Source organism: Poecilia reticulata, chromosome 14 (genome assembly GCF_904066995.2).
Source record: "Poecilia reticulata chromosome 14, P_reticulata-male-v2, whole genome shotgun sequence".
In the NCBI taxonomy this organism is placed as follows: domain Eukaryota; kingdom Metazoa; phylum Chordata; class Actinopteri; order Cyprinodontiformes; family Poeciliidae; genus Poecilia; species Poecilia reticulata.
The window spans coordinates 22,084,532-22,137,796 of NC_088843.1; the positions used below are offsets into that span (position 1 = coordinate 22,084,532).

General features: G+C 38.8%; 3 long non-coding RNA genes across 4 annotated transcripts; 2 read left to right on the forward strand and 1 right to left on the reverse strand.

Annotated features, from left to right (window-relative positions):
• Positions 1-2,505: 2,505 nt before the first annotated feature.
• Positions 2,506-7,919, forward strand: LOC145554948 (uncharacterized). Its single transcript, XR_014091007.1, has 3 exons — positions 2,506-4,813; positions 5,946-6,002; positions 7,142-7,919. It is a non-coding gene; the product is annotated as an uncharacterized LOC145554948 (long non-coding RNA).
• A 2,462-nt stretch (positions 7,920-10,381) lies between these two features.
• Positions 10,382-15,938, forward strand: LOC145554924 (uncharacterized). Of its 2 annotated transcripts, XR_014090980.1 has the most exons (4): positions 10,382-12,639; positions 12,809-12,898; positions 14,635-14,928; positions 15,034-15,938. It is a non-coding gene; the product is annotated as an uncharacterized LOC145554924 (long non-coding RNA). The 2 variants fall into 2 exon arrangements; XR_014090979.1 differs by having other exon boundaries at positions 10,382-12,898.
• Positions 15,939-39,587: 23,649 nt separating this feature from the next.
• LOC145554883 (uncharacterized) lies at positions 39,588-43,526 on the reverse strand. The gene is made up of 2 exons (XR_014090923.1): positions 40,693-43,526; positions 39,588-40,185 (listed from the first exon to the last, which is right to left on the reverse strand). It is a non-coding gene; the product is annotated as an uncharacterized LOC145554883 (long non-coding RNA).
• Between the last annotated feature and the right edge of the window lie 9,739 nt (positions 43,527-53,265).

Sequence of the window (53,265 nt, forward strand, 5' to 3'; positions counted from 1 at the left end):
TGGCCTGCAGTGGGAGTTAGCCGTCCCCCGACTTTCCCCGGACGCGGGTAAGGGAAAGGCTAGCTTTTGTTGGTTTTATCCTCGGGGAGTACTGCCCTCGGAAAAGAACTGGATAGCCAATCTGAGACTTTGCTTGAGAAACGCAAGGAGTTGAGAGCGGTCCTTCATAGAAAAAAAAAGAAAAGAGATAAGATAAGAGAATAAGATAAAGGTCGATCGCGGTCTGATCTTCTAAAGTGTAATAAGTGAAGTAATAAGGGATAAAAGAGCTGAAAAGCGTGTATCCACAGACACACAGCTGACAGACAGCTGTGTGTCTGTCAGCTGTTTGTGCTTCTGCCTCTGAGCAGACGTTATGTGTTTAAATGTACTCTTTTCTGTTTATTGCAATGTGTTTTAAAACCATGGTCAACATTGGGAAATTATAATCTGTGGGAGGTTTTTGATTTTGTCTGCTGGGTTTGATTTCCTCGCCGCCGTGCGAGCAAAACTGCAAAAAAAAAACAAACAAAAAGATAAAGAGAGGTGATTTTTGAGCCTAAATTTTGAGCCTAAACATATTTAGGGTGAACTTGAAAATGAAAAATATGATCCAAAGTGGGGCATCGGGTCATAGATTGCACTTCGTGAGCAAATGGAAGCATTAATAGCTTATTTGGCAGAGCATGACGAATATCAAAATAAGGGAGAAAGAGAAAAACCAACAAAGGGATAGAATACCTGGTGCAGAAGAAAGGAGGCGACTTGTTAAACAGCCTTCAGGGTGATACTGGCTGGAAGGAATAAATGACACTAAGGGGAAACTGATTGAAACTAAACTAATGCTGCACAATTCACTATTTTCACTTGTGGTAAAATTAACTGTATGAAGGATGAATGAAATTACATAACAGGTAAAATTATAAAAAAAAATAAAGTGACATTTAATGGGTTGAAGTTTTTGAAACTCGGCTTAGCTGTAGACAGGTTTAGATTTAAACTTAATAAAACTCGAAAATTGAGGTTTATAGCAGACTTGAACTTCATCATGGACTAATCAATAGTTTTCTATTATTATCTTATCAAAGCAGGATTTCTTTTCATTTGAAACTTGGTCACCTTAAATGTCTAAAGAGGGAACAGAATTGGTAAATAAATATGAGTTTGTGTTTGATTCAAAGGGAGATTATGAAACAGCTCCAGATTAAATTACGGTTCATTACATTGGTTACAAAATATTCTTGTCTCAAAGACAATTAATGATTCTAAATCTGACGAGGTAGATTTAGACGAGGTAGCACAGATCGTCAGAACACTTGATTTGTAGGCCTATTACATCACAGTGCTGCATGTATTCTTGTGATGATGCATCATAGGTTGTGATGTCACGTACTGCTTTGTTGTGTAATACGGGGGCGGGGTATTTATAACTCATGTTGGTAAAATTCTGCCACCTTCCAAGACATTTCTACAGGAGACACACTTTTACACAACAGTTATAGTTACAGTTATGGATTTTTTGAGAGGAGATTTGCGATATTTAGTTAGTAACACTGCTGTCCCTGCAATCGTGGAATACATTTTTAATATTCCGGAGGACGATTTTAATTCGTTGCACTTGAGTGAGAGTGTCACAGAGAGGACCAAAGACCTTTTACATCACCTGACAGAGGTTTTCTCTGCTTTCGTTCGGAACTTACTTGGGAACCTGAAATACGAATATGGCGATATTAAAACCGTATTTGGAAACCAGGTTTCTCAGGCCTTTGCCCAGGCCATGGGGGTCGAGGAGATCATTCAGGGAGAGTGCACTAATGTATTTAACATGCTTTTCTTAAAGCATGTTATATCTGTAGTGAAGCCTCCTATGAATGATAGGAATGGAGAACCCATAAATGAAGACCCCATCGTGGTCCTTAGGCGGAGTTTAGGGTTCAGTTTGTTGGTTCGACCTGTGATCAGTATCGTCCAACAACTGATACCAGTAAGACATCGAATTGAAGAACTGAGGAAGTCCTTTGAGAAGGAGAGAAAGGAGACGATCCAACTTTTTGTTGAGTCGTTGATGTGTGAAGGCATCAAGAAATCAAGAACATCTTGGTGCCTTGAGGACCTGAAAGAGGTACAGGAACGCATTGTTCACAACATCTGCGTTAAAATTGAGGGCCAGCCGATCGCCATCCAGCAGAACTGGATTCCAGGCCTGACAAAAAAGGTTTTCAAAGACCTAATGAAGACCTGGGACTGTTCTGCTGGATGGACTCTGGCGTTCATGGAGCATGAGGCAGCTGAAGACACAATTGCATTGTGTCTTTTAAGTGAACTGGAAAAGCGCCAGAAAAAGACGGGCAGGTTTTTTTACAACATTTTTTTCTGGTGCTGCTAAAATCTGGCCCTCATTTCAAATGAGGGCCAATACTGTCATACCTCTGTCAATCCTTGCTCCATGAAGCCTCTCTGTGCCTCCATCGGTCCTTTCATCGAGACGCCTCTCTGTGCCTCCACTAGGCTTCCAGCCCTGACTGCACTAGGCTTCCAGCTAGTGCAGTCCCAGTGAGCCACAGCCTCCGTGTGTTAATACAAATTATGATTCATCGATCGGGATTTCCATTCCCAACACTTGGTAGCGGAGGATGGTTTTGTGTTGATACATGAGCGGATATTGGACTGGCTGTTCAGGTGCAGACTTTCCGAAACAGTACTCTGGTGTAGGGCCCACATGAAAGGTAAGGACACTTGTTCCTTAATATACACCATATAAAAATGTCGTGTAAAAAGACAGCCCGTCTTTTTCTGGCGCTTTTCCAGTTCAGTACTGTTTCTCAGGTCTGTATAAATTTCAGTTATCAGCCGTTGTCTGTACTGTCTCCCAGGTTTGTCTGCTTGTCACTGAGTTGTCTAAGTTGTTGTTTGTACTGCTTTTGACTGGTCTGTCTAAATGTTTCAAGTTGTTCATAGGAGTAAAGTTAGTCAAAGTTAAAAGTTAAGAGTAAAGAGTTTAAAAGTTAAAACTTTAGAGTTAAAGTAAAAAGGGCGATTGGCTTGCAGTGGGAGTTAGCCGCTCCCCCCTACTGCCGGACACGGGGAAGGGAAAGGCTAGGTTTTGTCGGTTTTATCCTCGGTGAGTACTGCCCTCGGAAAAGAACTGGACAGCCAATCTGAGACTTTGCATGAGAGACGCGAAATGCGATGAAAGCGGTCCTTCATAGGAAAAAAGAGATAAGAGAATAAGATAAAGGTCGATTGTGGTCTGATCCTCTAAAGAGTAATAAGTGAATTAATAAGGGATAAAAGAGGACAAAAATAGGAGCTGAAAGTGTGGATCCATTTCTGTGTATCTGTCAGCTGTGTGTGTGCGCTTCTGCCTCTGAGCAGACGTTACGCGTTTAATTATACTTTTTTCTGTTTATTGCAATGTGTTTTAAAACCATGGTCAACATTGGGAAATTATAATCTGTGGGAGGTTTTTGATTTTGTCTGCTGGGTTTGATTTCCTCGCCGCTGTGCGAGCAAAACTGCCAAAAAAAAACAGAAAAAGAGAAAAGGTGATTTTTGAGCCTAAATTTTGAGCCTAAACAGATGGAGGGTGAACTTGAAAGGGAAAAATATGATCCAAAGTGGGGCATCAGGACATGGATTACGCACGGTGAGCAAATAGAAGCATTAATAACTTATCTGGCAGAGCATGACAAATATCAAAATAAGGGAGAAAGAGAAAAACAAAGGGATAGAATACCTGGTGCAGAAGGTAACAGGTACCAAGTACCAGGTACCTGTTAAATTTCTAAACAGGCTTAGAAATTTAAGCCTGTTTGGCTAGTACCGGCAATAAATATATTTTTATATTTACATTTATACATGTATTTATATTACCTGGATATTAACAAAGACACAGATGAACATTTCCCTGTTCATCCGGGAAATGGTGAACAGGGAGAGCCTGACTAAAACTACCTGGATGTCAGACAACATCTGGGTCTCATTATGTGTCTCTGCTTATTTCCAAGCCCAAATGAACAAATTCATGTTCAAAAACAAGCCCAGAAACACCACAAACCACAACTTTAGAAAAAAAACAAGCCCCAAGTCACTTGTAATAATCGGACTTGACAGAAACTCAATAGTTCCTGATTGTCCAGCAACAAAATGCGCATCTCTCTCCTTCCTCCATTGTTTACGTTTCTGTCGCTGCTGACAAGTGTCGCATAGTAACGGTGGTCGCTCCCCAAGACACGTAGAGGAAATAAAATTACATAGAATAGTAACGAACAGTGATTTGGATAAGTAACTTTAATCTGACTACTGGATTTGAAATAGTAACTCCTTGAATTACTCGTTACTGAAAGAAGTGGTCCGTTAAGACAAAGTGACAAGGTAGCACAGATCGTCAGAACATTTGATTTGTAGGCCTATTACATCACAGCGCTACGTGTATTCTTGTGCTGATACATCATAGGTTGTGATTAGAGGTGTGCCGATCGATCGGTCAACGATCATAATTGGCCGATTTTCGTGAAAAAGTGCATGATCGGTGATCATTGACTCTTGTTGCTTATACCGATCACCTGCATCTCATTTTGCAGCCTGCCTGTGCAGCTGGTCTCCTCTTTCCTTCACTCTGTGCAAAAGCACAGCAACAAATCCTAAGCGATGTGGAACTATAACGCACTGAGTGAATGGGGACGTTTGAGTGTTGCGGCGGAAAATTGAAGCAGGTCAAAATGCATCAACACAATGAAGCTAATACGACATAAAAACAATGCCATACTTGACGGAGTTTGGCTACATCGAGGCTCGCTGCAGTAAAAAAGACATATGGAGGATCAGATAGCAGGTAAAACAGCGCACAGCTACTTTACCCGGATTAGCATGACGGTCATTCTTTTCTGTGAATAATGTTTTGAAATATTTGTAGTTGACTTTGTTTGACTCCTGGCACAGTCTATAATTGCAAACTATTTTTCAGTCTTTTTTTTTTTTTTTTACAAAAAAGGTATATATTATTTTTACAATGCTATGTTTGCTTGTGTATTATAAAAGTAAAACGCGATGATTGCTGTATTACTATTCATGTATTTTACTGAACTCAAAAGTACCAGCCATTTTTTCAAGTCAAACTGAACTGGGCGCGTGAAAGCAGCCGTTCATGGCGTCATGCTACTTATGTCTCAATCCTGCTTTTTAAAAATATCAAGCTGCAGTTGTCTTATTTGCTAAACATGATTTGATGTTCCGGTTGTTAACATAAAACCCGGTGGCCTTTTAACTTCGGTAAATATACTTTCCTCAAGTTTGGGGTTTTAGAATATGGGAAATATTCTAAAATATTTCCCATATTTTAGAATATTTGGTGGGGAGTATGGTGGGATCGAACGACAAACGAACGTAAACTTGGGGGGAGCGGAAGCAGCCATTAGACCAGGGACAGCCAAACGAACGTAATGTGGGGGTGGAGGGAAACCGTTAGACCAGGGGACGACGGAAAGACTGGGGTGGCGACGGCTCGTGTCCATACCCCAGTCTATGTCAGCGTTAAATTTGTTGCATGTTCGGTGCTCTAATCAGGCATGTTGAGATTAGGTTTGGTTGATAAACTGTTACAGTGGGTCAGAAGCTTCTTGCCTCATATAAATTGTAAGTCAATGGATTGTACATACAGATAGTTAATTTTCCTATTTCTGAAATAGGAACAAACATCACTGAGAGTAAATAAAAGTGACATTTGCAAAAATAATTCTTCCAATTGGGAGTTTTTACTGAAATGCCTGCTTGCAAACTCATTATCGGTTATTGTAGCTTAGCTTAAAACTATATAAATAGTACTGTTCTAAATTTGTTGTCAGAACAAATGATTTCATTTTATTGTTAAAAAAAACTAAACTAATTGATTTAATTATTGGAAGACTTGCATGTTTTGGTGTTTATATTTCTTTCTCCTTGTATGGTTACTTTTCTCTCCTCAACAGCTGCATCCAGACACTCCTGAACTTTTCCTGGAAAGCAAGTAGGCATCTTTATAATAGGTGTGTACATTTGTTTTTGTTTTACTCAACCTGTTAAACCTTTAGTTTAAATTAAGAAGTGTGTGGTGTTTTCTACAATAACATAGGCGTAATGTTTTGTTATGTGTCTTTCTAATAATGTCTAATGCAGCACTATATAACTTATGATATTATTTTTTATATATTTGTTGAAGCTATCACTGTGTTGTGTAGCTCTTCTGTTAGCCAGTGCTAACTGAATTCAAACAGTCAGAGCCACGCGGCAGGTCTTGGCATGTTAATCACAAACTCTTGTGGTGCTGCTCATCCCACTTTTCCCTGATCCTCTCATTAATATTAAGGTTAGTTATCATGGACACCAATGACAGTGGATAAGCGGTTTTCCTGTAATGGTAAGTTGATTGACAGTGCTAAGACTATCCTCCTGTCTCTGATTGGTTGGGAGTGATGGATTTCTTCAGATGGAAATAGTAGCTCAGGGGGAGTGGAGTTTTTATTTTCACAAATTATACGTCTCATAACATGAAATCATGACATGGTGACTTTATTTTAACAAATATGCAAAAATCAGTGTATGCTTTTATTTTCTCAAAAAAAAAAAATATTTGTGTATTGTGTATGTTAGGAGTGCACCAATAAATCTTCCCCAAATCCTTAATTTTGAAGATTGGTGATCCGCCAATACATAAAGTGATTTCATCCGCTGATCTTATCTACCTCAACAAAGATCTAAAAATCAACCGCTTTCCTCTCCTGTTAGAGACGTTTGACTGATAGACCAGCCCACCAGGTCATGTCTCCATGTTTGCAGTTATCAATAGTCACCCCACTGTTGCCAACCCACTAACGTTTTCTGCATCTAGCAATATTTAGACAAGACGATCAGTGTCGGCCAAAATCAGAATTGACCAGTCAGATTTTTAAAGATTGGCCAGAAATCTGCAATTGACACACTCCTAGTGTAGATTTTTTTTTATCTGTCAGAATTAATCAAAATTACTCAATGTTGTTGTTTGTGAAAGAGCTATTAGCAATTGGTAAGACGCTGATGAGCACGGTGATGTGCTGCTGTAATGTAATTTAGAAGCGTTTTGTAAAAAGTATGTTTATAACATGAAGTGTTTCTGTGTTAAACTTGAGTATCCATTCTCTTTGTTTAGAGATTTTCTGGGCACAAACCCTGAACGAGGTCGACTCACGATGCAAACGAAGATGAAGAAGCAGCTTTGCATTCCACCAAAATGGTTCAAGTCCCTTAATGAACTGAATGACTGGGAATCCATGGAAAATTTGAGCCTTTTCAAGTTTAAACGTGATTGGTCATCTCATCAAACCTGGTGCACTAAGAACCTTTGCGAAGCACAAGAACTGGTCTCAGAACATTTCAAGCTCTCGGTAACTGGACCTAAGAGTTGGATTAACCTTCTTTTGCAGAACATAAACATAAAATGGACTGTTTTGTTTTATGTTCACAGTGACTAGAGGTAATGAGAGCACACACTCATGAATCCACTGTCTTTGGCATTAGGCTGGGTTTATGTAGCATTTGATTTTTAACAAAATATTTATACCTGTATTTCATTTATTTTTCAGCATTTTGAATTTTGTTGGTCCTGTTTACAACTATGATTTTCGTGTTCCAAAGCAATTTTTTGTATGTTCCATCTTATAGTAATTAACTAAATTGTTTGACTACAAAGAGTAGAGTCAAGATTGCTTTACATTTAATTTATACGTTGAAATTTGTATAGTAAAATGCAATAAATTAGTTCTGATGTACAGAAGATAAACATTAGCAAGCTCAAGAATATGTTTAACTCTTCATGTATAATAGCAAAGGTTAGTTATAAAGACAAGATGACGTCAATTTATGGTCTTAAATTGCTAAATAAAATCTGCAAATTGTTTGTCGAATGGTTTCATTTTTATATCACTTTGCATGAACTACTTTCAAACTAAGTTTTTCGTGTTCTACAACTACATTTCCTGTAGACTTAGAATTTAGTTTTGTTTCAAAATTATGCTAAGAACATATTAAATACATTAACTTTAATATATTTTACACTATAATTAATATATGGTATAGAATGCAGACTTCAATGGTTTGGAAGACAAAAGTATTTGGAAATGTCAAAGGTTTTTTTTAAAAACAGTTTGTGAATATATCACAAAAGACAGAGTAAAAAAGACAGATAATTTCAGTTTTGGGTTAACAAAATATTGGTTTATTTGACACAAACTGTTAAATAATGGAAAATATTTTGATGGAAATTCTGGAAAAAAAAAAAAGAAAAGAAAAAAACAGAAAATGTCCTGATAACTTTTTGCCTGGATATTTTCATTTTTTTTTTTTTTACAGAATTTCTGTCACGTTTTCCGTAATTTAACAGTATTTTAGTTCAACTTTTTCCGTAAAAAAAAACAGGAAAATGTCCTGGTAATTTTCTGCCAGTACATTTTTAATTTTTTTACGGAATTTCCAGGGGAATTTTTTCCATAATTTAACAGTTTTCTGTGTTTAAAATTTAACATATAAAAGCTGTTAAATTACATTCTCACGCTTAACTTACACAGACCTAACATTGAACTTAATTTACTTGTTGCAAAATATTGTTTTTAACTTGCATTGTTTCAAAATGAGGGGCTGCACAGTGGCGCAGTTGGTAGAGCTGTTGCCTTGCAGCAAGAAGGTTCTGGGTTCAATTCCCAGCCTGGGGTCTTTCTGCATGGAGTTTGCATGTTCTCCCTGTGCACGCGTGGGTTTTCTCCGGGTACTCCGGTTTCCTCCCACAATCCAAAAACATGACTATTAGGTTAATTGGTCTGTCTAAATTGCACCTAGGTGTGAGTGTGTGTGTGCATGGTTGTGTGTCCTGTGTGTCTCTGTGTTGCCCTGCAACAGACTGGCGACCTGTCCAGGGTGTATACCGCCTCTCGCCCGGAACGTTAGCTGGAGATGGGCACCAGCAACCCTCCCGACCCCACTGAGGGACAAGGGTTAAAGAAAATGGATGGATGTTTCAAAATGAGCTTCATGTATAGTATAGTTAATTATTTTTATGTCTTTCATACTCCTGCTAATTGATATATTACTGGATTGGACACCACCTATTAGTCACTATGTGATTCATTGAGTTATGTCCAGAAAACCATTTTATCCCAATGCAGGACGAGCAGAAATCTGTCACAAAAATATTCGTAGCGCCATCATTTGTTATCAGATATAAAAAAAAGAGGAGAAAACTGATGTTTGATAAATTCTCAGTGATACAAATCTATAAACAATTTTATTTCTGTTAGTCCTGTCAAGATGCAAGAAGGGGCAAATTTATCTTATATTGGTCAATCGTTTTATTTTAAATATGCTGTAGGAGCCGTAGTTTGATGATTACTTCAGTTTTTGTCGCTTGTCTAACTTTTAGGAATTGTAGCGGCTGCAATGCGCTGCAATAAAAGTACAATAAAGCTGATGAACAGGTGAAGAACCCAGAGGTGTGACCAAGTCACTGTGTTGCAAGTCACTCAAGTCTCTGTCCTCAAGTCTTAGTCAAGACGGTCAAGTCTCAAGTCAAGACAGGCAAAAGTCGAGTCAAGTCTCAAGTCAGGAACCTTTAATTTCAAGTCATTTCGAGTCGTTTTTATTTTATTTTTTTATATAATTTGGAATTATACATAAAATTCAAATAATAGACCATTTGTTCTTTTTAAAATCTGTATCTCAAATGATAGAACATGTGCAGCTGAACACAAAGTATAAAAAACATTTTTAAATTGGACCTCTTTATTGCGCAGTTCTGTTAAACTTGATATTTAATAAAAAAAAGTTTTCAAAAAATGAAATAAGTATATATGAAGTTATCACAAGTAAACTCAGGAAGGTCTGGTGCATTTATTTTTCTGCTTTTATTTCTAAGTATGCTAGTTTCAGTCCTACGTAAATATGGGCCAGATATTCTAAACACAAAATTCACTGTATTTGGTCTGTTTTAACAAATAAACCACATGAAAAAAATCTAAATCATTGCAAATAAAGTGGAGTGGTTTTGAATTTTGATGTGATGGTAAAATAAATATCTGTCAGGCCAAGTGGGTTAAATCTACAGCCAATTTCACATCTCAATATTAATAAAAACATGTTGTGTGAATCAAGCTGGTCAGAATCACTAAACACAAAATGAGCTCATTATTTTATGTCTTACTCAGTTAACTATCGCACTTAGTGCTATATTCAGGGTCAGTGAGATTGTTCAATTTTTATTTTTACAGAAATGTTTAAAATATGGCCAAAAAAAACGGGATTTTTTTTATTGTATTTGTTTTCCAGCAAAGCTATAATACTTGGAAATGGGTTCTGTGCGACATGTGACAGATAGTTACGCCGGTCAGTGCATTTGCATTAAGTCAAAAACAGTTGACTTAATGCACTGACTGCAGTAAACAATATATTGTCAATATAATTTCCCAACGTAGATGTCTTCAAATACACCAACCGTCCTTAGCTGATACTAGACCGGCTCATCATCATGATGGGACAGAGAGACTCTGTTCCCTGAGTTCAGGTCCAGAATCTGCTTTCTGTTCCGGAGCCCCGCTCACTATCCACCGGCTTCCTGAGCTAATAACACGGTGCACATTATTTGTGGAGGCATTTGAAGGACCGGATTTATGGTAAATCTTCACCAACTTAACCCGGAGTACACATGCTAACACGAAGTTAGCTAAAGTCAACTGTCTTACAGCAAAAGAAAAGGGCCACCTACTATCTTTGTGAAGCTTCAAATGCCGGACAAAGTTGGACGTCGTGGCATCTCCATCCGATATTCTCTTCTTGCATGTTTTACAAGCTGCAGTTCGTTTTTTTATTCGAAAGTTCATAACCTACGTAGCCAAAAGAAATTACTCGCGGCAGCATATTCGAGCGGTTATTTCGTCTTTCGTTCCCTGAGCTCTGCAGCGTCGCCGCGTTTTTTTAAATGTCCAAATCCTGTTAATTTGATTGGTTGAGCTACAGCTACGCACACATACAGACATGAGGAGAGGAGAAACAGAGGGACGGTCTACAGAATGAGTGAAATTAATTAATGACGCCACTTTATAAATAATGTGTTTTAAATTTTAAGACTTTAAGTAAAAAATATCAAGACTTTTCAAGTAAACAGCTTCAAGTCGAGTCAAGTCCCAAGTCAATGGTGTGAAAGTCAAAGTCCGAGTCTTTGAGCATTTTTTCAAGTCAAGTCTCAAGTCGTGATTTTAACGACTCGAGTCCAAGTCATGTGACTCGAGTCAGTCCCCTCCTCTGGTATGTAGCTTGCTAGTTGTGAGGCAAATTCCAAAGTGAGTGTTCATCCTGGAATGACGGTCATTATGCTATGCATAACTTTAATCTGATTATTGGATAGCAAATAGTAACGTTAGAATACTTCACAGGACGAAAAATGGGATTTTCGTCAGCTATTGACACCTTGTTCTGCCGTACGCATGGAGATTGAGGGCTTTCGGCAAGAGGTTTTAGTCAGAGTCAAACACAGCCAAAAATGGTCAAAAACGCTGTGTGTCCATGTTCCCCTATCTCCCCCCTCCCCTTGTGCCTAGCAGAGGTTTTCGTATTTAAATGAAGTTGCTGAGTGCCATGCAAATGCAAATCAACTGTTGAGCACCGTCTTTTGACCTCTTATTCATTTTGTAGCTAATCCTTTTTAATTTCTGTTCACCATAAAGAAGTATGTTTGGAGAAAACAATCTATCTTATCCATTAAAATATATATTACATGTGTGTTAGGAGCACTGAAAAACTTAGTTTTGGTTGAATTGATGATATAAAAGAATATGCATGATTACATACAATAGACTTTTGTGAATCGTGATCTTACTTTGACATTCCTCCTATCTGAAGATTTATCTTGTGATGAGAGGAATTGCACAACTTAATCAAAAATAATAATAAAAACCATGTTCCAGAGTGGTAGATTGTACATAAAGTATTTTTGTGAATAATATTCAAACTAAAGTTAATGTTCACTGATTGCTTTAAAGACCCAGAGTCGTGCTATATTGGAGTGGTAGTGGTCATTCCACGTCACAATACAGGACTTAAGAAACTACAGATTTTTCAGTATTCAGTTGCTTAACTCTCAAGTTTAAATTGAAGAACAAAATGGTTGAAAGTTTGTGATACCTTCTGATAGAGTATAAACATTTGTATTCTTTTTTTAAAGTTTTGTTAGTTAAGCATTAAATATAAGTCACGGATTATGAATCATATTCTGTATAAACTAAAAAGGAGACAGCTCAAAGTAGAATTGAGTAAATAAACATATAATTAATTATAATAAAAATAAAATATACTGTCACGTAACTTTTGAAAAAATAACTTTTAGAATGTATTTTCTTCTGTCAACTTACATTTAATACTCCAGTCCAGTTGGTGGCAGTAATGCGCTTTCATAGTCGGTCAAGCAGCCGCCATTAAACTCCAGAGGAAGATTTGCACTGGTGGTAACAAGTGCTAACTGCCTACACCAACATGAACGAAAATACACGTGCGTTGTGTGAAATGGTGGAAAAAGTCCTATTTTACGGATACCTTTTCAGTATCGTTTTGATATTAAGCGGAAAACAACAGATGACACCGCGGCGGTCCAACAAGACCGGACTCACGGTAAGAAAGGCCACTGCAAGGCCAGTTGCTTTGTTTGTTTCTTACAGAAAGTGGTCTGTCGTTTTCTTAATGCCGAAACAAGTGTAGGGTGAGATTTTGTATTGTAGTCTCTATTACATGTGATGTTCTGAACTCTTAAAAATACTCGCATCTTCTTTTATTTTTTCAGACCTGAAAAATGGCCAAGCCGTACCAGCCAGACCTCAGACCACGGTGCCGAGGAGCTCTTACGAAGTCGACCAGGAAGAAGAGAAATTCAGTAAGTTATGATTTCACATTTAGTCAGTGGTGGAGAAAGTACTCAAAAAATGTACTTAAGTAAAAGTACAAATACACCGTCAAAAATGTACTTAAGTAAAAGTCAAAGTACCACATTAACATTGTACTTAAGTAAAAGTAAAAAAGTCCTGGCTTTTAAAAATACTTAAGTATTAAAAGTAAAAGTACTCGCTGAATGCATTACCTAATCGCTAATATCATAAAGTGTGCCGATCGCATTTAATTTTAATACATCAGAAATGTGCCATTTTAATTAACATTACCACAGATTAAACATGTTCTTATTGTGTTTATTCTCTGTAACAGTTTAGTCTTAGATATGTGATTCTATGAATCATAATTTCAGGGATGGAAACATTTTGTCTCCTGTCCTAACATAGCATGAACTTCATTAGTCACATTTATTTAGAAAGAAATCTAACTGAAAGGGGATGTAAAGAAGGTGTGGGCGGGGTGGAGGACATGCAACCAAGGAGCCATGTAGCAGAGTTGTAGTCAAGACCACCGAACCCGAGACCAAGACCAGCGCCCCGCGTTAAATGACACAATAACATTAAGTTTACCTATCAAAATTGGTTTTCAGATTGATCTGAAAGATCCACATTCCCATAAAAACACCTAGATATTAAATACTTAGAGCTGAAATATATTTAACCAGTATCAATTAAAACTCACTTCATTCTGTTTTGCTTTCATCGCTGTGCTACAATCCGCAGAGGTCTCCTGCTATTCCTAGAAAAATAACGCCCTGGGCGGTTGCCCATATTGCATATGTCAGAAACCACAACTGAAACATCGCAATTAACGGTAAATAACGTTCAACTATGAACACTGTCCAACGTTCAACTTTTACTTATTCAGCGATTAAATGAATGTCTACCGCACACTGTGTACCGCAGTGTACACAAGAACAAAGAATGGCTCTCAGTGAGGCTTCAGTCCTTAGGACTTAGTAAAGATCCGTCCAGAAGAATCGGATCGTTCCTGAATGTCATATCACTATATTGCAGACTTTGGTCACAGCGTTGTCCCATAAATGCGACACCTCAGTCAACACCTCCACACAATAATTCAGCGCATGAGTGACAACTTTTTTTCATCAAATGCAACATGTGTCTCAGTACAGCTAGCTTTGCTAGCACAGATCTTACCTTTCTTTAAGCTTTCCTTCCAAGTGACGCTAAAAGTTGGACGAAGTTCTACGTCTGTCAAAGCGATGCGCTGCTGATTTTACATATCAATTTATGCAGCGCTATTATATTATAGACAAACATCTCCTCCCGCTCAGAGGAAACCACTGCGCATGTCTGGAGCTCCGCGTGCGAGTAAAGGTGGAGCCGATGGGTGACAACAGACACTAAGTCACGTTATTGCTCGGATTTTACGGCGCCACCTTAAATCCCTGAACGTCACATTTTAACGGAAGAAAAGAGCAACGCGACTTGGATGTAACGAGTAACGCGACAGTTTGTAGAAATGTAGTGAAGTAGAAAGTACAGATACTTACTGTAAAATGTAGTGGAGTAAAAGTAGAAAGTCCCCATTATTAAATCTACTTAAGTAAAGTACAGATACACGAAAACTGTACTTAAGTACAGTAACGAAGTACTTGTACTTCGTTACTTCCCACCACTGCATTTAGTGAATAGTGAACACTCACATATTTATAAGGAAAACTGATCTTCTCGTTATTTTATTTATTTTGTTGTAACGCAGTACAGCAAGGCAGAGTGTGTAACGCAGTAAAGATCTACAAAATGGAGGACGGATCTGAGGACGAAGTCATGAAGCCGTATAATCACTGCGTTGATTCCCGACTGTACAATGGCTGATTGAGAATAATTTTAACTTATTTACTTGCGTATTTTTGAGAAAGCGATATATTTGCTACAATATTTTTTTAATTTGACATTTATTTCCACAGACTCCACAGAATGAGAGTCACATTTGTGTCAATCAGACTCTTCTGGAACGTTCTGACGTCCGTGATGAGGACAGAGATGCAACTGTGTGAGTATCTACCATTTTAGAATGTTGATATTTTATGCTTCAACATTGTTTATGTACATAATGTAATTATGCTATATATTGACAATCCACAAAAATGTTTTTCAGCTGCATCCAGGACCTACTGCCAGTCATCCAGATGTAGCTAAAGAAAGAAGCAGGCAAGATTTATTACTAGAGATGTCACAATTGCTTCAAATGCATCAGCTTTGCATGCATGTTTGTATATATGTGTGTATGAATGCAATCAGCAGTGAAAAGAAAAATAACATTACATTTTCATAAGAAGCTGTAACATTTTGGGACAAGATGGTGTGCAATAATTTTAATGTAGCCTCAATGGTTAATGACAAATCACTTAAGTGCTTTTATCAATGTTTTGTTAAATATCATATTTATTCACATGATATTCAGGAGTTGATACTTTACCACATAGCCATAGTTTTCAATGACAAATGGATTACACCTCCCCATTTTTGGTGTTTCTAAACCAAGACACTTAAAATGTCAGTATAGTTTCAACAATATGTTTTCATAAAGATTCTTTATGACTTAATGTCTGTTCTGTGTCAACAGCTGCTGGAGGCGAGGGAGAGCGTCCTGGCAGCAGAGGAGATTTCCTTTTGGGAAGGTGTCACCATTGACCTCATGTCTGATGAAGAGGATGGCGTCTTCGAGGGTGTATCGGGCTGGATTGTGAGACCACCAAGTTTCCGCAGCCAGGAGCTCGGCAACCTCTGCTCCACTTGATGCTAACCCTAAATACAGCATGTTGCGTCATAAGCGTTTGTATGTTGGATCATGCTCAGAAAGAAAGCCACCACCACACGGCCCAGAAGTAGACAAGCATTTTGTGCTGTAATCTTTTTTTTTTTTTTTTTAACTGAAGTTTTTTATTTATTTATAGATGTGTTATTTTATGTGTGGTTTCTTTATTTGTAGATGTGTGTTATATGATGTATGTACATATTTCTTTTTCAACAAAAATTTAAAATATAAACTTATGCCTTGTGCTTGGTGTATTTTTATTTCTGGGTTATTTTTTATAATTTATTAGGGAGGGGCTTAACCAGGCCTGTAATTATAATGGTCTAGTGTGTCCAATAGGGAGATATCTACCAACCCATCACATGTCAGTAATGAATTGTGATGTCATTGTTTTTTCTTCCAGTGACTGACAATTCACGTGGGTCTCCTGTTGCTATTCACATAAGTAGTCATTAACCTGTTAACACCGCTCCCACACCTCCCCACCCCTCCTCCCCCCTTGTAGGATTCAGCATTCGACTGCGCCCGGCGAAACTGCGCTGCCCCGCCAACTGTCGATTGCTGTCGATATCCATCGCTGACTAGCTGCATTTGCGTCAGAATACAGGGTCAAAAATCCCACTTTTCGACCAGTGCTTGTTACTGAAACAAGGGTCAGATTAGAGTAACGTATTACTGATGTGTTGATGGCATAATTGTTTGACATTTCTGCTCAAGCTATTTACTGATCTGTCAGGTTTCCGATATACGTCCCCCTCAACGACACTCGTTCCTACGCCCTTGCTAGCAACAGTTAGCCTAGCATAACTGACCCACTGCTCACTTGTTCAATGTTTTCTTTAAGTTAAAACTTTTTCCTCACCTGTTAAATCTGAAGCCCTTGTTATCTAAGTCATAGGGTTGAATTAACCGCTAAATATTGCGTCCATTTTTCAGATTCTTTGCGTGATTGTGGTATTTTCTGACCACCCATAATGTTGACTCAATGGACAGCAATGGCGCATGTGTGGCGCAAGATAAGTCACGTAATGTCCAGTCCAGTAATTGATATCCATCTTATTTATATCCATGCTGCCTCGCGCTCTGTCCTTCTCTTGCACTTCCCGCTACTTAGCAGTAGGTGTCAGGTTACATTGTGTTGCATTCAATGTTGTCGGAAAAAGGAGATTCATGTGCTTAATGTCCAATTTCCCATAACTATTTATTGAATTCATAGTCGCCAACTGGGGTAGCAACAGGAGTGGCAAGGTTTTCATTTGGGGTGGCAACTGCCACTCCAGTAAATCCTCCCCTGTCTGGGCCAAATGCCGTATTTATAGAACCTTGCCGACGTTTTTCCAGTCGGCGTTGGGATGAAAAGAAAAAAGACATCGGGCCCATGTTCGTTAACGGGTCCGGACCAAATGCTCACCCACACTTTGCCTAGAGCAGATAATTTTTACTCAGGTCAAAAAATAATTGTGCGAATATTCTTTTTTCTTTGCTCGTCCAACAGCCAGCCATCAGTGGCCATAAGTATCGATGGCTGCTGATGGTTTTCAGGCTGTTGGCTGGCTGTTGAAATTTATTTTTGTTTGTGAAATAACAAGCACATTAAAGTTTATTCATGGTGTTTTTAATTTTGCTTTTAATACAAAAATATTGTCAGCAGCAGCCCGGCTGGTTTTCTGTCCCACTCAGAAATCTCTTTCCCGCACAGTTAGTGGAACAGTAAATGTAATCTGCACCGCCTTTTGGATTCAGACTCAGATCATCCAGATAGCGGTGCTGTGCCGTAACTTGATGACGCTGGAACCATTAGCAGTTTGTCCTGCTACTCTAAACTGGCATTGATGGTCAACATGAGGATGAAACCAATCACTGACTTAAAGGGCCAGTGTCACATTAAAAAATATTACCTTTTAAAAAATATTTCCATCATGTTATAATGTTTTTACCTGCAGTGTTGCTTTTATACTTTCATGTTTGAGAAATCCTCTAATCTCCATGGCAACCATTCAGCTGTCAAAACACCTAGGTGGACCTAGCCCCACCTATGAGTCTCAGCTCCTTAAGAGTAGCCAGCAGCAATTTGCAAACAGCTGGTGAAACTGCTGAGCTCATTATAGGAGCTGCTGCTCAGAGCAACGCTGGTAAAAACATTAAAGGGTTAATAGAGGAGCCATGTTGGAATGACTTCATGGAGGCGGAGCTTCTTAAAGTGACAGAGACCCAATTTCATAACGTTAAAATACAAAGCCAAATTTCTTTAAGTCATATTAGACATAAACAGCATTTTTATAAAAGCTGACGGTAAAATAGTTACTTGATTGCTATAAAATGGCTCCATGTGGCTGTAAACCACGGTGCTGGCCCTTTAAGGGTTCGGTAACAGCAGGAACTGCTCTGGATCCTCACTGGTGGAGGAAACTTTTCAGGAAATGTTTGTTAGTTTCCGTCTGCAGCTGTTGAACCTGGAGCAGAATCTGGTTCTGTCCGTCCTCCACCACCTCTGGTTCTCTGCCTCTCCTTCACCTCTCCTCCTCCTCCTCTGCTCCTCCTCATCCCTCCATCATGTTTAAGGTCTCTGATGGAGGCTGCTGGTGCGTTAATAAGCGTGGCTCCTTTCCCTCCTCCGGTGGGATTAAGCTGAGCTCTAATTCCTTCTCCTCTCCTTCCTGCTTTGAAGTCAACTGCAGGGAAACCAGCGGCTCCTTCCTCTCCAATTTGCTATTTGCATAATCCCACCACTGCAGCGCTACATGCCCATCAGAGTGGAGGATGAGCTAATATGCCGGCTAGCGCTGCATATCAGCATTATAATAATCCAGTCTCTTCCTTTATTCTGCCACAGCGACGCCTCGGCCGCTCCGTCTTCCTGCTCCTGCTGTTGGTAATTAGTGGGAGCAGATGAACGGCTGGTGTTGCTGTGAGGTGAACTGAACACTGGAGCGCTTCAACAATCCACAATGATACAAGCCGCTTCAGAACCATGAGTCAGCAGAACGCAGGAACCCAGCGGCGGTACCCGGTGGGTCTGGCTGCCCACGGGGTCAGATCGTTTCTGGGACAGATCTGCTCCAAACAGAGTAAAGCTACGGGTAACCATGGCAACGACACCCGGTCCGGACCAAGCCAGACCTGATTAGGTGTGAATTAACATGTTCAGCATAAACCTGGTGTGAAGCATGGAGGTGGAAGTGTCATGCTGTGTGGAGGGAAATGTAAAAACATGAAAGCAGAAGCATAACTGTGTTTCCTTCAGTTGTTTTAAAAATGCTATTCATTTCAAATATGACATAAAAAAATATACATCCTAATTTAACGTTGTGAAATTGGGCCTCTGTCTCTTTAATAAGCTCCTACTCTTCTTGAAGCTCCGCCTCCAGGAACTCATGCCAACATGGCTCCTCTATTAACCCTCTTAACGTTTTTAACCAGCGTTGATCTGAGAATGAGCTGTTTGCTGATTGCTACTGGCCAGTCTGAGGAGCTGAGTGGGGGAGGAGCTGTGTCTCGAAGGCGGGGCTTGTTCCACCCAGACGTTTTGAACAGCTGAACGGTTGCCATGGAGATTAAAGGATTTCTCAAACATGCCTGAAAGAATCAGGTTTGTTTGTGATGAGAGAAAAACCTTGATGTAAAGATAGAAAGTGGATTTTATGTGGTACTGGCCCTTTAAGTAGTAAAATCAGGTTAATTTGTGTTGATAGAGTTCAGTTAAATATGTGAGACACAAGCACAACCTCTGAGAATGATCTTCCTTCCACAATACTTTCTTCTGGCCCGTTGAATGAAGCCTCTGGCATTGATGATGAAGAACTCACCATTCCTCCCAGTCATCCCAGTAAGTTTCCACTGTGTCTTCATTCTGGATAGATTGAAGGATTTCAGAGCTTTGTTTCTGTATCTGTCACGTTCAGGTCCAGTTGGACGTTTGTTAAACCATCTGAAGGTCAGAGGTCAGGACGACCTGACGGTGGGGACGTTTCCGTAACGAGATGAGGGACGGAGGGACAACGAAGATAAAAACTCCTAAACGTCCCACTCCCTCCTGAGGAAAAGCCAGCAGATTTAATTTGGACTTTGACTAAAGGCGTTTAAATAAAACAGAGCAGCTGGCAGAGACACTTTTCCATTCCTGAGACTGAGGGACGGACTGGGACAGACAGCTGGACGCAACAAACCAGTCCAATGAAAGCAGCTGACGGAGGACAAGACGAAAAGGCTAATCAGCATATCAGCATATCAGTGTTTGCACAAGGAAGTGGGCTACAAGACGCTGAATAAGGGTAATTATTTAAGTAAGAACAGAGGCGCCGACGCATTATTACTGGCAATTTGTCAAACAAACAATTATCATCAAGGAAGGAAGAGCTGCAGCAGAAACAGAGCCGGGTTTCTGCTGCAGCTGATGGGACTCTGCAGGATCAGAGACGCACAATACGGAGGCAAATATGTGTCACCAGGATTTGGATAAAAGATACCACTGAAATTTTAATGCTGTATATTTTTACTCACTCTTTCAGTGTTAAAATATATTCAGAATAAATTTTTAACATAAAAAAAACCATCATAAACATCTGTTTTCGTTGGACAGTGGAACCTCGACTATTTTTCTGGGGAACATGACTCCAGATTGTTTGCTGAACATTCCCCTGATCTGGGATTTCTTCTCAGAGCAAATCTAAATGTAGAAAGGTTTTCTGCTGCTTTACTGACTGATCAGTGAAGTGTAATTATTGGTACACTAAGCCTTTTGTTTAACTAAGCAAGTGGAAATGAAATCAGCTCCTTTGAGATCACTTACCAGATGAAAACATTCAGCAGTTCTAAGTGTTTTAGTTGATAATAAATAAGAACCTGAGCTGATTTTATGAATGTGGATAAATACTTTAAATGAAAACCAGCAGGGAGACGTGATAAAAACAAACATCAGCCCGTTGTGCTGCTCTCCAGGTTTCACACAGAGCAGATCCTGAACATGTTTGACCTGCTCAGAGCGATCAGCATGCCCAGGCCGCCACTCCTCAGACAGATGGAAAAACTCTTCCTGCTCCAATCGGGTCTCAGCGTTCCCAGTGGGAACGGACGAAGTGAACATCAAAACCTCCGTTATCTCATAAAAATCATCTGTAAAGTCTCTCTTTAGCCTTCAGGAAATCTCAGATCAGCAGAAAACATGTGACGGGTGGATGACTGAATTTTCCAGAATATGAAATTAAATTGCTAGATTACTGATGCTAATTGTGTTAGCTTTAGGTTAATGCTAAACTACGCATCACATTGGAAATCTCTACTTTTTATACCAAGGGCAGGCAAACACTAACTGTGTAATGAAGGTTCAATACTCTTCAGTACAAAAGTTGTCATAAATTCTTGATAGGTGGCTACATGTCGCAGATGCTAATGGTGCTTCCTGCTAGCGCGAGGCTAACACTGGAGCTTAAGCTGACAAAAAAGGTAAAATAACAGATAACGCTAAAATTATGTTTTTTAAATTACCTTAAGTAATTAAGTTATTTTGCAGAGTTAAGCTAGGCTAAGCTAATAATGCGTATTCTACTGATTTATTAAACAAATACTGCAAAGCTTTCAGGCAAAGCAGTTTATTTTTATCACACATTTTCTGCAACAAGGTAATTCAAAGTGCTGTATATAATAAAAATAAAATAAAACAAGCAAAAACATTTCATATTAAAGGTGCAGCGGGTTATTATTTGCAACAACTTGCTATTTTTATGTAAGCTAACACAGATTGATTTGCTAAGCGAAGTTAATGGACCATTTAATTACTTATTTATTAAAACTGTGGGAAGCTAACCTAAGCTAACACCTTCACTTTTTAGCAAATGTTGCTAAGCTAAATTAAGCTAAGAGGACAATTTATCTGAGCTAACTGAAGCTAATAAGAAACTGAATGTTTTAGAGGGATTAAACTTTTGACCATCTTTGATAAATCCTGAATCAATTTCAGCATAAGGGTTGTCATGTTAGATAAAATAATATGAAAAGAGAAAATGCCTGATTTTTTTTTTACTAATAATTAGAGTTTCTCTTGGAACCTGTTAATAACTGCTTGCAGTTCTGGTTCATCTTAGTCGTATTTGTTATTTTCTCAGTTTCCCTCAGGAAAATCTTTGCGGTGATTCTCAGCCTTTCATCTTCATCCTCATTTCTCTGACGCTTCTGTTTGGTGGAGGAATAAATTTCACCTTTGATTTTATAACACAATGCTACACCTGCTTGTTATGTTTCTCCACATCTAAATCACAAAATAAATGATTTAGCTGAAGAAAGAGAAGCAATGTCAGGACTGTTCTCAGTAGAAATAATGAGCTTCCCTCAGTAATGTCTGAATAATTATTTATTCAGAGCATGAGAAGAAAAGTCCATTACTGCGTTTTCCGTGTTTCAGCAGAACTTTTGCTTCTGCACTGGCAGCATTTTCCCGTCTCTGCATGAACAAAACAGCTGTTCGTCTTTATTTTTAAAAACACAGCAGGGTGCAAAACTTCATGACCTCCAGCATAAAAATATGTAGCTTGACATCAGCTTTGCTTGGAAGAAAAAGCTGACCGGGATTAAAACGCTCTGACGGTGTCAAACCTTCATCTGGATTGGAGTTTGGTTTCTGCCGTCGTCAGTCATGAGCTCCGCTGGAGACGCACAACGTGAAGAAATGGCAGGTTTCAGGCTCAGTCTGGGGGAAAATCACACGTTTAATCATATTCTTCATATCCAGGTGCAGAAAACTGCAAAACTGCATTTTCTTCGGATTACATGATTAATGTGATCAATGACTGGATGTTACTACTGCTGTAAATGTCAAAGAAGACAACAGGAAGTGATTGGAGGGCTGTGTTTTCTTTAAAGGTGACATTTTATGGAAAGTTTACATTTATTCTTGCATTTGGATTGAACTGCTTCTAAACACTGACTAAGCACTTTAAAAAACACCTGACAGTTTTTAGCAATGACTTCATGTTTTTGGTGACTAGAAAATAAGATTTTTTCCAAAACCTACAGAATGTAACATCGCAAATCAGCAGGAACTGTGCCGTTACCTAGTAACCCCACCTGGTCACCTAGCAACCAGGCAGGTCCTCCAGCAGGTCTGTTCAGCTAGTCTTAACACTGTGCCCTACAATGGCTGCTGGATAAAAAGAGTTTTGTTGTTGACTCACCATCCAGAGACCTCTTGTTGTGCAGGATGCTCCTGTGCTTTTCAGAGATGTACAATTGCACTTCGGTTTGCAGCCATTTTCACTGTGAGTGTAAACTTTGAGTTGGGGGCGTGGCCAGCAGGATTTAAAGTGACAGAGACCCTAAGGCAGGTGAAATCAGGCAGAACTGAGCAGAATAAAATCATTTGACCTAATAATGATTCTGTAGGAAAAACGTGTGAACATGTTTTGTGTAGACCATAAACTGATCCTAACCTGTTTAAGGAAGTATAATAAGTCACCTTTAATGATTTATCACATGAACAAACTTATTCATGTGTAATTTTAGTCACAGTACTTAATTAATGGAAATAATTAAGTACTGTGACTTAATTATTTCCATTAATTAAGTAAAACTGTTTTCAACAAAGTTTTCAGCTCATTTGTAAAGAAAACACGACTTGTGATGCAGCACAGGATTGTGGGAAGTTTAACCGAAGTGGTGGTGACGTTATCACTGAAGTTGAAAGGAAAGTGAAAATCATACAATACTGATAAATATCAGTAATTGGCCATAACAGCAATGTGAATATCAGATGTCAATATCGACCCAAATTTTCAAATTGGTGCGTCGCTAATTTTTATTAGCGACGCACCAAATTTGTGAACACTTCACATCTATTCTCTATGGGGGACACCTTAGAGAATAGATGTGAAGTTTCTTCTTTCTTCTTTATTTTGCTTTGTTTTTCTCTGTTTCTCTCCTGCAGCCGCCCTGAAGCCTCCAGTTCCTCTGTTAGCTAGCGGTAATGCTGTCAGCCTCTGATCAACAACAACCTGCTCCTCTCTCCGACTCTCCGTGTGCTTCTGGCAGAAACACGTTGATGCGGCGCTCCACCAAATGCATCGTGGGCTGTCCCAGCCTTGATGGCTACTTCCCCCCTCACACACACCCTGAACCCTGCCTGCCCGCGTGCCACTGGGTGTCAGCCGGGTCGGCTTTGTGGGATGGAGGCTGTTCAGAGGACGTCTTCTGAGGAGATAAGCGCAGCCTGCTGCGGAATACAAATGGGCTTCTTAGCATAGCAGAGGTGAAGGGAAGCGCGATAACGCAGAGGAGATGTGTCACTGCTGGAGGAATGTGGGCCTGTGATAAATGTGCATTCTGTTGAAAAGTGAAGGGGCTTCTTTCATGAAACTGGCTGACGAAAGATATGAATGAAGGTTTTTTTTTTTTTGGTGCCCTTTCTACAAAGATAACCTGAACCTTCACTTCTTCCCTCTTTGGAGCTCTTTTCCTTCCTGATGTCTTCAGTTTCCTGTAATATCTCTCCGATTGCATCAACTGCAGCACCGGCCTGAAAACATCCACTCAGCCTGCTGCAGTCAGTCAGCAGATCGATGCACTTATTTACTGGAGCAGATAAAACTGAAAAACTGAAAATTAGCTTTTTATTTTCCTCAGTCAGTTCCTAAGGGTTCTGTCTTTATGTTTCCTTATGTGCAAATTTGGACATTTTTGTGTAAATTTGTTTAATTTTGCAATATTTATGATAAAACCATGTCAGTGCTGCCCTCTCTGGGAAGAACTGTGGTACTGCAGTTTGGGGAAAAAAAAAATTAATCGAGAAAATTAAATGTGAAAAAGGATTAGTTTCAAAAAATAAAATAGGAAAAATAAAATTTAAAAAAATGAAATCTGAACATTTTAATTGAACTATAAAATATGTAAAAAAAAATAATTTGAAAAGCATAAAATTTGAAAGAAAAATTCAATCTTAAATAATAGAATTTTATAATATCTTAAATCATAATTTCAAAACTAAAATCTACAATACAGAAAACAACACCACAGCAGATTCATCTATGGCAAACACATTCAAAATTACTCTCAAAACATTTTTTTTGTTTTTTAATTTCAATTTTCAAACTTGAATCCGAATAATCTGAAGAAAAGGCCTGACCTTTGACCCTGCTGCTTATCTAGTAATGGTTTGCTTCTTGTAAATGTCATAACTTTGGTTTTAATGTGATAAAACATGACAAGTTTAATGAACAGGAAAACATTTCTTCATGTTCTGATTCCTCTCAGATAAACAAACATGGCCGCTCTCCTCCTCTTCCTGCGTCTTTCTAACTTTAACCTTCTGAATTTGCTTTAATATTCATAGAGATAAATCCTGAGGGGAATCCAGCATGTCTCACTAATTTATGTGCGATGGGTTTTATTATTCCACCGGCTGATTTGAAATGCTGGCAGCTCGTCTCAGCTTTTCAGCAGATCACCGATCTTCAGCCAGAGGCAAAACTCCTCCATTGGCTCCCATCAGCCGCTCCATCCATCCGCTCTACCCGTCATTAGAAATTTTTAGATCAATCTCAGAAATTTCCTAGAAAAATCTTGGAAATTTATTTGGCCTTTTCAAATTCTGAATTTTTACAAAAGTAAAAGATTTTCAGCTTTATGAGATCAGAAAATTTCTCATTTTTTTCCTAAAACATTTCTGAGATAAAATTTAAACAATTTTAGTTTTCTTCTGGCAACTTTTCAACTTTCAGAGCTCAAAAAGTTCCAAGTATTTTTTAGAAACTTTGTGGCAGAAATCTCAAAATTTCTCAGCTTTTTCTTGGGAGTTTTTTCCCTTTAGATCCCAAAAATTTCCATAATTTTTCTGGAAAATGTTTGAGATTAATCTAAATTTCTTTTAGGTTTTTTCTTGCAAATTTTTTACTCTTGGAGCTCAGAAATGTTGAAGTTTTTTCTAGACAATTTTTTAGATTTATCTGAACATTTCTGAGTTTGTTCCTGCAAACCTTTGACATTAGGAGCTTAGAAATTTTCACATTTGTAGAAAATTCCTGCAATTAATCTCAAAATTTGATTTTATTTTCTCAAAATGTTCAACCTTTGGAGCTCAGAAATTTCCAAGTTTTTTCTAGAAGACTTCTGAGATAAATGTCAACATTTTTTATTTTTCTTGCAAATCTGAAACTTTCTGAGGTCAGAAATTTCCAGGTTTTTTCCAGAGATAATTTTAGATAAAGAAAAGACAAATTGTTTTGATCTGAATAAATAAAATATCTTTTAAAAACTCATCTTTATATTTATTCTGACCATTTCCGCCTGATATTAACGTTTATTTATCTGAAACCTTTAAGTGTGACGAGGACAACGGAAGGCAAAACGTCACCTGGGACACAATGTGCCCGTTGCCACGGTAACCACTGAGTTCGACACCTTCTCATTAGCAGGTGAGGAAAAGCACCAGAATGAAATCTGAAACCAGAGCCAGAGTTAGTCTGTGAGCTGGGTCCAGTCCAGCGGCTTCATTCAGAACCAGAAGAAACGAATCAAAACAGGAAAAGAACCGGAATAAATCCTCCAAGGTCTCCTTCACTGGTGCTAGAATCAAACACAGTCTAGTGACTGACACATTTTATAGCCGGTTGTTTCTGTAGTTACAGGTTTTAGCTCAATATAAGGTCAAATCTGGTCAAATCCGGGCCGCTGGCTGGACCGAACAGAACCAGAGTCAGTAGAATAGCCACCAATCATGACGGTGAAGTCATTCTGCAGATCAGACTTTGGACACAGTCTTCTCTGTAAGCTTTGGAAATCATTACAATATTTATTTCAAGGTTCAAAAACTGAGCCAGAATTTCACTTGTTTTAAATATTGTGATTAGTTTTATTCAGTAACTTTAAGTGCATTATTTTATATCTTTTTCACCATTTTACTGCTGATCTGAAACCGACTGTTAAAGGTTGTTTAACTGAAGACTGCAGGCATCAGATTGTTTTGATCTAACAAACAATAAAATAAAATAAAATCTGTGTCTTTACTCGTGTTGGACTCATGTTTAGTTCCAGTTTTGGTCTGATGAGTGTTTTGTTTCTTCAGCGTAAAGTTTTGTGTTGGAGCCAGAAATGTGGTGAGTGGGTTGACATGGAGGTGATTTATGGAGTTTGATATAATAATAATCTTTTACAACATCCGACACGTTGTAAAATGTGTCGGATGTTCTGGTAGCCGAGGTTCTGCTGCTGGGTTTGGTGTCGCCATGTTGGTCCAACCGTCGTTTCCACTAAACCCTTCTGAAATCCACCATCTGGCTTCTGAAGGGGAAAAACAGTTTTAATGGTTTCCATGCAGATTTAAAACATTTTCAACAACATTAATGTTCAAAGACTGAGTCAGTTTTTGAACTTTGCTGCCATCGCTCATGTTTCCACCAGACACTGAAACCAAAACGTCTCGATAGCAAAGCAGCGACTCTGAAATCCAGAGAAGTTTGGATGGTTTCAGGAATTATACAGCGTTTAATTTATTGATCTCAGCCAGCTTGATGTGCGGGATGTTACATTAACTCTCAGATGGCGTTTGATTTGGCGTTATCAGAGTCAGTGACAGGAACACAGCTGTGCTGCTGAGGGAGAGAGAGAGAGCGGGCGAGCGGCAGAGCTGCAACAAATCAAACACAAAAAAACCCAAATGGGCTTCATTTTTCTGATTTGGCCCGTTTCACAGCCCGACATGAGAAACGGGAACATTCTTCATTCCCTCTGCTCCATGTGCTCCAGTCTGTCATTAATCAATGACTTGATCTGTATTTAAATCTATTTTTATTAATCAGAGCCTGAATTTACTCAAAACTTTGTCAATATTCCACCAATGTAAAAAACAAACAAAACCAAAAAAACACAATTTCACAATCATGTTTCCAATATAAGAAACGTGAATAAGTCATTAAGAAACCTGCAGCACAATCATCCTCCAACTACTTCCTGTCGTCGTCATCTTTGTTGTTTCTGCCAGTAGTAACATCCGGTTGTTCAGAAAAAAAGTGTTTCCGTTGCAGTTTTGTGAAATAAATCTTTGATAGTAGATTCCAGAACCAAAACTTTTAGTTGCAGCACAAGTTTTGTCAAATTGCTGTGCTTCCATTGAGAGAATTTATTTTTGAAACGTCAAATTTTGCAGTTATATGGTCGATGGAAATGCAGCTGGAGACTCTCCAGTTGTAATCTTTTGTTTATTTGCATTTTGAAGAACTGCATTGATCAAGGTTGATGGACATAAAACAAACTTTCTAAATTTGGCAAAAATATAAATAATCAGAAGAAGTGGATCTCCTCTGCCTTCTCCCAGTACTAACTAGGAACAACCAATCAGAGACAGGAGGCGGGGTTTAGCACTGTCAATCACCTGCTCTGCCCTCTACTCGTCTGCGGTGAGTCAGCCTGGACAGCGGCTCCTGTGGAAGTCTGACTGCGTGTTGATGAAACGCTGAGTCATGGCGTCTCCTCGCCTTCATGAGTCAGCGCGCTCACTGCCGCCATGACTCAGCAAACTTGCCATGACGCATCAGCTACAGGTGTTCTTTAACGGGACGACGTCTGAAATAATACATTTGATTGACAGTCTGAAGAGAATATTTGTTTTTTAATTATTTTGTCCTGTTTCCTCAATCTTCTGAGCTTTTAAATGATCTCTAGCTTTATTTTTTTGACAGTTTCAGTCTTTTATTCTTCATGTTTTTAAATGATTTTATTAATTGCATTAAATTATAGTGCATGTTACTCAAGTAAATCTGGATTTCGTTTTAGCTCCAGTACCTTTGGACGGTTCTGTTGGTTCTGGTCTGTAAGTTTCCTCAGCATGATTCTGAGCTGCTGCTTTCCTGCAGTAATATGCTGAGTTCCGACGGGTTCTGGTCCGTTTAAAAGCAGTTCTGCTCCTTTTTTCTGAGCCCAGAAACCCAGAACTGCCAATCAGCTTCACATCATAGCAGAAACATCTCGACCTTAAAGGGCCAGAATCACATAATCGCATTTTTAAAGCTTTCCACCATAATGCTATTCTCATCAGAAACAAACCTGGAGTATTGCTTTGATTCTTTCACGCATGTTTGAGAAATCCTTTAATCTCCATGGCAAGTATTCAGCCACAAAACGCCTGGGTGGACCTAGCCCCGCCTTCGAGGCGCAGCTCCTCCTCAGAGAGACAGAGGCCCAATTTAAAGGCCTTAAATCAGGAAGTAAAGTTTTTTTAAGCCATATTATTAAAAACTGATGGTAACATAGTTACTTTATTGTGCTATAAAGAGGAACGATGTTGTCTCTTTAACGGTCTATCAAATTATTTATAAACCAAAATAAAGTGAGTCAGTAAAGTTTTAAGTTTTCTTAAGTAGCTGAATGTGGTGAAGGCAGTTCACCAAACTAAGTTTGATCTTCATCTGGTTTTAATTGGTTGTTGAGAAGATTGGTCTGAATTTGAACAGATTCCTACCGTTTAGATTTAATTCTCTTTAGTTCTGATTGGATTCCCACTGAAGTGCTGCTAATTTCTGCATTAAGAGCACAACCGGCCTGAGTTACTAGTTGCCACGGTGACCGTCGTCAGGCTGATTTGGCTGGTCAGGAAATGTCCCGTCCCATTTCAAGGTGAAGGAGGCAAAAGAGCTGAGTGGAAAACCAGATTAGCGGCGTTCACATCGGTTTGGTCACGCTTCCCTTCGCCACACAAACAGATCTGGACAAAGTCACCCTGCTCTACACTGAAAACACGTCTTATTTCTATTAATCACTGGACCAAGCCGCCTCCACTTCATGTGATTTATTCCGCTTTAATTGCTTTGGATTTATAGATTAATTGTCGGTGACACAACGCTTTAAAACGACATTTTACTGCACAGACTGCCAGCAGATCTACAGACTGCTTCATAAAATCTGTACTTGTTTGTGTTCAGTTATATTCTTCTAAAGACAAATTCAGAAAAATAATGAATTAAAACCCATATAACAACAAAATAAGTTACATTTTCAAATTAAGTCAAGTTATTGAATAAACAAACATCTGAGAATCAAACTTATTTTAGTTTTTACCTTTACAGAGTCTCAGGAAGTTCAGATCATTCATGGAGCTTGTTTTTTGATGTGGATGCTAACATTAGCATTAGCTGCTGTGTGTTTAGCATTGAGATGCTATTTTAGGCTAGCACAGCTTCACTGCTAAGCTAACTCCTTATAGCACAACTTGAACACAATCAATCACATTACCACTTCTCTGTTCCCCAGTGGGACCAGAGAAGTGGCTTTGTCGCTGTTGTTAGCGGGCTTAGCTTGTGCTTCAGATTTACGGTTGTACCCGAAACACATAAATACAAAGATTCTGGTTAGAAACTTTGTCTGTTATAAACAAAGAGCCTGCTCAACATTAAACACTTTTTTTAATGAAATCTTTACATCATTAGAGATCCAAAACATAAAAAGGCTTCAGGCGGTTAACTTATTAAATAAAAAACAGAAAATAATCTCCTGTTTTTGGTTCATCAGTTGTTTTCTGTTTTATTGGCCAAATTGTTGCCAAATTTCTTGACTTGTGGTCAGGGGCCAAACAAAATCCTTTCAATGGCCACAAATGGCCCCCGGACCACACTTTGGACCTAGTGCTGTAAAATTAATTGAGAGAACCAAAGCTTAAATAAAATTAAGATGTAAATGGCTTCCAGTACTGAAATGTTTTGTTGGATCACATCTTGTTTTTAGTTTTCATCCAGAACTTTCCTTCTGGGTCTCCGGCTGCAGTCAGCCTCATGTCAGCGCCGTGTCACACTGCGTTGCACAAATGGGCCTGAACCTGAGACTGCTCCGGTTCTGAAGAACCAGGAACAGCCTCAGTGTGTGTGTGTGTGTGTGTGTGGGTGTGCGTGTGTGTGTGTGTGTGTGCGCGTGTGTGCGTGTGTGTGTGTGTGTGTGTGTGTGTGTGTGTGTGTGTGTGTGTGTGTGTGTGTGTGTGTGTGTGTGTGTGTGTGTGTGTGTAGTACTGCTGACAGCTCCGATTACAGGATAAGATCATAGCATCAGCCTGCAGCCTTGTTTGGTTTTCTAACGCTGTGGCTCTTTAAGTAGCTTGAATCCTAGTTGGATAATAAAGAGTCGGCTGCTGTGACTCGTTACCATGACGACCCGATCACCGCTGCGCTGCCGTTGGTCTCCATCACTCTGTGTAATCATCGCTGGAGTTTCTTTACGAGCTCCCGGCCGCTCCGGGACTCAGTTCCTGTAACAAGTCATTTGTTCACGGATCTCGTAAAGAGAGGTGCTCTACGCACCATTAAGATTAACGCATCCTTAAATGGCTGCTTAACTGTAACATAAATGTTTTCAGAGCATGACCTTGGATGATTTTCACCCGTTAGAGTTGATCATAAAACTGGTTCTGCTTCTGGGAAATAACTGGGTTCATATGTAATCAATCAATCATTTATGTTTATTTGTAAAGCAGTTCAAAGTAAAATCATAAAAACATGAAAATCAGCAATTTAAACATTATTACACATTTAAAAGATGGTTAGTTTTCATTTTAAAAAGCAACTCTAACAGGTGGTTTTAGTCTAGATTTATAGGAAGCACATTATTCATGATTTATCATTGATCCAAACTAAATATTTAGTTTACAAACAAATGTTTTAGCTTGCAACTTAAATATTCTGTTAAAATAAATATTTAATTTAGAGCCAAATACTTAGTTAGCAAACTAAATAGGTACAAATTTCAATATTTAGTCAAAACATTTTAGCTTGCAAATTTAAATATTCAGTTAGAAAAATAAGTATTTATTTAAACGAATTAATTTAGAGCTAAATATTTATGCTATGTTTTCAGCTGGCAAATTAAATAGTTATGACACTAAATATTTAGTTAAACTAAATATTTATTTTTAAACTACAGAAAATTAAATATTTAGTTTCACTTTTTAGTTCCAAACTTAAATGTTTGTTTTCCTATCATAATTTTTTATTTAATAAGATGATTAACTGCATTAAAATCATTAATTAATTTGATCAATTAACTGAAACAAACACATTTAGTTCCTTATATATTCTTAGCAGGTCCTCTATAATAACCTTCATATAAATGAGAGGAAATGAAGTCACAAGCTCATAATTATGGCAACATTTAGCTGCTGAAGTCCATTTAACATCTGGACGTTTCGCTGTGACTCTTCTAATCACAGGAAATGTTTTTTTTTTTTTTTTTCCCTCTAAGCTTCAGCTCCGTTTCCATCAGATTAAATTGAACCTCTGGTCTAAAAAAGGTGATATCTAATGTGGAGGACATAACGAACTCGTTCATTTTCAGAGTAAGAGGGAAATTGAAGTGAATAAATCCTTTTATTAGTCCGACGCTCTGTGTCGGTTTTCCACTGCATGGCGGCTGATGAAAGGCTGGCGGTGCAAAGCCAATCAGCTGAGGTCCTGTGTTTTTATGAAAAGAGAATTATTCTAATGCACATTATGGATGAATCGCCCTCGGAGGCACGTTTTATCTCTCTGCTGTTAATTAAGATGAAGGCAGAGAGCCTGGGAATGAATCGCTTCAGTTAAACGCGGAAATGTGAAATGATGGGCAGCGATGGCCTGACTCTCTTCATAAAAAGATATTTGCCTTTTCTTCAGAATCAGACACAAAGCCGTCATCTCCCGACACATTTTCAGCATTGCTTTTTTTTTTTCTCTCCCAAAGTTTAATGTTTCAAACCATCAAATTCATTTCAACAGATTAACAAGATAAAAGAAATGAATAAATATACAAATTTAGTTTTCATGTAGTGTTTATCCAAACCAGCCTATGCAGAAGAGGCGTTGGTTGTGGGTAAAACATGTCACTTCCTGTTTGGATGCTGATTAAAATGGAGGCATTTCCTCTAACAAGAGTCGAGCTTCTTTCTCTTCTTTTAGTGATTTGAACAGTTGGTGCACATCTTTTCTCTTTACATCACAAAGGGTTTTTCAGTGGCTAAGCTAGGTTAGCTTTAGCACCAGCTAGTTCTGGACTCCTTTCTTCTGATTATTGACACTGGCGTTGAGTTTAACACTCCTCTCTGTTACACGTACCGGGCGGGAAGGAGAAGTAAATATTTATCAATTAGTTTAGCTAAATGGCAAATCGTCCTCCATTTTTAGATCATGTGTCTAATTATTTTTATTTTTTTACCTGATTTAGAGTTACATAGTGATGATGTCATAAAAGTGACACTGATAGTCTACATGTAGCATCTCATGCTATCTGAGACCCGCCGCTCCGGTCTGCTTTTTGGTCAACAATCTCGCTCTTCGTGACATAATGCTGGTTTCTAATCAGTTAGCAGATTTACAGGTATCCAAGAGTAAAAAAAGTATTTGGTAGAAAATCTACTCGAGTGCTGAGCAACTGATCAAATTATCAATCATTCAGTATTTAAAAACTACCAGTGTTGTGGTCAAGACCACCTAACCCAAGACCAAGACAAGACCAAGACCAGAGTGTATCGAGACCAAATCAAGACCAAGACCGAGTGAAGACCAACACTCTGCTCAGCAGTCTTCATGAAACTCTTCGTAAATTAAATGGATTTTATTAAAATCTAAATCATTTTCCTGAACATGTCAAAGGAGAATTACAAATGTCTGTAGAACCTGAGACGTTCGGATCAGTTCAGTAAATAAATCGGATCCAGGTGTGTTTAAACCTCACCCGGCCTTGCCTGCCGCCTGCAGGTGAGTCCAGCCGTGGCAGCTGCCACCTGGCCGTCTGCTGCCGGCGGGACTCAGCTCAGTGTCGCGACAGCAGCGTCCTCTCCCGCTGCGTCCCGTCCTCCAGCCGCTTCGATCCGCTGCGCTCACAGAGGGCGGCAGCGCGGCGCTGCTGAGGAATCGCTAAACAATCTGCTGTGCTCTGCATTATGCATGCAGGCCGCACGGACACGCATGCATACAAAGCAGCTGAACGGATTCACCGCATCAGATTCCCTCTCAACGCTTCTGCAGCAAAGCTTCCAGTTAGAGGAAATGACCTTGTAAAGGTCATGAGAGCTGCAGGTTTACCAGGTAGAACAGCGTTTGCTCTGTCTGTCCGTTTGCATCAGACCTCAGACAGACCTCCTCTTCACTTCACTCCAGAGAAATAATTGAATTTTAGAACATTAGAAAAAAAAAACTGTCTGTTTTGCATTCATTTGTTTACATCACAATTCATCAAGCCGTAAATGGCAAACTCATTATTTGGGTGGCAGATTCATCTTATGTGACCTTCACAGCGTCTGTCTGGCACAAACTGTTTGTTCTTTTTACAGAGGTGGCGTGCATCTCAGCCGAATAAATGATCTCTGCAGCTCGGATAAACATTTAAATAAATATCTGTCTATATTTGTCAGTGATCAATGGAGTCTGCGCCGCGGTTTGTTCCTGGTTGTGGGATTTGATTTTTCTGTTTCCTCTCTGATTTCACTGGAATCAATAATCAATAAGTGAATCTGTTTCTGCGCATTTTTACAGCAGCTTCATTCAAAATGCTTCATTAGAGTTAAATCAAGTTCAGTTGATTACTGTTAACAGCACTTTATGCTGGCATTAGTGTTAGTACTAGTATTAGTGTTATTCGGCTCCACTGATTCAAAGTCTTGTTGTTAAATAAGTTTTGTAAAATCTTATTGCGTTGAAAAAAAAAACATTGTTATTAGATTATAAATAAAAAATCCAAAAGAAAAAGATCATCTTAGCAGAAAATGGTTCACATATTACAAATAATTATCTTTATGTGAAATTATTTTTAAGGTTTTAAATTGTTAGATTTGGAAATATTAGGAAAACTTTTGAGGAAAGTTATGTTGTGTTAACATTTTCAGAAAAAACAAACATTCTAAATCAAGTTAATTTCATTTTAATCAAACTATTTAAATAAATATGCAACATTTTCAGTTCAGGATCCCTTTTTCTGCTAAATTATTGAATAAACTGACATATGAGCTCAACAACAAAAACATTTAGAGCTTTAATGCGAAGTTATTCCTCAGATTAGTGCAAAGTGCCGCTCAGTTTTTCAGGGTTTCATGTTTGTATTGTTTGCAGATGATGTTTGTCAGATTTACGGGTGTACCAGAAACACACAAATACCACGGTTCCACTCAGAACCATTTTAACTCATTAAAATCTGAATTATAAAAAGCCTCTAATGAGGAGCATCCACTCGCCTGTCCTCTAAAAACTAGAAGAACAACGTGAGCCTGGAGGAGAACGGAGTAAAACCGATGTGACTCTATCTTCTGCAGAACTGGAGGGTTTCCCCTCACCTGAACTCTCCACTGGCATCTATACGTCGCCGTGGGTTACGGTGAATCTCGCCGACGCTATGTTGGACCCGACTCTTCTTCTCTGCAGGTCCCAGGCTGTTTGGAAAACCCTGAACTAATTACACACACATCCAGACCCAATAAAACAGCAGAGAAAATCCCAGACACATAAATCTGCTCCTTACAGCGCCGACACAGACGTTTGTTGTAAATGCAATATTTCATCGTAATTAAGATCGGAGAAAGCTGCTGCGACGTTTGCTCACAGGAAGCGGCGTGAAGGAGAACAACGTGCCGCTGACTCAGAGAACAGAAACGAGGCTTAAAAGGTGAAATCCAGAAAACCAGCAAATCCTGACAGGATGGAGCAGAAATACATTCACTTTGACTTTACAGCTCATCTTAAAACAAACCTTTCAGAGAGAAAAGAGCTTTTTGGATGATGACGTAACACAATCTGATGGTAATCACAGTTTTAGTTCTAAAACAGAAAAATGTTCATGGTTATTACATGTTTTATGAAAGATTTCTGTAGAAGGACAAATCACACATCGGGGGGCTATCAAAATGCAAAATGTACTATTATTATTATTGTTTAAATTTCTTATTTTCATCCTTTACGTAAGTTACATCATATATTGATATGTAAACAACGTTCCTGCTTTCCTAAATGAGGAATCAGCTGGGATGAATGGATGACTTATTGACACAGATGTAAAATGCTGAGTAATAATGCCGGTCAGAACGGGAGCAGAAACGTTTTTTTTTTTAACGTTTCCCAGTGAGAGCCAACAGATTTGAGCAAAGCAGCGTTCTCCATGATGCTCCACTTCTTATAAATGTGATGCTTTATCAGACATTTATTTGAATTTATTGAACTTGTAATGGACACACAGATGAAAAGAAAGGAGAGAAAGACAGGAAGAATGAATTTAGCAGCATCCCAACGTAGCGTGTATCTGAAAACTCCTGAATCTAAACTGTGTGTTTTTAAGGGTTTTTTTTGTAAGAATAAATTTAAATATAAATTAAAAACTGAATTACAGTTTGTATCACATAACCACACGTCACATTTAAAACCCTGGGCAGGGTGCCGGTGTGTTAGGTCTCAAACAGCAGACAGAACCCAAAGCCAGACTTCTCCCTCCACTCTGACTTAAAATGTGAATCTTCTCTTTCTGAACTGAAACTGGACTTTCAGACGGTGCAACATGTTGGTCCTCATGGTTTCCAGGAGTTTGTTGCTCCAAAATTCATCACTGCAACGTTTCCTTCCTCGTGAAAACATTTTTTTCTTTTTCTCTTAACGATGTTCTTGCTCAGCCCAAGAGTTTTTGCTGCAGCTTGAGGTGAGAAAGGTTAATAAATATTTTACTGCAGGGCGATTCCTCATTCAGCCCAAAACCAATGAATAAATAAAAATATGCATGAAGACAATGAGATCAGAGAACAATGAATATGAAAACAGCTCAGACTGCATAAGAATGCTGAGGGAGGCGTCGGAACGAGTGGGATTTACTTTTACTTTTAAATGTTTCTGCAAAACCATGGAGACAAAAGACTGAGTTTGTGCCTGACATCCTTTTTCTGTTTTTATGGTTATCCTGTCAGGATTAATTAAAGGTTTGAATCAGTGAAATGTGCCGGTCAGCCTAATCCACACCTGGCAGAACCGCAGGAACAAACCTGGACTCATCCTGATGTTTCTGCTGGATCTTAGAAGAAAAACTTTCTCCACTTCAGTCCAGGAGTGTTTGTGTAACCGGGTTCTGCTTCACTCCACTGTACCAGGCCGGCCCAAGTAACCCCTGGACTCTGCGTTGTGTAGTTTTTTAATGAAGACAAGGAGTTTCTGGGTGATCTGCTGTTTATTTCCTGAATGAGAACATATCGGGGATCGAATCAGTGCAACGGCTCAGCTTCAATCAGCACACTACAACAGAGCGAGCGTTATGTTAGCTTTTTAACTTAGCACATTAAGTGTTTTATCATTGATTTAAAAGTACAAAAAGTGGTGCCAAGCATGTATCAAGTAAATATCAATTACACACTATTTATCTAAGTCAATAAAAATTATGTTTTATCTGTTGCTAACATTTAACTACTCGGTGTGCTGAATAATGCAACTCACCTCTCGCGCAGCTTTCACAGACTGGCACTGAGTACAGGAGCCAGCAGTATATAACCAGCCACACAGAGAGGGGGCGCTATTTCCCCATTGCACTGATACATAAAGCTAGTGGGATTCTACAACCTAAACACTGTTACATTTGAACTCCCAAAGCCTGAATTAAAAAAAACTTTTATTATGTTTTTACCTTTAATCAGATGTTAGATTATCAAGAGATTATAAATTCAAACACGGTCAGTCAAACTTTATGTATCTATTTTGAACAATTATTACTTTTTCATCACTACAGTATTTAAAAACATCACTCCACAGTCCCATTAGCTTCTAGCCACTTCAGCGACATCAAATTAGGTTCAAAATTTAATTTCAACATAAATTTTTGAGCAGCTATTGGTGTTCATCCAATCCAGCTTTATTTATAAAGCACCTTAAATGATCAAAAGGACCAAAGTGATGCACCGAATACATAAAAACATTTCAAATACTATTATAAGGACACAAAAACATAAAATACATAGTTTATAAATACATTAGAGTGTTTATGATGCAGCTAAATACTAAAAAATCACTTTACTGTACTGTCATAGAAACATTCACACTGTTTTACAATATAAAAAAAAGATATATTAGTGTAGGTAATTTTGAAAATAACAAATGATTCATCTTTATTTATTTACAGTCATGGACGATGGAACTGCATCTCTCTGCCAATCGGGGTTTAATTTCTGCTTCTAAACATCTGATTGGACGCCGGAAAAGACTGCTGTTGTGTTCAAGTTGTGCTAAAAGGAGCTAGCATATTATATTAGTGAAGCTATGCTAGCCTAAAATAGCATCTCAATGCTAGACATGTAGCAGCTAATGTTAATGTTAGCGCCGACATTTCTAAAGAAGATCCCTGAATGATCAGGATTTCCTGAAACTTTGCTCCAGATTTTAAAAAATATTATTTAGCAGGAAAAATGCAATTTGAATTGAAAATGTTGCTTATTTTGTAGACGCAGTTTTCGATTAAACCGTGATTCGACCCTGAAGTCCCACCGCTTATAAAAGTTGAAAAAGGAACAAGTCAAAATGAATCCCATCGTTCCGCCTCCTCCTGCTTTTAACGCCTTTAAGGTTTGATTTACAGGCTGTTAACTCTTTAAAGATCCTGGTTGTTTTCCTGGAGGCTCCAGCAGCCAGCCGGGTTCCTGAGTGGCTGCATAAGGAGCCGCTCTCCATCTGGCTCCGTCAGCTGTAAAACCCAGAATCAGTGTTTCGGACCTGAAAGCGGTTCTGGTCCGCTGCGCTGATTGAAGCGTTCCCCCGCTCCGTGTTCCTGAAGTGCGGCCCACTGCGCTGCTCTCTGTCCGGGTGAAAAGCTTTCCAATCAGCCAGTCCAGGTGATGAAGAGCCGCTCTGCCCGCTTCAGCTTCTCACCTTTCCTCTTGTGTCTCACTTATTTTTTAAAGATTTGCTCCGTCTGTCCAACCCTGATTTCAGTCTGAGCTGAACTATGGAGACGTTATACACAAACTTCTTGTTCCCTTCTTATAAGTTTTAAGTTGTTTTTTTTTTTTACATTCTTCAGCAGATTTGAAATTTGAAAGAAATTTAACCCTTCTGTGTTTAAATATTACAACCAGGGGTGAAAGTAAGGGGGTACGGCAGGGTACTGCGTACCCCTAAAAGATTTAGCGTTGGACGCAGTACCTGCAAGAGAGGGGAGCGTGACTGACTAGTTTTTCAAGAACAATCTAAAACACGACTTAACTAATCAACCACCACTGTGTTCAGGGGAGCGCTGATTAATAATCGCAAAGTAAATATCAAACCTGCAAACCTAATATCGTATCGGACTGAATGTTATGTTTTTTTTAAACCTCTGGTCGGCTTGTGAAGCGCAGGAGGTTGCCATGGCAACGGGCAGGCACAGGATCAAAAGAACCAGTTTATGAATGGTTATATGCCAGACGTGGAAAACTGGGATGCACTTCATGTCATGATGTTCAGAGTTTAGGTCTCATGGCATCTCAAGGTGTCAACATTGCAGCCAGTGGGCTGAAGGAAATACAGCTTTATTTTGTAACAATTAAGCTTTATATATATATATTTATATACACTATACACTTCTCAAAAAATAAAGGGAACACTTAAGCAACAAAATATAGCTCCAAGTAAATCAAACTTCTGTGAAATCAAACTGTCCACTTAGGAAGCAACACTGATTGACCCGACGAGGGTCCCAGTTGTCAATCAGTGTTGCTTCCTAGTGGACAGTTTGATTTCACAGAAGTTTGATTTACTTGGAGTTATATTTTGTTGCTTAAGTGTTCCCTTTATTTTTTTGTATATATACTCCGTCATATATACAGATATTTTATAAAAAAAAAAAATTATATATATATATATATATATATATATATATATATATATATATATATATATATATATATATATATATATATTTTTTTTTTTTTTGTCATAGTACCCTCAAGAATTTAAAACTACTTTCACCTCTGATTTCAACACATTTATTTCAGACAAAGTGGACAAATGCTTTCACCTAAAATTGGAGAGAAAGTTTGCAGTTAAGAGGCACAAACTGACACAACTTGAAAAACAGGATCTCTGTTTATCTGTATATGTAAATAAAATGTTTTTAAATCAATGAAATGTACTATTTTTGTGTAACACTTTCACAAAATAGTATATTTAATATTACATTTGCATAAAACCTTACAAAAACCAAATTTGAAAACATATTTTCACATCCAAAGTTTTACAAAACCATCTAAAAGGTTAAACTTTTACATTTTTTAAAAATGTTTTTCTCTGTGGTTCTTCCAGGTTTAAATGTCGTCATGATTTGTTGGACCTTCAGTTTAATTTGATCATTTTGGTTTGTTTCGTCTCTCCTAGTTTCCAAGGCGACGTCGTTCTGGGGTTTGATGCTTTTTTGCTGCCACATTGAAAACTGGGACTACAAGAGGCACTTTGGAAAAAGTTTGGAAATCGGGGAACATTTCTCCAGTTCATTGATCAAAAGGCGTCCTGATCCCCGTGACTCCCCTGAGACTTTGACTGGCTTAGTTACCTGGACTCAGCGTGTCTCCACCTAGTGGTCAGGAGGGGGAAATACTATCAGTTAATATGACAGAAAGGTCTTCAGATGAATCATAGCAGAGGGAAAGAGTGGCAGCATGAGCAGCGTGTACACAAGCATGCTTGACAGCGCTAAGATCCTCCTCCTGGCTCTGATTGGTTGTTTCTGACAGAGGAGGAGAGCAATGATCTGTCTCACATTAAACTATCGTGACAGTTTGAACAAATAAAATAATATTTATTTTTAATTTAAAAAAATCACTTTCTGCAGCTCACAGTAATCAGCTGCTGTGCACCAGAACCAGAACCGGTCTGGGTTTTCTGTCCAGCCCGCTTCTAAACCATCCGGACCTCAGCTTGATTTCCCAGCAGCCTCTTCCTCCTCTCCCTCCTCTTCCTCATATGACACGGCGGTCAGGCTCAGTCGACAGGCGCATCTTGACGAGCACTGCGTCATGAGCCGCTCCGCAGCCGCGACGCACCATGAATAATGATGCTGGCGTGAAGACGCGATGCTTACCGCGGCTAGCAGCGGAACATCCCGCCCGCTCCGGTTCCTCCTGGAGGCTGCAGCAGCAGGGTGCAGGGTGGAGGTCTGCAGCACGGAGGCTGCAGCAGCAGGGTGGAGGTCTGCATGCTGCAGCAGCAGCACGGAGGCTGCAGCAGCATGCAGACCTCCACCCTGTCCCCTCAGTCTGCAGAGTTCAGCAGCTCCTTCCTCCTCTCCCTCCTCTTCCTCTGCTCTGCTCAGATAACCAGCAGCTCCTCTGCTCTCCAGCCCGAGCGGCGCTTATCGGTGCTAAACACGCCGCCCCTGGGAAGCTAATTACTGCGCTGGCTTTCTGCCGCTCGGCTAATAACACTGAAGAGGGCTGAAGAAGAGCTCAGCCCGAACTTCTCTCTGCTTCTCTGACTTCGGTTCGTCTCAGTCCAGAACAAAAACGGAAAGAAACCACTGGCCTTCATGTTAAAGTCACAGCCAGATATTTTATAAATTCAGTCGGGAAAACATAGAAAGCTTCAAGAGAAGATAAAAAATCTGTTTTTTTTTTTTTTCTTTCTTTCTTTCTTTCTTTCTTTCTTTCTTTCTTTCTTTCTTTCTTTCTTTCTTTCTTTCTTTTTTTCTTTCTTTTTTTTGCAGAATCCTGACTTTAAAGGGGCAGAAACGTGTAAAATTGACTCTTTTAAAATCTTCCCATTATGTCATAAAGTTTAATCTCGATCCTTTCATTCTTTTCTGAGAAATCCTTTAATCTCCATGGCAACCATTCAGCTGGTTGGACCTAATTCCCCTCTCCCTCCCTGCCTTTGAGACACAACTCCTCCCCCACTCAGCTCCTTCAGACTAGCCCGCAGCAATTAGCAAACAGCTGCTGAACTCATTGTAGGAGCTGCTGCTCAGAGCCGCACTGGTGAAAACGTTGTTAAAGGGTTAATAGAGGAGCCATGTTGGGATGACTTCCTGGAGGCGGAGCTTCAGAAAGAGCAGGAGTTTCTTAAAGAGACAGAAGCCCAATTTAACCAATTAAATCAAGAAGTAACATTTCTTTTAAATATCTGATGTGTGTAGTTTTTTTTATAACAAGCGAAGGTCACATAGTTCAGTTATTATGCTATAAAATGGCTCCATGTGTCTTTAAAACATGTGTTTTAAGACATGATAGTAAAGAGTGTTGAAAATAAGACCTGAGATTTCTGCACCAGCTGAAGTTTTGAAGGGCAATAAGCAGCTTAATTGGTCTGGAAAGCTTGTTGTGTGAAGACTGAGTGGTTTGTCTTATTGTAAGCAGGAAGTGGATCTTCTCTTCATGGTTTCCTCTGAGAACCTGTGGCCAGTTCTTCTCTGCCTGCTCTGATCCTCATGACTTGTTTGCTGACAAACTCTCTGAATCTTCAGACGTGGGTTTTGTTTTCACCATAATGAGGCCAAACGAGGCCCAGCATGCCGACGCTGAGGAGAACTGAACCCAGTCAGAGGAAACCGGCGATTTATGGTGAGTTAAACTGTTAGAGGAGTCGGCCAGCACAGTCCAGTTCAGACCGGTCCGGTTCAGACCGGTTCTGGCGGAAACACCAACAGCAGATTGACCTGCTTTCCTTCCAGATGAAAACATGAAACATGTCAACAGAGGAAGAGATCAGAATGACTCAGAGGAGCAGCAATTCACAAATGTTTGCATTAATGCAATTATTTAAGATATGGAAGATCTAAGATATTAGGAAATTAAAGAATGAATCATTTATGTTTACTGTTCAGACCAACGTCACAGATTTGACCTTTAACAGTTTCCATCCAGGCTACCTGGAAACGAACCGGCCGCACCTTTCAGATCCAGACCAAATAATTATGTTTACCTCCTGCAGCGTCCTGAAATCATCCACCCAACATCGACTTCTGCTGATTTCACAGCAACTTTTATTATTTTCTGTAAAATAAACATGTAAAGACAACAAACCAGAATCAGAATTTACCTTTATTGATCCCCAATTGGAAATCAGTCATTTTGTGGACGAGCTGTTCCAATTTAAAGTGTTAAATATTATTGATTAAAAAAAATGATAATGCAAGTGTTGAAGCATAAGTAATCTAAATCTGACCTAAATATTAAACAAAAAAAATAAAGAAGCATCACAAGAATTCAGACCCAGATGCAAGAAACAAAATATATACATATAAACACAAATAAATAATAAAAAAATAAAGATTTACATTAATTTAAAAGTAAATAAATCACATAACAATATGCACAAAACAAATTTAAAAAGAAATAAATGTATAATAAAATACTAATAAATATAAAAAATAAAATATAATTAATTAATTAAAATATTTTCCAGGTTGCCCGTCATTATTTACAGAGTAGGGTAAATAAAATAATCCCACAGTTTATCAAAGTGAAAACTGAGGATGTGATGGTGAAGATCTCATTAGTAGATTGTAATTTTATTTATATAGCACATTTTCAGCAACAAGGTAATTCAAAGTGCCTTTTTGTACAGAGAACACCTGAACACCCACCCACACACACACACACACACACACACACACACACACACACACACACACACACACACACACACACACACACACACACACACACACACACACACACACACAGCTGATGGGAAGCTGCTGGATAATTCATGCTTCTGAGGTGAAGCGGTAATTTCCAGGGGTGCCGGTGTCTCTGAGCTCAGCGACTCATCATGAATGATTAAAACCTAAATAATATTCATATCTTTCACTCATAAATACAACCAAGGCTTAATTCAATCCCACACAGACTACAGGAGGCAGAGAGGAAGAAATTCAGCCCAGATTATTAATTCCTCATCAGGACCGGTCGACTCTGAAGACGGACGCAGAGAAAACTCCTCCAGAGTTTAACTATTATTATTATTATTATTATTATTATTATTATTGGGTCAGGAATGCATTAGATTATAAAACATGTACATGTGGTTTATGTGAATAGAGCCACATTCAATAAATCAGAATATAATCCACATTCTAATGACTCATAGTAAATTAGGGCCATTGGTCACAGAAAATGGAATATTAATGAGAAAAAAGTAAAAGAGTTTGAGATTAATCTGATTTGTTCGGGGAAAAAAACATTTGAAACTCAGAAAATTTTTGTCTTGCAAATTTTTTGACTTTTCAAGATCAGAAATGTCCTAGTCTTTTCTAAAAATTTTAAATTAAAAATTTGAAATCATAAATTTCAAACATTTTTATGTTAAATTTCTCCAGCAGTCTAAAGTTTCATCCATTCAGCAACTTTCAGCCTGAATCTGTTTCCTCCTGTTTAAACCAAAGTTATTATAATTTTACTGAAACTAATGAAATAACAAAAACTGATTTGAGAAAACATTTTCATTTTCTGAAATAAAAACAGCAATTAATGAGGAAAAATTAAAGCTCACTTGAACTATATCACATGTTTATAACACTAACTAAAACATACTGAAGTCATATAATATCCTTTGTATTTGTTTTTATGAATTTATTTATTAGCTTTTTGAACTGGTGTGAAATTTATTTTTACCCACACAAGCTCTTTACGTCAGCTGTCGTAAATTACAGCACTCCATTTTCCTCATGGCGGCTATTCTATGCTTCGCTATGCTACGCAACACTATGCTATGCTATGCTACACTATGCTACACTACGCTATGCTATGCTATGCTATGCTATGCTATGCTATGCTATGCTAGTCCACAAAATGACAACAGCAAAAGTTTGGAGGAAACTTCAGAGTTGTTCAACAAAATTTTAATTTATTTTTTATCAAGTCATGTAAATCGAAGTTTATGTAATCACAACAATTTAATCTTTATGAATTTTGCACTTAAAATGTAACCAGTGTGAAACAACTAAACCTAAGCCATATTTAAATAACAGTAACTGATAAAAACTGCCAAACACACTATAAAACAAATTTAGACCAACTGAACAAGACAAAAGGTCACAACAAAATAAAAGTGAACTAAAGTAAAAAACTCAAAACTATCCTAACACTGGTTTAGATTTAAAGTTTCAGGATCAGCTGAGCAGCAGAAACAACATGATCTCCGGCCGTCGCTGCTCAGCTCCCGTTTTCAGTTTTCCACCTGTGAGTTTTAGTTTGCCCTCAGACGGCGCCGAGCTGTTCGGGTCAGGCTGGTTCTGCGCTGACTCTCCCTGCCTCCGCGCCTCAGCGCCTTACAGCTTCCTTCAGACAGGAGGATTTCCCATCTTCCAAACATCCATGGAGGAATGAGTCTGTAATAGTAAAACCGGGTTTAATGGATGAGTTTGTTTGTGTTGTTGGTTCTGACCCACATTCGCTGCTGGTCTGCCTCAGAGGACTTGGCTTTGCTTCCCGCGCGGCTTCGCTCCGTCTGGTCTCCTCAAACAAAAGGCCGTCCCTGTAAACAGAGCCATATGCTCTCCAAGCAGCACTTTCCGTTCCACTGGCTACAGAAACAAAAAGATCTGATCTTGTTTTACAACCAGATTCCTGCATTTCATGATTCAAATCTTTGTTTTTGATTCGTTTCTTCCGCTCATCAGTGACTTAGCCCGTCCTGTTTATTAATAACCAGATTTAACAAATAAAAGTGGTAAAAATCATTGATGGAGTCGTTTACTAACTAATTACTGCATGTCCAGGTTTTCTTTTTAAAGCATTAAATGAAGTTTGGCAGCAGATCTGAATAAAATAGCATAAATGAATCATTTCTTGTTTTTTCTGCATGTAGGACACCGAGTGGCCATGGGCACCAAAACATCAGGTTGGAGAAAAATATCACTGAAATGAATCATAGCAACAACATATTTGAATAAAAACATGCCGAGCATGTTAATAGACACAACGATGTAAGAAAGTAGCCAGAATATTATTTCACGTGCAGTTATTCACAACTGAAGCAACATTGTTGCTTTGAAAACATAAGGCCAGAAGTTACGTCTGTTCTGCTCCAGATGTTAAATAAAGTTAATGTTTGCGCATCTTAAATTCAGCTTAATGTAAAGAAGTTCTGGTTTCAATGAACTGATAACAGCAACGCCCACCCAGGCGTTTTAACAGCTTGGTGATGCTATGCAGTTATTTAAAATATATTTTTTTAATAAAGTGTGCCTAAATTTGTTGTCATTTTTCTTCTCTAAAATGGATTTTACAAAACACACTTCAATTCAAATGTAGCAACTTTTCTTTATTGTTTTATTCTAATTGGATGAAAAATAATAAATGTGGGTATTTCAAATAAGAATCGAAAAGCAATCTTAGACGTGTTAAAATACGTTTATTAAGATTAGGGAGTAAAAACACAACAGAAATCCTGATTTTTATTGGGGTTTTTTTATCCGTTCCATAGGAAAAATACCTAGGTATTTAAAAAAATAATAAAACTTCTGTAAATTTGCTTCAGTTTCGCTCAGCTGCATCAATCTTTGCACACCTATAGTTTCCAAAAGTTTGTAGTTGCAGTTATGATATTAATACATCATTTATATATTCTGTAATGCAAAGACAAATTCTGGTGCAGAACAAAAAAAAAATTGTGTTTCTTCCTCATTTCCTCTGAAACTGAAGCAGCTACTGATGTTTACTCGTCTGACGGATTCTCAGCTTCATCTTTATACCAACATTATTGAAACAGAGCTGGTAATTGCTGAGGAAACTAAATCATGTTTGTGTTTGTGATTTTAGCCACATCCTTCAGAAAAGCAGGGCTGGATGTTTCCAGAAGGATTCGTCCTTCAGCTGCTCTGTTAGCGCCCGTCACAGTTATGATGTTATGATGCTGAGAAACGATGCGTCAATAATTTACATCCACTTAACACGACGACTGGGACTCATCGAATATTAACGAGCCTCATCGTCTGTCTGGGTGTTTAGAAGGTGTGAAAACTTCTGCTACCTTCCTGTTTCCGGTTATTTTCTACTCACTTTGTTTGAATAGAAAATAAGACGTGTGACTGGGTTAAAGGTCATAGCAGAGTTACTTTAAACCACTGAAAAAAAATTAATAACTTGATTTTTTTTTTCTCTGTTTCCTGAAAAGATCATTTGGACCCAGAGCATAAAACATCTGACATTAAATCTGTTTGTTTAGTTATTAACTACATAATTTCTATTTCCAGGGCAGCTGCAGGTTTCAGCAAGACAATTTTAAGACTTTTAAAAAATCTTTTTAAATGTCACCTTCAATAAAATTTAAGACAGAAAAACTGTAAATATGGAGGATGGCTGAAGGATTCTGCAGCAAAACAATGAAGTTTCTGGGTTTTTTGTGTCTCTTGGCAGCAGCTTTGTGCTTTTCCTGCTGCACATGTTCTACTATTTTAACCCTGTACTGCCAAGTTAAACGATTTTTAGCACAGAAGCACCTAGACGCATGAGCTAGTGGTGAAAACAAAAGTAATCCGGCCCTTTAAATTTATACTTAAAAGGTTAAACGCAAACAACAATCACTTCCCCTCCTCCAGCCAAGCCAACGATTACAAAAGTTTGCGTTTGTAAATGTAGACACACACACACACACACACACACACACACACACACACACACACACACACACACGCACACAAACACCCCCCCCGCAACACAAGAATGTTGAAAAATGTTCAACTTTTATCACTACATTTTTGAGTCGGGGAACGGCAGCCCAACTGAAGCATGGTGGTGGCAGCATCATGATGTGGGCTGTTTTGCTCCAGGAGGGACCAGTGCACTTCATGAACTGGACAACACAAGAACAACAAGAGAGAAAACTAGGTGGAAACACTGAAGCAAAACATTTAATCCGAGTCAAACAGTTCAACGATAAATCTGCCAAATTCTGACAAGATCAATGGAAAATATTGGAAATTAATTTCTTTGGTCTTCAGCAGACACCTCTGTTATTTTGATTTGATTAAATGTGAGGATATTGTTCCTGTTCCAGATGTTCTCCAGCTGTGCAGAGACGTACAGATGTCATTTTCTTCTGCTCATTTATTTTAATCTTAATGCTCGTTCCTCCTCTTTAATCCTCATTAGTTTTATTGTTTGTGAAATCCTTTAATCAGTCTGCGGCATTGTTGGCCGCATTGTGCAGCCGTTTGCGGGGAGGTTGTCATTAGTGACGCGGGGATTTATGTAACCATTAATTTGACTGTTTTAAGCAGAGTGTTTTAATTGCCTGGGAAAGATTTTCCAGCTGCTGAGAGGAGAAGAAAGCGGCGTGAGATGGCAGCTGCTGGCGCTTCGCTCGGCTTCGTGAGAGCTGGACAGGAAACCGGAGTTTTCTCTGCTTCTCTGACACAACCACTCGTTCATGTTCTCAATAATTCAATCTGGTTTGGCTCTGAAAAATTACCGTCAAAACAGTTTTAGTTCATATGTGTTCTGACTGAAGGGGGTGAATATTTATCTTATCAGCTCTTTTTTTTTAAACCTTCCCTCAAAAACATTCAGAGCAGCTGAATTTTTGGATTATGATTAAAAAAAATAACACATGACATTAAATCAGACAAAATGTTTCCGGTTTCTAGTCGGTTAGGACGAACTAAATGTTTCCTACTTGCTAAATACCAGAATAACATAACAAGTCAATATGAAATCTAACTTATATATCAGGATTAGCTGAAATGCTAAAGTTAGCTAAAATGTTATCACTATGTTGGCTAACATCGACTTATTTCATTCTGTGTGTCAGGTTTAGCTTACATATCAAAATTAGTTCAAATGCTACTGTTATTAGCATTTCAGCTAATATTAAACCCGCTGACCGAAATGCATTTAAAACTTCATAATTAACCATTTAATAGTGAAACAACTTTAAGATGCCTCCAGTGGAGTCCTGCTTGGTTAACAAGTTCAGTTTGAGTTTTAATCATTTAGTTTGCTAAACAAATATTTATTTTGAAGCTATTTTGTTTATAGACAAAAAATATTTAGCTAATTGCTAATTGCTTGCTAATTAAATATTTAAACTTTGACATTTATAAATGAATGAATAAAATGGAGTAAATATGATTTTGAAAAATGAACCACCATTTTTTTATCTTATGACGAAATGAACCAAATTATTTCTGTAGCTCTCTGACAGGTTGAGGCCAAAGCTGTGAAGCTCTCATTTCTCCTCATGTTCTTCTGCAGCCGAAGCCGACCGGGTCGTCACCATCAGATGTTTCTAAAGGCACCCTGAACTTTTTCCTCCTCCATTTCTTCTGCCTGCTATTTAATTTCAGCTTGCATAGCTAAATCTGACTCACTAAATCTAATCTAATTTCACGTCGGACCTTTAGATTTACTTGTCAAATGGGTGCGTTCAGTCCCACCTGTAGTGTTTATGCACAAATCAGGTGTTTGTTTAGCAGAGGTAAGTGGCTGGGGGGCGTTAGAGGTCATGATTTGTCAGAAATCATGACGAGCTGAAAGAGTTAAAGACGTCGCCTCGGCGCATCAGCTGGGTTTGCTGTGCAGGACGAAAGGAGGAAAGCGTTTGCTGGTGAGATTGCGGCGCTGCACAGCGCAGGGATTAGGCCAGCCTTGAATTTAAAGGGGGGGTGGGGGGGGGTTGCCTACAGGGGGTGGCATGTTGCTATTTATGGAGAGAGCTGCATAAACTGAAGCTTTGTGTCTTGCAGGCATTGACTCAAGAAGAAGAAAAAAATACCGCAGTGCAATTATGCATGAAGATGAAATGAGCTCAGATGGGTTTTTTTCTTCCACCTACTCGTCTGATTCATTCATCAGGAAGAAAACAAAGAATCAGGAGAATACGGCTTAATTTGCTGCCTGATTACAAACACTCATCAGCTGCTGTTGTTGTCAGGTTCCACTTCCTGGTTCTGAATCAGCGCCATTGTTTCAGGAAATGAAGGGAACCTGTAGCGGCTCATTTTCAGCGTTTTTGCCTTCAGGAGCCTCTGAGCTCTCAGCGTCACATCCAGCAGCCTCCCAGTCTGAGCGCAGAGAAACCAGTTACACACCAGCAGGGCAGACTGGTGAGGCAGGCGGAGGGTTCTGATCCAAACGGTTAGCACAGCATGGCACCAGGCCCGATTCCCAACACTGATCCTGGATTCAGAGAGGAGCAAACCTCACAGGTGACGCTGCTTAGCAACAGTTTCACTTTTTAAGGAGCTTTAAAGTGAGGAAAGTAAAATTATCCATTTTTCCAGAATCCCAATGTTTACTGTTTATGGATGGATGGATCCATAAACATCCGTCCGTCCATCCGTCCATCCATCTGTCCGTCCGTCCATCCATCCATCCATCCATCCATCCATCCATCCATCCGTCCGTCCGTCCGTCCGTCCGTCCGTCCGTCCGTCCGTCCGTCTGTCCTTCCATCCATCCATCCATCCATCCATCCATCCATCCATCCATCCATCCATCCATTCGTCCGTCTATGATTAATAATTTGTTTTTTCTCAGAATCAGAGGAAACCAGTTAGCTTTAGCCTAGCGTCTCTAAAACTCTTGAATCTGGTCAATAATAAAATCTAAATTTTGGAAATGAAGAATTAAACTATTTTATTTTCTCCTGGGTTAAAGCAGCTCTCTGAAGGCAGACAGAGAAATTCTCCTGAACTAATTTGTTTCTTCATTTCTTTCTCAGGTCTAGAAAACATCTGGAAGGAAACACTGGAGAAGAACCAGAACTTACTGGAGGGTCCATATTCAAAGATATGGTTAATTAACTGGAGTAATTTTTAGAGGAAATACTTATTTTAGATTTTAGTTTTACTGCACTGCTCCTTTCACTTTGAATTAAAATATTATTATAAAGTGTCACTTGTTCTGTTGTCTTCCCAATGTGAGAAACATTGAATAAAAAACAAAACTACACACACGCACACAGAGAGTTCATGTTAATGTGAGATTCTTATGTTCATCATGTTTTCAAAGCTCCAGTTCAGATTCAGTAAACATTATTTGTACTGTCACTGTTCTAACAGATGGATTTGATCCAGTGTAAGTTCTGGTTTCTGAATAGTTTTACCTCAATTTGTTTATTTATTGAAGCACTTAAACTTTAGTTTTTATGTTTTAATTTTCACTCTGAAGCACCGTGTGAATGCTGATGGAGAGAGGATCTGTGAAAGTACAATTTACAATTTAGCTTATTCCTGCATTTGAAGTTACATAAATACATTTTCATTCAATGAAACATGGAAAGCAGTTCAGTTGTTCAAGTTTCAGTTGTAATTCAGTCATTGCAGGGAACAGCTGAAATAATAATGATTAATATTTCAGCATTAAATTGGAAGCAAATTAAATTAATGTTATCCATAATCATCCAGAATCAGATCCGGACCTTTGGGAAAGTTTTGTTCTGACTCTGCCTCAGGTAGAATCAGTGAATCACAGTGAGGAAAACGATTCTGCAGAACCTGAAAGGCCAACAGAACCAGGATAGTTTCCAGACTGGGAACCCAAACGTCTCAGATGATCGTCAGTATTCACTGGACTCTGATCATACAGCCATGCAGGACGATCCGGGTCCAGATCCTGGTCCAGGTCCAGGTCCAGGTCCTGGTCCAGGTCCGGGTTCAGATCCGGGACCAGGTCCAGATCCAGGTCCAGGTCTGGGCCCAGATCCAGATCCGGGTCCAAATTCAGGTCCAGGTCCTGGTCCAGGTCCAGCACGGCCGTCAGCAGCTGCAGCAACATGAAACCATATTCACGACTCTTTGAGCTTCTTCAGCATGTGTCGCTTTGAGGCTTATTATTATGACCAGGGGGAAATAAACGCTTTAATAATAATTCCCCTGGTGATTCTCCTTTTCTTAAAAATTAATGCTGTTGCTTCTCATCCTTCAGTAAATAGGCGGCACATAAAACGCTGGTTAATTTTTAATTCCTCCTTTGTGCATTATTAAAGGCATAATGAGCCAGTTCCGTGTTTCTCATTGACTTGGTTCATTTAGTGGCTGTATTTAGACCAGAGGAGGAGGATCTTCATCTGAACCTGACCGGACCAGAACCGGACATGAACCGGACCTGACAGAGCAGAAACCGGCTGCCAGTGACATGAGGATTGTTCATCACGTTACTTTATTTCCACAGGAGTAATTAATAATTAGGGGCATGCCATAGCAATGCATAAGGAGAGCAGTACTGACTTGCGAAGCAAGTCAGTACTGCCTCCATGCATTGCATGGCAGGCACCTATTGTTCTACACCCAATAGAATGTCTGTATATTATTTATTATTCTTCCGTCACCGTTAATGCGGCTCGTACCGCTGCGTGCCCACCCACAAAAGTGGTATCAAATCGTGCGGCTCGATGCCGGCATTATTGCTATTATTTTTATTGGGGATCGGAGTTAAAATGATTACATAAATTAATAAAAACGAAAAAATTTGAGATTTTGTGTCTCACAGAATCAGTAATCTTTCTCTATGAAACACACACACAGGACTGTTTATGGCTGACTCAAAAACCCTTTTTAAATCCCCCTCACAGGCATAAATATCGCCCTATTGGTCTGAAAGTTGGTCATAACATAGATACACATGCATGCTCATGTACAATGTTTACAAAAATTTGCTAGGGCTTATGCTTTTTGTCAGGGTCCTTCAGACTGACGCCTGGTGTCTCCCAAGTATAGAAACTGTGTCTGAAGAGGATTTTCCCGCTCTTTGGCTCTCACAGCTGCAGGGGATTAATTACCATAGCAACAGAACAGTGTCTGGAACTGCAGCTCCCCAGGACTGCACTGTAGGGTTTACTGGTATTTACAACTGCTTGTGTTTTCAGCATTATACTACTGATTCAAGACTATAACCATTACACATATGTCCCCCCATGTTAAAATCTGACATAAATAAGAATAAATAGTTGATTAAAAGTCTATGGACAGAAAATAACGTCGCTGCTCCTTTAAGGAACCAGCGGCACAGACGCAGCGCCTGCGATGCTACAGATCACAAACCTGACAGAGAGAGCAGAAGAGGATTCGTAGGAAAAGAGCGGTGATGCTCAGCAAGGCAGTTCATTAGCATTTGTACAAAAGTTAGCATTTCACTGTCTATGACTAGTGCACTAGCACTTTTACCTAAAGTTAGCTTTTACCTAATTTTCTCATTAATTAGACATGTTTAGTATACTGAATAGAGTAGTAAAATTAAAACAACATGGTCGTGTTGCTCCACATGCTACTGCCAGCATTTAAGCTAACATTAGCATATTGGCTAATTTTAGCTTATGCATCAATTCTAACATAATGAATGGTACAACTACAGTTTATTAAACATGCTTCTGCCTCTCCACAGGTTATTGGCTACGTTGCAGCTTTCTTTAGCATTAATGCTAATTTTTAGCATAAAAACACTGGCTCAAAGCCGACGGGCACACTTTGGCATGCCCCTTTAAAATTTCTGCAGGAATTTTCTAGTTTCATCTATAAGCCTCGGCTTATCCCCCCCATTATTTAACACTAAATGACTATAATTACTGCGTATTATGCTGTTAATGGAGCTGATTCATTCAAATCGACTGATTTAAGGGTTAATCAGCTGGCATGAAGAAGACGACCCACACACCCTGTCTGTGTGCAGAGACGGGTCACTTCTAACAAACTGTTGGTGTTTGTTATTTATTTCATTTA